The sequence below is a fragment of the Lytechinus pictus genome, chromosome 3 (genome assembly GCF_037042905.1).
Source record: "Lytechinus pictus isolate F3 Inbred chromosome 3, Lp3.0, whole genome shotgun sequence".
Taxonomy (NCBI): Eukaryota; Metazoa; Echinodermata; class Echinoidea; order Temnopleuroida; family Toxopneustidae; genus Lytechinus; species Lytechinus pictus.
Window position 1 is genome coordinate 14,366,660 of NC_087247.1, and position 72,089 is coordinate 14,438,748.

Consider the following 72,089-nt stretch of genomic DNA (forward strand, 5'->3'; position numbering starts at 1 on the left):
GTAAAAAAGGGCACCTTTTCAGTGCATCAAAAAGTGGGGGGGCACTGTGCCCTCCGCCCCCAGGATCGCCGGCCCTGGTTCCAACCGCTTGCATAATGACCATTAGTTTAGTATCACATGCAGCTACAATAGTCATGACAAGAAAAGGGTCGCTAATCATAATCGGTGAAGAGGGTCCGGTCGCTATTCATAACATGGAAAAGGGTGTCTATACTGTTGATTATGCATGGAAATGGTCAATTTTCATAATGTTTGTTGAGTATGAATAGAGACCCTCATTTCATATTGTGAATAGCAGATCTAATGAATAATGGTCATTATTACTATTATAATTATTGGCCCCTTCCCATTTCATGGACATCAGACATTCGGGTATAGGATTACGGTGCAATCATTGACTCGTGAGTATCATACCGGTCATTGTTCGATTCAATACATTTTTTTAATATCATATACAACTCAATGCAATAAACTAATGACTAGCTGGCTTGAAAACGTCTGTGAAGAACAGCATGAAACCCCATTGAATACTGCTGTTTATGTCCATTGTTTATAACTTTGTTACAAACATTATTTTAATGGACAATGGACTCCCCGCTTAGACCGCTTTGAATAAAACAACACTTTAGAGGTAATATTGTCTATACTTTGGAAAATTTTCAAGCTTTTTCAAACCTTTCAATATATGGTTTGAATATACCCTGAATTTGGCCACATAAATATTGTTTCGATCGTATGTTGTTCACTTCGTTTAGTTGACTTCTTGTCGAAAAAGCATTTCAACAGATACGCCATGTAACGTCATCACACCCAACAAGTAAATAGACTAATCCCCCCTGTTTTGATTTATATCATGTAACCACGATACATTAATCATTGATTATTGATCAATACTTACTTGACAGCGAGGAAAACAGGAATGAAACGAAAGACGATAATTACTTCAACGATTTCTGCGGTTTTAGCTATGTGGTGCCCAGGCCCGAAACATCCCTGGAAAGATACGTAATATATTTGAGGTAAAAAACAATTCTCAATAATAATAAAACTAATCACCCTTTCATAAAGCCTAATAATCTCATTTATTCTATCCTTTCTCATGTCACAAACCTTCGTAAACAGACGTTTTGATGGAAAAGACGTTGTGGTGAAATTTACTTGATAAAAATGGCGCCTATGACGTCATTTGGCGCATGGAGTAAACGGTCGAACAGTCAGTGAACTCTGTGAAATTAAATTTTCAGGAAAAAAAATGCAAACTTGTCAATCTACCAGATTGTTTACGATTTAACGTCATGAATGAATGAAAAAAAAAATGGAAAAAAAAATCATAAAAAAAAATAGAAAGTGAATTATTGACAGGAGTTGCAGACTGTTCATTTATCAATAAAATACTGCATGCACTCGGGGGGGGGGGGGGGTACACGTAATAAAATAATTAATATCAAATCTTTCAAAATTTAAGATAAATTAAAAACATGTTTGTTCAAACTAAAAGAAAAAGGATGCCGTTCATTTCAAAACGTGAGACACCATGAATACTTGCCGAGATATCAAATTTCATGAATAAACATAGAAGTGAAAATAGAATGTATAGACGATCAGGTTCCTTGCAACATGCAGTATAAATGAATGATGGATTATTTAATGAGAAGTATTTCTGTATCGTCCATATGCTATACAAATAACAATGCAGCATTATTCTTTATGTTTTATTACTGTCACATACACCATACGCGCATTGCTTATTCATAGAATGTATAATTGAAACAAAATCAGCGATACAAATTCCGGGGTTGTCATCTGCCCTGTTGAATAAAAAATACGAAATTTCAAATTGAACTACTTTCAAAATTGCAGCAGTGTGATTCGCTTTCTTTGCCTACACAAACGAAATTCAAATAATATCTGGGCTAACTTAAAAAAAAAGGAATACTTCACTATATCTTTTAACGTCGATCAGTTGAATTTTGTTGGCTGATAAAACAAAATTAAATGAAGCAAAACAAAAGTAATCATGCCCTTCAAACATTCAGGATGTGGTTCTGTTGACTTCGGAAAATGAATATAACAATGGTATAGCCAATGATATGAGCATCAAAGTGACTTTCAGACTTATCCGCTGGTTTTTCCTCAGGTCACAGTACACGACAGATATTTACATGATTGTCTTGTATTGCATTGTATTGATTTTAAGGAAAGTCATTTTAAAAAACAATAACAATTATGTACTTTTTAAAATTACAAGATAAAATCAGATCAAGATGGAGGGGTTGCCCTTCTCAGCGTTGATGACAAAATAACGCTGTTTTACCTTATATGTCTAAACGAACAATCATTATAAATATTAACAATTTGCTATATATAATCTCGACTTTCATGCATGCATATAGGAGTCCCCAAAATACCAACTCCCTACCATAATCGTAAATCGGACGCAGAGATATCTGGAAAAATGATGTCAGTTTTTTTCCATCACGTATAAAAAAAAAATCAGCGGAATTCCATACGAAATGAGGATTTTTTTGTTGCCGTTGAGTGAATCGTTACTGCGCTACGGCAAGTATGCCCTTACGATAGGCATTGTTTTCCTATAAAGTGTGTTTGGGTTTTAATACAACATAATTTTGAACTTTATCAATCAATCATTGATTACTTGAGGAAAGTAGCGAAGCAGAGAAAATGATAAAGAGAGTTTATTGCTGGGATTATCTTTAGAATGAAAACGAGAATGTATTTTGCACCCAAAACATGTGACATTGTTTTATCGATATAGTTACCACTCTTCATTACAAACTCTGATCCTGGGTTTCACCTTAAAACTGTTGAACATTGACATGTTTGAGCAGTCGCATCCCGGAAGACAACGGAAGCTCATAAATACAGGAATAAAGCCGAGTCATATATCAGGTTTTGATATTTATCGACACAAATGAAAGCAAAACTTCCGAAAAATATTCAATTCACTCATAAAAAGACAAAGGCAAAGTACAAAGTATAGTAACGATCGAAGCTAAATTTCCAAGTAATTGGGCCATTTTGGACGATACAGTTTATTGGGCTGCAGGAAATGGTATCGAATCCTCGTGACTTTAGCTGATTTCACAAAGGCCTATATCACTTTCTATTGCCTTTTTCACGACCATATTGGCCTACCCATCTTTAGCATGTGACAAGTTTTGTCATTGTAAATGACTGTTGCCGTTACACGTGACATCGCATGTCGGGCTGACGCCCCTTCCATCTTTCAGTTAGTTCCAGAGATTTGTCCTGTCTGTAAATCAATAAAATACAATGTTTGCATTTATTTAACATTCTTATGTTATCTCTATGTCTGTACCAATTAAAAAGACATAGCCAAAATTCACTGGATGTGAACGGATGCCATTATGATTTGCCCATCCCTGGTGTGAAAATACATTGCCCTATAAGCCGACAATACCTGTCAACATTAAAAGTAAATAATGTCATTTGCGTCTAACTTTGCAGACACATCAATATTTTGATGAAAAATCATTGCGTAGTCGGAGAGTTATTGTGGTCTGATAATGCGTTGTGTTATGAGCGAAAGTTTCATAAGTTTGACATACTTTTTTTCAGGTTCAGGGGAACTGACTTCACACTGATAGGATTGAACTAACGCGACGGATTGCACATAAATGACAGAAATTCATTCCTCATTTTAATGGATAGTGTTTGTGGATGCTCTTCGCTGTTGGATACCAAGGCCTGTTAGTCAACCTCAGGAATGAAAATTAAGATTGAATTTCGAATTTTAAAGTTGTAAAATTTTAAAGTTGTGACAATTCCACAAATACCCCAAATATGGCCAAAGTTTGTTGAACCTAAATGACCTTTGACATTGGTGATGTGACCTGAAACTCGGGCAGGATCTTCAGTGATGCACCATTACCCGTATGTTTTAGTTTCATGAACTATATCTATAAACATTCAAAGTTGTGATGACAATTCAAGAACTTAACCTTAGTTAAGATTTCGATATTGATTCCCCCAACATGGTCTAAGTGCATTGACCCTAAATGACATTTGACCTTGGTCGTGTGACCTCAGGCAAGATGGTCAGTGGTCGTTGATTAATCTTATGTCCATGTTTCATGAACTTGGTCCAAAATACTTTCTAAGTTATGATGAACCTTGGTTAAGATTTCAATGTTGATGACGCCGCCGCCGTCGGAAAAGCGGAGCCTATAGTCTCGCTCTGCTATGAAGGCGAGACAAAAAAGAAATTTGACGGAGACAGACACTCCTATTCTTAAAGGGGAATCCAACCCAAATAAAAACTTGTTTTTATAAGGAAAAGAAAAATCAGACAAGTTGATAGGTGAAAGTTTGAACAATATTGGACAAACAACAAGAAAGTTATGAATTTTTAAATGTTGTAAATATTGGTAATCACTATACCCATGGAGACTTCAAATTGGCCGCATATCGGATGTCATAGTGATGTAAGGCAAGGACTACTCTTCCATGTACTCCAATACATATTATGGCTAAAATGTCATTTTTCCCAAAAGTTTTATTTCACATTATATTTTTCTTTCATGAGATCATAAAACAATATACTACCGGGGTTATATTTAGATTACTGCCCCAGGGGAATGGGTACTTAGGAGAAAACCACAAATCCCTGATAATAAACTACATGGCCTATGGGAAAGTTGTCCTTGCCCCTTGTCATAATTTACTTACTCAGTTGCCAATTTGAAATCTACATAGTATTAGTGATCTCAATTTTAAAGCAGCTTTAACTTTCTTATTGCTTGTCCGATTTCTTTCAAACTTTCACCATTCTGTTTAATTTATTTTTCTCCTTCCCAACACAACATTTTATGGCCAAGGCTGGATTCCCCTTTACGCCCGTCTGGACTTTCTAGTTATTGATTAAACTACTTGTATCGAAACGCGTCGGCCAAACTTGCCATTAACATCTTAGTGAAACAGGATTTCTTATGACGTCAAGAAGTCATGCATTTGATAGAAACTGAATACGAAAACCGACGTAAATGTAAGCGATAATGCAGACTGCATGGATGTGATCAATGCCAACTCTGCTGAGACGTAGATGTAACTCGAGTTTTTTATTTTCATTTTTTGAAAAGTGACGACGTCACAATCAACGGTCTTTCTCTTTTTTTTTCTTCTTTAAGATTGGAAATATTGCACGGATGAAGCTGAATTCCACATTCTCATCAGACATGAGAAAGATGTTTCGTATTTCATACTTTTCATACATGTTTTAAAATTCCATAACTCGACAATAACTCCGGGCTGATTATTAGTGATGAAATTTATTTTTCTACATTGTTTGTCAACGTGATTTTAACCAATGCTTGTAGCAAAATTAGAGTGAAAATTAATTAAAAATGTCAAAAAAATACAAGCTGTGTAATTTACGTGAAGCAAACGACTGTAAACGTGCACAGGGAATAGGCCTACCATGGAATTGTGATATTGATGTTCAGCCCCCATGCTTTTGACGACTGTAAACGTGCACAGGGAATAGGCCTACCATGGAATTGTGATATTGATGTTCAGCCCCCATGCTTTTGGCTCATTGCCCATCCCCCTTTAAAATCGTTCAATGGCTTCTACGTATAAGTGTGTGTATAGATCAGGTGTATTATACTCAAGGGTGATTCTTGACAAGAAAAAAAATAAGCTAACCCCCCCCCCCAAAAAAAAAAAAAAAAAAAAACTCAGTTTGATTTAGATTTTGGCACCCGTTGTCAAAGTTTAATTCCAGATTTTTTGCAGGTAAATGTAGCTAAATAGTTGGATGGCGATGTGCTTTATCGGTAATTTTGAAAGAGAGTTACCTGTCAAATTCGTTCGACATGCTCAAGGAATACTCAAGAAAATCGGAGCTCGACTCGGTGATGGTGCTGTCTGAGCTACGTATGTCATTAGCAGTAGACCCTCGGCTAGAAAACGGAAACAATCCTGTTTTCATGGCAACTTAAGTTTGTCTCCCCCGGTCTCTTTTATGCCCCGGGGTTATGCCCTCTTCTTCAAATTTGAAGTTTTCAACAAAGTCGAGTCATTCTCAATAAAAAAAGATCGATTGTCAGGAGTAAGTTCATCCATCCATCCATCCATTCTTTTTTTTTTTTTTTAGAGTGAAAAGTATAATAACGCTATAATAGGAGATGTGTAAAGAACTTCCAGAAAGTTCTCACAGTTTTTCAAAACCGATGATTTATCTTTATCAATAAGGACGATCCGATGATTGTTATCGAATATATTAGTCTTTCCAATATCATACTTTTCAAGCGACATGCAAACAAAATGGTAAAGATAAATCGAAGCTCATAAAAAAAGCTCGGCATGAGAGATTCAACATAGAATTGAACGCGTTTATAACACCTTCTCCTCTCCTCTTTTCTCATAGAGATTGAAAGAAAGTGTGAAACTACGCAGGGAGAGAGAGAGAGAGAGAGAATCTGAAATTGGTGACCGATGTCGTGGGTTTCTACAGTCTGTATGCCTACATTTAGTCTGTGTGTGTATATACGTCTGCAATAGGCTAAGCGATGATGACTGTACACGGACAAAATACACACTTCCTTTGTCTGGAGGCAATACAATATCGTTCGACGCTATATACTCTGCACATACACAGACATCGTGCGTGTATGCGATATATACCCGTTGTATTGTATATAGTCATGTCTGAAGACTGTCTTGTCTGTCTTTATATATCGCGTCTTAATATTTCATCCCAAAAGCACAAAACTCATCAAATTACATCAAAATAAGATAATATTTGGACTTCAAAGTGATCGAAGAAGTTTGCTAGCAGATATCAGTGAGCAGAATGGAATCATCTGGCCCAGCGGAGAAGGATATTAAAGAGGAATGTGTTGAAGTTGTTTCTGAAATCGACGCAGAGTCTGTGGTGACTGTTGAAATGGCTGAAATGGCTGAGGCGTCCATGTTCATGTCGGGCGAGGACGAAGTGGGCTCTGATAACAGCGGCGTCTACATGACCGACACACAACAACAAGAGACATTAGCTGGTAGTAACGACACCGTCGTTATTCTAGAAAGGAGAGAAGTAAATATGAATAAACCTGAGAGGGAAACGATCTTATCCCTGATCGAAATGGTTAGGAATCAGCCAGAAATCTGGGACCATACCAACGGGGCTTATAGGGAACCACACTGGAGACGAAGAACATTCCGGAAGATTGCCGAAGTGCTCGGATGGTCTAGTAAGTCCCAGTTTTAGAGTAAAGTTACTATCAGATTTTTTGTTTTGATAAAATCAATTTAGCAGTTAAAACCATGAGGAAAATATCTTCACTTATCATGCATAATGTTAATGTAGAAGTGCAATATGAAATTTGAGATAGTTGGTATCGCTGGTACATGTACAGCCAGGTGGGTGTTTCATAAAGCTGTTCGTAAGTTAAGAGCGACTTTAAGAACGACTGGGGATCCTTTCTTACGCGCAAAACCCTCGCCAATGAAGGTTTTTGTATATATTATTTACCCCAAGAAAGGATCACCAGTCGTTCTTAAAGTCGCTCTTAACGTACGAACAGCTTTACGAAACGGCCCCCAGGAAAGGAAAAGCTCAGTCATTGGTGACTGTTGGGGTGCGAACATGAATGTCATACATCAAGCCTTGATCAGACTCTTCCATAGCATATGCTTGCAGTGAAAACGTTGATATTATACTGATTGTCAATACTTTTCTCTTCAAATTATATTTTTAGCGGAAGACGTCGTCAAGAAATACAACAATCTTCGTACATACTATACGAAGGAGGTGATCAAACAGAAGAGATCCCCCACTTATCGTTCTAAGTGGCCCTACTTCAACCAGCTGGATTCTTTTCTTCGCAGAACCATCCATAAGCGACCTGCAAAAGTAACAACGGCAAATAAATGGGTAAACAGATTCTTGCCTTCTAAAAATGTACTAATAAATCTTTCCTCGATTTCTTTTTCTTTTGCATGAAAATAATATTAGAATATCAAGTTCGGACATGTATTTTTTCCATTGCCAAATATTTTTTTGTAAGAAAAAGAAAGTAAGAAAACTTTTCATAAAGTTATTGCTGTTGCTTTATGATCCACGATTAGCGCATAATCTTGCTGTCGTTCTCTTACAGGCATTACAATGATCATTTCCTTTAACTTTGTTAATTCAATAAACAGGCACGACTTGCTGGAAGGACTACCCCTGGTCAGGACAACAGTATCCAGATACATGGAGCTGCAGGATTAAGAAGAAACATAAGACCGCGGAGTAACTTCAATAGAGTGGCAGCAACCGTATCGACACCTCCCGTGGAAACATCATCGAACCAATTAATCATGCCTTCAATTGGATCTTCCGTTGGAGGTTCACTGACAAACCAAGTAAGCATCTCACATGTGCGAAGTTTAAACTCAAGGCAACAGCAAACCCAACAACAAGCATCCAACAGACCAATATCGATCTCTTCTACGTTACCAGCGATACAACCGAGACCTTTGCCAACGCAACTTCAACAGATCCAGTCCCAACTCCAAAATCATCCACAGCAGTCGCAGCTGCAGCAAAGGCCAAAGTCCCCGCCAAACACAACAGCTCCAGTAACAGTCATTAACCCCAACCAGCAAAGCTCTAGCTCGTTGCCATCCCAATCATCGGGACAGTCCGTGACAGAGGGCACTGATGCCATCTTTGGCAGGTTGGTCAGTAGTCAGCTGGCCAAGATTCCAGAAGGGCAGAAGAAGGAGCAGCTGAAGATTAAAGTCATGCAACTGCTGGTGGAAGCCATGTTCGACAAAGAGCAATCGTGATCTTGAGAAACAGACGTATCTGGGAGGGACCTTCCACTGTCTCCTGGTTTTACTACCTTGCGGACCTTGGACACCTTTAGTTATGAATTGTGATGCTATGTTTATTGCACAGATTTTTATCTCGTCAACGGGTTAAAGAACGAAGCAGGTAGGGTCGATCGTGAAACCACTCTTCGAGAAAAGCAAAAATCAACTTTGAACCTTTAAGTTTGTGACCCAAGCAATGCCACATTAGCGCACCTTTCTGGTCTTGGAGCACCACAGGTATATACTATATAATACACCTTTCAGAACATTATTGATGGTGTAAACTAAAAGGGGCTCCCGAATGACATTAGACTCCAATCTCAAATTCCATGTGTCTATTCCGACTGTCGGTCTAATCTTTGTAACTGAACTGTCTGCCTAGATGAATCAACCTCAATAAATATTTCTTATGACATTGAGTTTTGAAATACTTGTGATCAGTCAAAATTGAGCCTTTGAGGATGACTCAACGGGAGCGATTATATCAAATAGTTCAATATAACTGATAAACTTGCTCTTAGCCAACGAGATGCAAGGATATCCGTAGCTTATATCAATTGTCAATGAAAATCTCTATCCAATCTTTTCTGAAGTGTACTGGCGGAGATCATTTTCCTTTTTTTTTGCTAAACGTCGCTAAAAGACTTTTCAAAAGAGAGTTTTATTACTTGTTTGTTATCGTAATTTTCTTGTTTCCCGTACTGCCTTATATTGTATAGCATAATGTACATACATTTATCTACTGTCTGAGACGATATTAATAATGTTAGTTTAATGTTCATTTTGATTGTTTTGTTTACTGAAAATGGAAAATGAAATGGACATTAAATAAAACTTGAAATTACATCGCCAAAACTCAACCTCTATGCAAATCAACCTATCAAATATTGGCATAAAGCGAATGAGAAACATAATGTAGCTACAAACATTATGTGTATTGGCTGAAGTATGTTTTAAGTGAGAAGGGGGAAGAGAGGGGATCCCGGATAGGAGAGAAGGGAGGAGTGACGTCACACTTAAACAACTCTCGGCTAGGCGGCGGCCCGATAAAAGGGGGAAGGGTGGGGGGATGAATAATGAATATCACAAACCTACCAGGCGTACCCTAAAACCATCAATGCTTACAAAGTCCATGAAGAAATTTTATGATATTACTATAAGTCCCAGGTCAGTATGGGGGTTTTCCCATTTCTCCCGACCAGCTTTTCCCCGGCAATAACCGATACCAAGTTCCTGTTTAATCGCAATGTCGCGTGTAATCCTTCCCCGAAACTCTTGTCTTGAATGTCCCCACAATTCAACGCTTGGCAATAAAATTAACGAGTGGTTCTCGTATCCAGACACTCACCAATGTTTGTTTTGATCTTTGGTTTTATATCATTGATACTGATGACCATTTGGGTAGTGTTTACGTTCATCCCAGACCTCCAGTCCCGGATGTTTTGAGTTTGAAACCAAAACTGAGAAACCTTAAAATACCGTATCCGTATGTGACAAGGACTTTGATGGTAGATTTTCTTTCAAGGGGGATTGGGGACGTCCCTGGGACAATTACCGACACGCTAAGAAATACATTCATGAGACGAGGTTTCTAATGATATTTATAGGTATCGTAACTAATATGAAGTTTTGTGTACTGTATGACCACAAACGAAAGTGGAAACACAGTTGAGACAAAAAAGAGAGATATTAACAGTGTATTAATATCTCAAATCCCTATGTGGGGGATTCAGATCTCATTGAAGAGTACTCAAGAGAACAAGAAAATGTCGATATTTTTTCTTTCGAAATAGTTCCACTATTAATTATAAAAGAAATGAAAATTATTGGCTGGCCTGGGAATCGACAAATTGCCATCTTGAGGGTTGTGAGACGGTTTTAAAAGGAGGGGGGGGGGTGACCCATAAAAATAACACACAGTTGGTCAATTTAACATGATTGTACACGATTATAATAATAACAACAACAAACATAATAATGATATATTTTATTATAAATTATATACTTTTTTATTTTCATATCATCCACGTAATCATTTTCATTCTGAGGTATGTATTTGTAGACTTTTACATTTGATTACAAACATAATTTTGCATTTTGCATTAAACATTTTTATTTAAAGATTTCCTAATATATAATTATAGTGTCACTGGAAGTGAGCCCAATTTTTTTTTTTACATCAGTTAAATAAAAGGGCAGCTGTTTATACCGCCCCCGCTGAATGAACAAGCAGAAAAGAGGTCAAGATGATCAGACTTTAAAAAAAGACATCATAGATAAATTAAAAAAAAAAAAAAATAGAAGAAAATGGGTAAAAATGCCACAAAAATTACAAGACTAGTCTCTTCCCTACAAGGGTCCACGAAATGTGTATTTTCAATAAAGAATGCATCATAAGGTTTGTATATTATAGGAAACAAATTATTTGTAATACGGTGAACTTATACGCTTCATCAGGGGGTATCCTTAGTCAAAATACATTACTTCGGATATGGGGGCTACAGTGACACCATCTCTCGGAACCAAGCCTCCATGATTGGATCAGTGTGAAAAGAAATTAAAGAAATATCAACAAGGATTCGAACCTGCAACCCATTGTTATACTCTATTGCTTTCCATCGAAAATCAAGCGTTCGCTTGGCTGGAGTTCTTTACTAAAAACACCCTTACTATACCTATAAAGGGCGCCAAATGTATAAAGAGTATTCTCTTGATGTGTAGTACATAATTATTAAACATAAATTGAAATGTGGTATATTATGCTTCTACGTGGAAAACTAGAAGAACCATCTTTTACGTCTTATCCAAGGGAAATTGTTACTGATTTATGTCTCATAATAATTACTGTATAATAACAAAAAAGAAAACTGACACTATAATGATAGAGATATCCTGATATCTAACCCGAATCACGTGGTTTGTCAAAAACACCCATATCCTGACTATGACTGGACTACATCGCAACTCTTAAAATATTTTGTTTTAAATTTATTCATGAAGAGAAAGGTTATCTAATGGGGATAATCATAATTTATGTTACTTTAAAGGTCATCCCTGGAGCTTTCTCGACGCATTTGATCACTTATTATGAGATGGCTTTTATTTCTTCATTTAACCACCGTACTTTGATGAATCATTTTTAGAGAGGGGTTCTAAATTTACATACAAGGTTACCATGGTTACAGGTACATATAACTCGTGAAATTAAAACAGATAAACAAGTAACAGAAGCTATACATGCACACGTGCATTGAGACAATGCTCAGTGATGAAGGTCTATTAAGTTGGAAATGGTCAGAGCAAGGTCCAAAAACAAACGAAAAGAAGAAAAAAAAAAGCAATTACTCGTCTAAAATAGCAATCATAAAAAATACTAAAATCATGGAGAACTTTTAATTAGAAGGGATGTCTGGAACTGGATTGGGGTAATTAAGCTTTCATTATAGATTTTTTTTCATCTTAACACGAAAACACCAAAATATTCTCAGATTTGACTGGCATTGAAAAATTAAGACAGAAATACTTCAATAATGTATGACTGCAGACGTCTATACCATACGGAATGAAAAACAATTACCCGCATGGAAAACTTCAAGTCATTATGCACGCCCACCAGATTATATATATACATGTAGTATATATATCATATAGCCCACCGGACGGGAAAAAATAACAGCCGTGCACACATATACTGCATATTTACTGTTTAAATATTCCTTTCATTCTATATTAATACTGTGAAGCTGTATAAACTTTATTTCGGACTCCTTATGCACATAACTATTATTTGTTTATCATTTCAGATTTCCGTTGGAAAAACAAGAAAATATAATTTAAAACAGTTGTTTACAAGTGCAGCTGTTGATGTTCGATGTATTTTGTGTATACTCTGTCTGTTCCGTGGGCGGAATAGGAGATAGGATGACAATGTGGATGTAATATTAAGACTGTACCGTTTGGTTTTAAGTATATTATGGTGTGGGTTGTAATTGGTCGGACACTCCCACGATCACTGTTCTGTTATAGCTTAATTATTGATCAGAACGGAAAATTGAAGACTATGATTTTTTTTTTAAATGGACTTATCATAAAACTCAAATTCATTTATTTAGCTTTATAGGTTAAAAAATTATATTTAGTCATAATCTCTTCACTTAGTTTTTCCATTAGTTTATTAATTCATTCTTTTATCTAAATATCTATTCATTTATTTTGTTAATTTCTTGATGTACTTGGTTAATTACTTATTCATTCATTGATACTGATTAATTTATTCATCCTTCCTTCTATCTATCTATCTATATATCTCTATATATATATCTATCTATCCAGGGGCGGAAATCTCTCCCAAAAGGTAGGGGGGACACAGGGGCGGATCCAGCCTTCGCCAATGGGGGGGGTGCAGAAATTTGTTTCAGCCATATTTTCCCCGATCGGCAGCTCGAAGATGATTTTTGTTTGTTTCTTTGAAGGGGTAGTCCTCATGAGTCACTTCTTAGCTTTATTCTTATAAATTAATATATAATATCATAATCTATATATCTATATATAATTTATATGATGCTAGCGCGAAGCGCGAGCTTTTTTGTGTGGAAATTTTATGTATTTTTCCTAAAATTTGAACTGATTCTGGGCAATGTTTGTTATCCTGAAAAAGATGTGTATGCAGCCTCATAATTACTACGAACGCGAAGCGCGAGCAGAAATGAACTGATGGAAAAGATACCTGTTCAAGTAGCATTTAACAATCAAATGATGCGAGCGCGAAGCGCGAGCTGATTTTTTTTGACATTTTCACTTAAAGAATGGAAATTCTAAGCACTTTTTGTAACTCAAGCAGAATAGGTATATAAGTAAACAATTAATGCGAGCGGAAAATTCCGCGATTTAGTCCTATAATATTTACTGAACGAGACAATCTATTCATGTTTTGTAAATCCTGTAAAGGATGAGTATTAATAATGAGAGCGCAAAGCGCGAGCAGAAAATTTTTATATACGTTTTGAACTGGTACCTGTTGAAAAGGTACCTGTTAAGGATTGCTTGCACTTAGCCATGAAGGCGTTACATATTTCAACAATAAAAAAATGCGTGCGCGAAGCGCAAGCTGAAAAATTTTGAACTTTCTAAAGAAAGAATGGAAAATTTTAATCAGTTTTTGTAATCGTGAACAGGATAGTGTGTTTTTTTAAACCCAGATACGGCCCGCCAAGTGACTTTTTGGTAATCCTTTTTCAAATTGTTTTTGCTCACTCATGCGTGAATGCGAAATAATCTAAGTAATTTCAGATGAAAGAGGAGATTCTAAGCTTTAAAATGGTAGGTCATTTGTCTATTGTATTTGTGATTAAGTTATGATAAATCATCGATAAATTTTGGTTTCGTTTTTTGTGGGACGCACTGTATAATTGAACGATTGATGCGAGCGAGAAGCGCGAGCAGAAAAAAAATCGAGATTTAGACCTAAAAATGGGCCTTTCTGTTCATGTTTTGTAAATCATCAAAAGGATGAGTAATATGGGGTCTTCTTACATTAATAATGCGAGCACAAAATTTTTTGACATTGTGATCTGAAACTGGATAATGATTTAAATTAGAAAACAAGTTGAGTATCTGAATAAACATGCGCGAGCGTGTTTCATAATTAGACCTAGAATATAGGCATTCTAAATACAACTTTAATCATAAAAATCATGAAACTTTGATATTTCGATCTGAAGAAGAGTCAATTTCAGCTTTATATTTCAAACACTTTGTAGAAAAATTGTAAGGTGGATATGGATCGCACTTAAAAAAAGAGCTGATATTATTATTACTTTGAGTTTTGACATAGGACCGGGACATCCTTACGACATGTTATCATATGAAAATGATGACTATCTTCCTATTCCTCTTGCTAAGCGCGAGATGAAACAAAAGGGACAATTTAATTATTAAATTAATATCATATTTATTAATGCCTAATGTGGGCGCGAAATCGGATGATATCATGGCATAAAAACTGGACATTTCACTTTTGTGATTATGAATAGGATGCATCATTTAATATATTTTTAACCATTAATGCGAGCGCAAATCGCGAGCTAAAAATTTTGGTAAACTGTCATGAAAAGGGGATGTAGTTTGTTGTATAATCAATATTGAAACATTTATATAACTCGCCAATCGAAATGCGAGCGTGCAGCGCGCTAGCTGATACGTCTTGACAATCGGACCCGAAAAGGGATATTTTGAAAACTTTATGGAATACACGAAAATAATAGGTACCTGATAAATCAAAATTTGCGAGCGCGCAGCGCAAGCAGCAAATGTTAAAATTCAGGCCATAAAACTGACATTTCTACAGAGCACTTTTTAAAAACCTATTTGTAAATTACAAAAAATAATGAAAGTTCGATTTCCGAGGTGAAATATGTTATGAACATGTATATTGACTTCCAAACTTGATATTCGAACTCCATATTGAACAAGATAAGTAAATCAACTAACAGGCAACGCGAGCGCGAAGCGCGAGCGAAAATTTTATATTATTTTATATAGTGGCACGAAAGATTCTTTTTATTTTCCAAGTCTTCCCCTCATCTTATTTTATGCACTCGTCGTCCTTCTCTTCTTTTTCTCCTCTTTTCCCTCCTTTTTCCTTCTTTCTTTCCCTTTTTTCTTTTTTCTTTTGCTCCGCCAAGGGGGGGGGGGGGGGCTCGGCCCCCTGGATCCGCCTATGGGGACAAGGAGCGGGAAAATTTGACAAGCAAATAAAAAGGTTATCATCACCAAAGTAAGGCCATCTCGTCCCAAAATACATGTTTTATTTCGATTTAGAATGATGTATTTCTTACCATCATAAAAGACCAAACATAGTAGGGGGGACATTTGATATTGTGTCCCCCCTACTATTTTGAGTAGGGGGGACACGTCCCCCCTGTCCCCCCTGGGATTTCCGCCCATGTATCTATCTATCTATCTATCTATCTATCTATCTATACTCATTTAGCCATGTTGCCAACATACATGACATATACCATGATCCATAACAATGATACATACTTGACATACTGACAATGAATTAAAGCATTTCATGATTTTTTTTTCTTGTCATTCATACCCGATCAATCATGCACGTCATGATTGAACGATGGATTGATCCTTGTAAGTATTACTCTTCAATCAGAATCAGTCATACGAGAAAGCAGTAATCACTGAAGAATGAAACGATTCATCATAAAAAAAGAGATTATTATGTTGGTTTTAATTCCCATTTCACATCACGAGAAGGAAGTCCGATCATAAACCAAAATAATAATAATAATAATAGGCATTTATATAGCGCCAAAATAATGACGAGAGAATGTTTTAATTTATATCTGGGCCTTTTTTAATAGTTTTTTTAATAAAAATACTCATTGATTTAATTGAGCGATTTATTGCATTTAATTATAGCAACTTATTATTATTTTTTCATTAAAAATGAAACTGGACTCTGGACTTGTTTCACTAATCAATATCATGAAAGACAAGTTTACAATCCTCAAAGATATCTGACGAATTTAGTTGATAAAAATTTTGTTGAAACTGGGTCTTACCTCGCATTTCTCTTCGGATGCTTTGCAAGCATGTATAAATTCAATTCAATTCCACTTATATTATATTAGAAAAACCATACAACTCAATGATATTCAATACATAACAAAACTAGTAGTGGGGGGTCATAAAAAAAGTGATGGCTTACTAAAATGGCCCCTTTCGGAAAGTTAACATTCTCACACTAAGAACATGAAGGAAAAGTAACATTTTGAGCTTTTTTTTTTTGGGGGGGGGGGTGCGACTTTATGGTTAGCTGCATTATCATAATTATGTCCCTATTTATAATCATGAAAGATTGTAATGGACACAAAACGGGCATTTCTGGGTGCAAAAAAGTACATTTAAGAAAAGATACTTTTCTCATTCCAGGTGCAAAATTGCGCCAAAAGGGGCAAATCAACCATTTTTCTCAAATGATAAAGAGGATTCTGTCAACTTCCTTCTCTTGCAGAGAAGAGAAAGAGAAAAAAAAGACCCTTTTCTACATGCAAAGGAAGAATGAGCAGAATCTCAGTTTTCTAAATTTCTTGGCTACGTCTTTGGTATTATTTCCACAATTGCTTCACGGTCTGGAATGACATCGAACTCTCTAGAATGATATACATTCTGTATAAAGATTGACTGGTGGTTTCGAGTTAGGTTAAAATGAAATTTTGGCACGAGTCCTGATCGGTCGGTGGCCTTACTGAACTACCCGGCTAAACTAATACCAAAGCTTGGTTTATAGGCGAGTCTCAATGCCAACAAATTCTGAGAATTAAATGCCTGCTTTCGATGAAATCTAATTTTAGGTGTATCATCCCTTGTGTATCATACCCATCGTTCTGAGAAATGTTTACCTTGGAATTTTTGTTTGTCCTGTGATCTGCCGTTTCACGACGATGACGTCACAGAGAGAGAACACTGGACAATAATAATTTACAACTGAAATGCTGATTTAAATTTTTGTTTTTGAAATCATGCCATTTTCAGGAGTTTCCTTTGTCTTCTATTCTACAGAACACTAATCAGATATGCCCATTTACATTTTATTTTGCTTGAAATTTTTATTCGAGTGAACATAATAGGGTTGGGCAAAATATTTTTTGTGTCTTTTTGGCCTCACTTTCTTTAATTCATTTGATGAACATTGTTGTCCAGATATTTTTTTATTTGTTGATAATCTCTTGAAGAGAAATAAATGAAATTTGAATTTGAACAAACGAACAAAGAATATCTTTAGTGTGACATGTCCTCATCATGTGGCAAGGGTGTGTGCTGCAAGGGGAGGACACACTGTCAGTTTTCTAGGATATCAAACGAGACGTAAAAAGGGAGAAATATTTAAAAAAAACAAAGAAAACACGGGGGAAAAAAAAGAAATCAGAATACAAAAGGAAATCAATTCGGTCATGAAAGGTGCATATAACCAATATTATTGCATTCAGATAAAAAATGATTTTCTTTTAAATTGATCTTTGGGTCGTGTTGCCCTCTATCCTCTCTAAATTAATTATCTTTTATATAATTATAACGGAAGTTGCTTTCAAAAGACGAATAACAAAGTAAATATACCGGGAAAGTGTTTGACCGAAAGCTGCACGATTCGTTTAGCATGAACTTCCCCACCATCATACTATGCATCTCCAGAGAAGTTTATTACATTTATCATGTTTATAGAGTCAGACTAGCTGCTTTAACACCTTGTTTTATCGTGCTAATTACACTCTCACATCACGGGGATGGGGGAGAGTTTGGTACATGTGATGACTTCCAAATTCCATGGTGACATTTGGTGGAAATTGTAATGTATTAATGGTAAATGGTAGTGATTTTTTTACCTGATTGCTAAGAAAGCATGAATGCTTGTAAGCAAGCAACTAGAAGACCGACGGATTAAGGTCCTCTCCGAGGGACCTGGTAATGAGGATTTAAATGCCATACCAAGAATCGAATCCGGGTCACATACGAAACCCCGATCTAGCGACTGAAGTATTGCAACCGATATCTTGGTGAATTAAATTCACATTAAAAGTAAGTGACTGAATAGGAATAAAAGAGAAGTATTTAGCATATGTGATTTGAAGAGATAGAAGAGAAAACGTATACTTAGTACATTTATACACCTTCTCTCACCCGCTCGATATACAGCTTTTGTTTTCAGATTCTAATAAGAAGAATTGGAGGGGAGGGGATGGAAGTTACACTCTAAAAAGCAAGGATTTGAAATAAATCCAGATCGGCTGTGAATAGTGACTAGATGAATATTATATTTAGTTTTAAACCTTGTAGATTTAAGCATAAATCTGAAAGATTTGAATTTAAATCTTTTGAGATTTGAAAGTTAATCCTAAAGATTTAAAATAAATCTAACATTCCGCTGGTCACTATCCACAGCCGATCTGGATTTATTTTAAATCCTTGATTTTACTAGTGAAGTAAATGAGAAAAGGGAAAATTGGGGAGGGATGAGGTGATGATAAGACGAAAGTTGAATAAGGGGGGGGGGGTCGAAATGGTAGCGACCGAGAAACTGAAAGCCCATTTTCTTGGGCAATAGTATGATATGGAACACTAAAGGTTCATTGCTCGCTCAGTTCGTTCGGGATGGAGATCCTAACTGAAGTGGGTTGCAGGAAACAGTAAAATTGAGGTTTATAAAAATGGGTTATGATGACCTCGTGAGAACAGGACTCCAGAGAACGCGATGGTCTAGTTATGCTGCCCAACATCAATCATAAACATGATTATCCAGCCATTGTTTGAAAGATACTTTCACCTATATCTTCTTCCCTCTTCTTTCATGCCGCTCGGCAAAAAAAGGTACACTAATCCGTTGTTGTGTATCTGTTTTTTTTTAATTTTATTTTAAGCCCTGCATGCAATTCTATTGTAAAATAAGTATCATCATTATTAACATCATCATCAATCATCTTCATCATCATCATCAAGATCATCATCATCATCATCACCAGCACCATTGTCATCGTCATCACCAATATTTTCCCAACTATCTGTATTACTTGATGTATTCAAAATTACTTAAGTATTTTTTAAAGTATATTTATGAAGTATCAAGAATTTTCACAAAGAAGGAGCCCCCAGGCAAAAAAAATAGCCCAGGCATAACCTGATACGGTCAATAAAATATTTGATATGAAGTCTCATGTGAAGGCTTTCTTTAAGATTACAAGACTAATAAATCATTCAGGCCTTATGAGTATGCTTGACATAAGTGGATCATCATAAGCGGTTACATGAATTTCCCATTTCTCTTGAAGGTTTTGAACCGAAATATTTGGTGTTTGGCCCAATGGGACCATATCCACAGCTGCATACGGATCGACCCGCTGAGTTTTTTCTTTCCTTATTTGAGCTTTTTTTTTTTTTTTTTTTTTGGTTATGTATATCACCATTTTGAGATATTAAATAACACGTCCCATTCATCATCACAATTTTTGAAACATTCTGAATCTCACAGGAATTAACCTGGTTGGTGCTTCATAAAGCTTTTGTAAAGTTATAATTTTACAAACAACTAGAATATATTCTCAAGTGTTTAAAACCACATCACGAGTTGGATTTCCAATCTGGGGCCCATTTCATAAAGGACTTGCAACTGTTGTAACTTTGCCATTATGGCAAGTGGCAACTAACATGGTAACCTTGATTCTGATTGGCTGCTGAGGCCTGTTACCATGGTAGTTGCCATCATGGCAAAGTTGCAAGTCCTTTATGAAACAGGCCCCAGGGGCCTGGTGTAGAAGACCACTTAAGATCGCCTCCCAAGACTTCTTTGAGCATTCCCGTTCCCACTAAGCTGGCTTCAGAAAGTAGATGAAAACGGGGTCAGCTATATGAATATCACCGAGGTTTCTTTTCAATTGGTCTAATGCTAATTTGTCCAATTGCCAACTCGTCTACTATCATTTGGTCTTCAATCAGTTCGTCCACTATCCACTTTAAACTAGAAAATCAGCAGTCACTATAAAAGTGCAGTCATTATAAAAGCACGGTAAGTGCTAAATTAGCACTTCATTTTTTACAGTGCACATGGTCTAATTGCCATGTCATCCACTTACCATTTCATTTAATCATCAATTGGTCCAATATCCATTTAGTCCATTTACCATTTGGTCTAATTGGACTAAGTGTAAATTGTGCAAAAGGAATGAAAATGAAATGGATTATTAGACCAATTGGTTATAAGATGAAATGGTCTTAGACGAACTGGTGATTAGACGAAGTGATTATTGGACCAAATGGTTATTGGACCAAATGGTTGTTATACAAAATGTTGATGGACGGAATGGCATTAGACTAAATAAAGGTAGACTAGACCATGTGATGAGTGGACGAGTTGCCCATAGACGAATCAGCAGTTTACCATCATTAAGCACAAGAAAGGTTCACCAGTCTGATCATCATGTTAATCATCAAGCACACCCAGCAACATTCTACATGTACACAGTAGTAATTAATATGATCTGTAACAGACATCAAAGAGGTTCAAAGTGGATCCTCTAGCACCAAGTACATACATCCTGTAAGGGTACCGGGTTACACTGATAATTATCACAAACCACCTGAGTAAAGTTACACTCTAAAAACACTGAGTAAAATTCTACCCAATATTGAGTAAAAAGGGAACATGCATGTTTGCTGTGTATTTTTTCACCCCATATTGGGCTATTTCAACACAACATTGCGTAAAATTTACCAAATATTGGGTATCTTTTTACCCAACCAGCATGCATGTTCCCAATTAACCCAATATTGAGTAAACCTTTTTTAGAGTGTACCATCATCCACACAGTAATAATCCATGCCTAACTGATTTGGTGAATCTACGATTGGTCTTCATCTGCATTGTCCATACCTGCGAACACTTAAAAATGATTAAAAAATCTGGACAACCGATGGCTAGGTGTCCAAGGGGCCAACAAAGCCCCCAGGAGGGTCCAGGGGTAGAGCCCCATGTGGGGGTTAAGAGCCCGGGTAGTCCACCCTTAAATTCCTGTAGTTAAGCAACTTTATCCCTAAAAGGACTGGGCCATTCATGATGTACTGATGACTTGGGGGTAAGAATGGGTTGGTGGTGAATTTGCCCTCATTTTTTTCTTTGTCACATGAAATTTCAGAATTCAGGGCATCCTTATTTTTGGCCATTTTGAAAGTTGAAAATCAAGACCAATCTTGATAAAATCAGGACAGTTGGCAGGTCTGAATCATTGTCTACTTTTCTTTTGGTCTACTCCCACATGGTCTATTCCCTGTCTAATCCTACTTCTTCTATAACCAGTTTGTCTACTAACCATTTGGTTGAGCCCATTTACCATTTTGTCTCGCATTTTCAATTACTCTATACCATTTTGTGTAATAATCCATTGGTCTAACACCATATATGGTTTGATGAACCGCTGATGAACGAAAATATCATTTGACAAAGTAAAAAATAATAGTTATATAGATGGAGTGTAAATTAGACCAACTGGGTATCAGAATTAGAGAGGATTAAATTAAGTGGGCAGTATAGCAAGTGTAATATAGACCAAATGGCAATTAGACCAAAGTAATATAAGACCAAACAGGTTTGGCCCATGTGGTACTACCATACTAGCCTATCTGAGAAGTAGACTCACTCCTTGTAGACCAATAAAATATAAACCTTTGATTCTCATAAAGTTAATCAAATGTATAGGCCTTATCCATCAAATAAGTCTGTAGAACTTTGATTCATTTTCATTTATCTATTGACAGTAAAAGCCCCATTTAGCTATTCTAGGCTGGTTTACAAAGGGGCCATATTTACAAAGAACAAAATCATAAAAATTGCATGACAATAAGACAAAAATATATAAACAATGTACATAAATTAGTGACATAGAATTACAGATGACACAATGAAGAAAGAAAATAAAAAAGCAAATCAATTTGCGTAGACGTAAAATGAAAAAAATAAAAATGAGTTACTTTGCAATGTTGCTACCTATTAAACATGATAAAAAACAAACACATTACCAGTGATGTAAAATAAATCATAATTTAATGTAAGAAACTTCAAATCATATTACTACATAACATAAAAAATGTCAAAATAAAATACAATTTACTTGAATAAAGGAGTAATACCATGCAATATGATAAAAATGGATAATAGATAACTTTTTTCACTAGATATTCATAAAGTTTAAAGTTCAATAACTTCAATATTTCTAATCAGATTTTGATGAAATTTTCAGCATTCTGCTTGGTATATGTTACTTTATTGATCAGAAACAACAATTTTCAGCTCCGAGTACCCCGTTAAACACCATCATCAAGTAGTTCCGACATCTGCACACAGCACCTGAAGAGTGGTGCATGCTTCTCTATCATGTACACAGCAACCCACCACCCACCTGCCTGATTGTGTACACTTTCACATAGTAATTAAAACCTGCATTATTCTATATACAGTTGTCTGCAAACAAAACAATAAGCAGGAGTGCGTTCAACTATACTGTCTAGGTCGGACTACCAGCATCTGGATATCATTCTAAAAAAAGCAATGACACCAGGTGCCCGTTTCATCAAGCAACGACTCCAGGTGCCCGTTTCATAAAGACTCACTATACAACTGTGGTAACTTTGCGATTATCGCAACTGCAATGGTAACTGGTGGGTGTTTCATAAAGCTGTTCGTAAGATAAGAGCGACTTTAAGAACGACTGGTGATCCTTTCTTTTAGTAAATGGTATACGCCATTGGCGATCGTCTAGCATGTAAGAAAGGTTCACCAGTCATTCTTAAAGTCGTTCTTAACTTACGAACAGCTTTATGAAACGGCCCCCTGGGGGCTCAGCAGCCAATCACATTCAAGAATGGATGTTAGTTGTAACTGCTTATGAAACGGGGCCCAAGGACACATTTATAACAACCACACTGCCTCTTTAAAGTTTTGATCTTATTTTTCTCCCTTAATATGTCCTACATACTCTGTGCCATCAAGTAACTTGTAATTGTAGATAGTGATTTCAAATATTCATTATTTGTTGAACTTGATGAAACTTTTTGAAACACCCCCCCCCCCCCCCCCCCGGTTGAATCAATATACTTGATTGTAATCTTAACGTCCCGTGAATATGTATGAATAAAAATTGAAAAGTATATAGTATACCAATCAACAGTTAAACCATGATATTGAATAGGCCTATATATTGTAAAGAAAGGCTAAAATAAGGATGAAACAGGTCATACACGATGGGTACAGTATTGAAACCATCCTGTTCTTAGCCTTAATTCTTAAGTATATTTGTCCTTTGTCAACTGTAATAAAATAAAACAAATAATGCAAAGTAATAAGCAACTTGACAAAGCTGAAAGCAACAAATGCAATACAACATAATATGGCAAAATCGATTTAGAAAGGAAATAAATGCACACAGTTTTAATCAATTTTTCTTTTCAAAGTTTTCATACCATCAACAACGGCATATCCTCTTTATAAAAGCCCTTGTAATTTTCAGATCCACCCTTTCTTTCATTTTCTCTCATTTAATTTGTATTTATGTCTATTACTCTATAGCTCAAAATATTAAAATGCAACAAGTCTTTGTCTTTGTTTTGCTTGAAATATACTTATGAAAGAGTTGTATAAAAATTATACAATCTTACATTAAACATGAGGTAATTTTGAAAGACTTGTATGAAATTATGTATGTAATAATTGTACAAACATCTTTCAGTTGTCATGAAGAATGATACTTTACTGCCATTGCAGTAGGATCTCTACGAGCAGGTGTAATTTACACAGCACTGAGAGTGAAAGCAAAAGACGGGACAAAGTATACAGTGAAATAATCAAAAGTAAAATATAGTGAAAGTAGCTCCACCCCATCCTTTAAGAGGGCCCTCACTGATAAAGAGTAATTTATCAATGCAGAATAGTGAAAGCAATTTCCAATGACAGATCAATACGTATGATCAGGATCTTAGGCTCGGTAGCACAAAGCGTAGCAATCGATCTTAGGGCTGATTCTTACGATGGATCATACGCATTAATCAATGGAATCAATTGTAGAAATACGCTCTAAAATCAATCGCTAAGCTTTATGATATGGGTCCCAGCCATCTTGAGAGCAACCATAAACACCTTTACTACAAAGATATGAAATGTGAATAGTGCTTCGGAGGAGCCGTGGTGTTGTGGTTCTGACTCTCGCCTTGTAAAACAGAGGGTCGTGTGTTCGAATCCCACCGCGGTCTGGCGTCCTTACGACTCTCGACCCAGGTGCTAATTGGGTACCTGGTAGGATGTGAAAGTCATCGTAGCTTGTCCAGTACTGTGTGCGCCTCACCGGCGACTGACTGGAATACTCCCCAGGGAGTGGAGGATGTGCACACATTGTGTGCGGGAATGACTGATTGAATCCGATAAACAGGGTAATAATATATCTATAAAGCGCTTAGACACGTCGTTCCAATGTATTAAGCGCTAAATAAAAGCGGATTATTATTATTATTTTTGGTGAATAAAAAAAAGAGATGACCTTTTTTAAGCAAGAAGGCCAAAGGGGTATGTTTGTTACGACTCAACGGCAATCCATTAGACTCGATCAAATCACTTTTGGCAATGCAGAAAATAGAACATCAATATTGGCATGTTATCCTCAAAGTTATAAAAATAGGCTAAAAACAGGGTGTTTATATTTTTGACATTTGCTGTGAATTTAGAGCAAGCAATCATCCCATCGGACGTATCAACCTTCTGATAATTATTGGTAGCTCGCATAGTACCTGACAGACCCCTATCTAGGAATAACAGCCGACTGCCTCCCGACTTGGCAACGACCCAAACGCAGCTAAACCTGTTATAATTTCACTCTAAATTTAGTCCAGAGTCGAGATTTAAAGTATAAAGTATCTATTTCGGGATTTGGAGGTATCTCCTTGCATTAGCATGATTCATTCCCCAATCAGGAACTGATATTTTGATGGAGAGAAGGGGGGAAAATAGAAAAAAAATAAAGTGCATGTGTGTATCAATGCCAAAATACCCCTATAATGAGGCTTCTAAATGATTGGATTGAAGGACATTAGGGGTATAAATAGTATAATGACAGATCTGCATAATCATGGAAACTAATAAATAACATACAAGTGATGTTTGACGTCATGCAGTGACATTAGGGGAACAAGAGGGACTTTAGGAGGAGAGAGAGGTACCTTCTTTTAAAGTTTGAAACATCAGGTTGAATCTGCATGACATTATGAAATCTCCAAGAAACAACAAAACTGATACAAAATTATGCATGACTTGAATAGTACATGTCAAGAAAATGATTATGGATTACAACACAATGAGAGTGAAAGGTACCAATATGAAGTGAATATACAATTATGATAATTATTGAAAGGAACCCATCAACAATCAAATCTTGTGATTCTAAACTTACTTGTTTGGGCACATTTTTTACTGAGACAATTTTCAACAGTCTACATGAAAACATCATTTTACTTTTCTTTCTTATATTCTTCTTAGCGCATATATACACCAAGGCTGTGATATGCGCCATACAAGCACTGCAATGAAATAAAATACACCATGTTATAGTAATATTATTATGTTATTCCGATCATAATCAAATTGGATTTGGGTATCCTTTCATTTAATTTCATTTTCATAATAATTACTACTTTTGCTGTGCACTCTTCAAAATATTTAAGGTATAAATCTAAATCCTATGATCCGAGTGTGCACTATTAACAACTGACGTGTCAGGATGGATTTATTTTCATTCCTTAAGATCAAATCTCATAAGATCTATATTGAAGTCCTTAAGGTTTAAATTGAAATATTGAAGTTCTGAAGCTAAGTCCAGTGCTTGACTGGTCATCATTCTGATCTGTTTGGATTATAGATTAAACTTGCTTATATAGTGCTTAACACTTACTTTATCCATGTGCTTTACAGCAATGCAGCAATATCAATTATTACCCCGGCTTTAGCAAAGCAGCTGTAATGCGCTCATGCGTTTCAAGGAATAAATTCCTGCCAGGTACCCATTTACCTCACCTGGGTTGAGTGCAGCATGTCGTGGATCAATTTCTTGCTGAAGGAAAGGATGCCATGGCTGGGATTCGAACCCACGACCCTTTATTTCAAAGTCTGAAGACTTATCCACTAGGCCACAATGCTTTATTTTCAATCCATGAAATGTGGAGTGTATAGGCCATGAAAGGACACAGCAATAATAGCATCACTGAGCCACAGTCACACCAACGAAACCGACTCCAGATCAACCAAATCTAATACATTATTTGCAATAATAATAATAATAATTGGATTTATATAGCGCTTTTTCCAGAGGATACAAAGCGCTGTTGATTGCATAAGACAAGTTAAGGTTTATGGTTATATAAGTGTGTTTTGAGATGTTTTTTGAAGAGGTCAAGAGAAGAGAGGTTTCGAAGAGATGGAGGGAGTTTGTTCCAAAGACGGGGGGGGGGGGGGGGGGGGCAAGAGATTGAAAGGAGTTGAAACCGGCCTGTTTTCTGGATTTTGGAATGATACAGGAAGGAGCAGCTGCAAAACGAAGAGAGTATGTAGATCTTTGTTGCTGAAATAACGAAGAAATGTAAGAAGGTAGTGTGGTTGACAGAGATTTATAGGTTTGAACAAGTATTCGATAATGTATTCTATCAGAAACAGGTAGCCAATGTAGTTCATTTAGAAGAGGGGTAGCATGACACCATTTTGGTTTTTGACAGATTAATCGTGCACATTTGTTCTGAAGGCGTTGAAGTCTTCCAAGATCCTGTTTACTAATACCCCCAAGCAAGCAACCACCATAGTCGAGCCTGGAGAGCACAAGAGCCCTACCATTGGTCAGTTTGGCAATATTATTCTTAGTGTGACTAAACACAATTGAAGACCATTAGATTTGAAACTGTATATTTCAGTTGTCAATAGATTCATGTGCATTCCTCAATCTATTCAATATCGGATTTAGTTTTAATCCTTAGATGATCCACATTCCTGTCATTTGCTTTATATTTATGGCTTTGTCATTAGGCCGGTCACATTCAGCCCTTCTATCCTGCAGATAAAAACAAAAAGAAATGAAAATCAACAAGCTAGTGCTTCAATTCCTTGATACAGACAGTCATTACACAAATAAGAGAAAACATATATAATTTAAATGAGACATTTTTTTTTATTCATCAGGATAATACTGAAAGTAGGACGGAATTGATTGAAAGAAATCATAAAACAATGACATTAATCCCTCTGGCTATCTTGAAGGACATACAGGGAAAACATGTTTATGAATATAATCAGAAAAATCTAAGCATACCTGATAGAATGTATTTCATCCAAATAAAAAACAGGTAAACATGTTGACAAATATTATGCAAATAACTCATCAAGGATGAAAATGATTGACGTTTGTTTTGATATGTATGATTGAATATCAAAGATACGAGCACTAATTCAATGTCAGTTATGGATTATCATCCTTCGGCATGGTGTTTATCTACGTTTGCCACTTTCCACCAAGGTGTAGTAAATCTGTTCCCAGTAGGAAGAAATCCCTTGAATGCTTTTTATAAGACACACCTCAGGGAAAAAAATGAAATGAGATATATGTATGACCGGGGATGACCAGGGTAATTATGTAAAGCGCTTAGAATAGAGATGTCGTTCTGATGTATTAAGCGCTATATAAATGCAGAATATTATTATTATTATATATATATATATATATATATATACATATATATATACATATATATATATATATATAATAAACACAAGTTCACAAGGTTGACTGGAGGTTCATCAAATTTAATTGCAACTCTGAGTTTCACGCAACCTACGTGAGGTGCGATCTTCAGGCAACTCTATATATACACTATATATATATATATATATATATATATATATATATATATATATATATATATATATATAGTGATTGAATTAGACTTGTTTAATTTATTCCTTCAGAAACTCTTAAGAATTAGACTAATTTACTGATCTAATTAAGAATTCAACTTTCTACAGAATAAAAAAAAACTGGTTAGAGTGAAATAATTGAGTTTTCTTCACCTGTTAAGCGAGCGAGAGAGAGAGAGAGAGAGAGGGGGGGGGGCAAGTAAAGGATGCAATGTCACTGTCATTTAGTCATATGCTTGTAAAGTTAAATATATACAAAAGTATATTTTTCCACTTCTTCATAAAGATTGCTTTAATTGTCCAAGGCATGGCAAATAGCAGGTAATCGAGTCATCTTTACTTTTGCAAAGCTATAGAGCAGTACCGATATTATTATCTTTTTTTTTTGGGGGGGGGGGTTGGGAGGGGTGTTGTGGACACTCTACCTTACTTACATAATGAGAGAGTGCATGATAAATTCATACCACACTGCTTCCCTATCGGCATTTAAAGGAAAATGGACAGTCAATAGGTGGAATGCATGGCATTCAAAGTATTCACTTAACCTTTTCTTCTAGACAAAGGAGTTTGCTTGACAAAAGAAAGGAAAGTTATGCGTGGAATTTGAGAAATGCAAAGCATCAAAAAATCTACAGAGAATGGAAAAGGAACGAAAGACAGTGCCAAGGTATTGGCTAGCATGCCGTGATTTGCATTTTCTGTAATGACATTCATGTTTTGTTAGGAATAGGATTAAATCGGCGTACAGCCTAGATCCATACATCCATATAAGGAGATTTTTGTTTTATTTCAAACATACATGACCACACTAACCAAATTATGAGCATGCATTTACATTAAGAAGTTGTATGTTTATCATGGGTGGATCCCCACCCCACCCTAGCTATCTCAATACATCAAGGATAGATATAAGTATTATGTTACAGGTGCATGGGGAAAGACACACAATAAAAGTTTTCATTAGCTGAAAACTTGGATAAAGTTTTGGCACGTATGACTAAATTAGAAGGGAAGATTAATAAGAAAAGGTTGAAAGCGATCAAGTGCCAAGTCTGCAACATTGACAAACCAATGTACACTTGTAAACAGAAATCAACATCAAATCCATGCAAAATACTGATAAGAAATGTGTTTTTCCCTTCCACATACACAATGTACCCACCTCCAGTTAATACTGTATATACATAGTGAGGAAGATTCACAGGTTAGAAGTAATTATAGCTGTTATTTAAAAAAAAAGTTTATCTGGCTATCTTTTGTTTCACTTTCCTATTATTCCTACAGAGGAAAGGAACACATTCAACCAAATATATTTGTGCTATTTTAAGCTTTTCTTGAGTGCATTTTAATTTCTACTTATCCTTACCTTTGCGGAATAACAAACAAGAGTTCTAGTTCAATGAAGATAATTGCTAAATGAGAAAATATAATTGACAAAATGACATTGCCTGTCTAATTAAAAAAAAGATAAACAACCTGTCATACTAACCAATAAATAATATGCTATAAATGGAAAAGCGCATATTCATTTTGGAATATGATTCGAAAATTGCTATGACAACTATCATGTTGTTATAAATTTTCAAAGAATGTAAGTAAATACTTCCCCATTTACTTTCATGCCATGTAAATTTGGACAGTTGACAGGGACTCATTTTACGGGGTTATCTGGTTGTCACGGCAACAGATATGTCTGGATCAATGTAGACTACTCTTGCTTCCAATTTCCGCAAAATGACAAGTCCTCAATGTCACTTGCTACGTCAACAAACTTTTAGCAGAATAAAGAAGCCAAAATGACATCAAAGGTGATTGATATTGCACTGCGATGCTTGTCAATACTGAATGATGAAATAATGATGGCGGCACTGCATATTTTCAAATACTTGTCAAATAATTAGTAGCTGAGAGTCTATATTTTCAATTGTCAATTATTATCCATTGAATAACATGAACATCAAAAGAAATTAAAAAGGTGCACCATTTTCCCCTTGCCCTGCTCAAACGTAGATTGTTTTACATATGTTGAATAAAATAAAAATTATGAAAACACACAATGATTGGCTCCTGAACTAAATCGTCACTACAAGGAAAATACAATCAGATAAAATTGCATTATTACTGTATTGTGCATGAATCTACATCAGACATCATTCCAATAAGTTTTGGATTTTATAAAGACAATATCGGTCATTGCAAATTACATATATTTTTGCAACCAAAAGTGAATTAAATACTAGGCTCTCTTGGAACGAGAGCTTGTTTTTTAACAATTTAGGAGCAAAGTGTTTTGTTCCAAATGTATTTTGTCTCTGATTGTGTATGATTGCCACAGTCATAAAAAGTCTAAATACTGATAAAATTCTCTTGCAACATTACAAATAAATAATATTCATGAATAATGATTCAATAAATCATTTTTTCATGTTCATGATCATTTGGAAAAGTAGTTGTTCACAAGCGTTATGACAGTGGATCACTCAATGTTGTTCATATCATACAACATATATGAAACATTTTAGGTCACACTTTTCGCAAACGGATTAAAATTTTCAATGATATTCACCTATTTTTTCCCCCAAAAATGGTCTACAGTACATTATCACCCATATCAGACATCTGAGCTGGTCATTTACAAAACCGTATTGCCCTATATTTTCTGAATATCGGGAAGGGTAGGTATATTGTTTGTATTTTCCTCGGTCTCAATGCACGTATTTACTTTGCATGCAGAGACGACGCAAAATATACCTTTGTATTTTCCCTGGTCTCACATCCGGGCATTTGTGGATGCGTATAAAGAGATACGCTTCATAAGGATCCGCGCACCAACAATATACGTCATAATAAAGACAACGCTGGATCCGAGCGCTTGCAAGTACGTCATAATGGTAAAGTGCAAAGCCTAGACCGATATTAACATGACACAATAGAACTCTATTTTTAAAAGGAATATCCCCATTGTCATGATTTTTGCTCTAGATATCTGATTTGGATGATAATAAAAATATTGACTGGCTCTTCTTTCGGGGAACATCAAATATATTGCCCTTAAAAGACCCATATTGCCCTCGTCTAAAGACTCGGGCCAATATGATTCTTTTGCTGGCAATATATTTGATGTTCCCCTCGAGGCCAGTCAATATTATATAATTATCCCCTTTTCCACGCAATTTTCTTTTCATATTTCATAAAATGTGTGACTCACTAAATCATGGCCATTGCAATGTTTTGATTTGGCTGTTGCCATGTAACAACATTTTGCATAGCAACCAAAGTGCAGATCTATAGCATTTCACGGTTAAGACACTTTAATCCTTTTTCTTTGTATGATGGGAGCAATTGATATGAAGGTATCGGATTAAACACTATGGATGATTTCAAAGTGCAAGTGACACAAGGGGGTATTAGAGCCAGGAAATGATCCAAGACCAGACATGATCAAAATAAGTGATACCCAGACTATTGATAGTGATATTGAGTAGGACTTTCTAAAATGAGATATAAATGGATTTAGTAACTAATTCCAACGCCACTGCCCACCCCCCCCCCCCCCCCGCAAAACAACACAAAAACACACAAAAAACTTGGCTTTCAAATGGATAAATGATTCAAAACCAACAACCTGAGCCATAATGTAGCAGTGTAAAAAAATATAGTTATGATACAGCAAGAGAGAGAGTATCTATTTCTGTGGTTTTTACAAGTTCAACTCACTTCACTTTAAATATACTTATCACGTAACCGTTTCTGAGGGTATACACTACTTTTAAATCGTCAAAGATTTTTTAAAATGCTACAAATAAATGAAGAGAAAAATCATAATGACCCCTGGCCCAAAGAAAATGAAAATTAATTCCCAAATATGAAATAAAAATAATGAAAAATAAAACAAACTACCCTAAAAAAGTTATACAGATGAATATCATTTCATACTCGATGTTGTAATTGCTGAAGAAACATGAAGTTTGATTTAAACAGCATTTCTCCCCCCTCCCCCAAAAAAAATCAAATTACAGAGGGGAGATGAAGGGGGGGGGGGGGGCTACAGAGATAAGACGCAATGATTTTGAGAAGTTTACATGTGGGATCTTCTAGAGCAGCTCTTCAGCATTCTCCTAGTGATAAATAGGCTTAAGTGATATAGGATGCGCTTGATATCAAATCAATAAATACCTTCTAATCTTATCTATCTGTTTATAGTCAAGGATAAGACAAGGATCTTCACTTTAAAAACCCCAGCTGGTGAGAGGGGTTACTTTGGGTGGTCTGTTACCCCAATTATATGCCGAACCTGATTAATCTATCAGTTAAACTAGTAGTTAGCTATATACTTTGTGGTCTGGAAAGCAATGATTCAATCTTTATAGGCTTTATAAAAGTATCATTTGATGTGGTTTTTTAAGTCAGTTAACCATTACCTATATGAGTCTGTTATATTCCTTTATCTCTAACGTATAAGCTGGATTTTATATCCTACATCTATATTATCAGTTCTTTCGTGGTCTGTAAAGCAATTATACAGACTATATATACTATACAAAAAGTATCATTTGCCATTGATGTGGTTTTCAAATCAGTTAAAAATTACCTATATGCGTCTGTTATATTCTTTTATCTCTAACTTATATAAGCTGGATTTTATACCCTAGATCTACATTATACAAGTTTAACCCTATTATTAGAAGGATTACCAGTCCATTGATAGCTATATAGGGTGCACCGGCACTAATTTGTTAATTGGATGTTAAGATAAGCTAGCATTCTTTTGTCTGTGCAACTAAACTTTGGAGTTTAATTACCATCGGGTGCAGAGTACACAGAGGAATCACAGAGTGTTCTTGTAGGGTCCATGGTGGTATCTTATGAAAACAAATCTTGGCATGTCAGCAATTAAGCATCATTTGAATAACTGCAAAGCTATACAGCTACATACAGAATATATCAAAAAGAAGGTTCTCTAAATCATTATGAAAGGCGACTTTTCTATGCTTATTGAATATTGCAATCGAATATGAGAAGGGAATGCCTCACAATTTCATTAAGACGTTACTTTTATTAGTGATACCATGCACGACTGAATAAATTAATAACACGATTTAAAGAACAACAGGAAGAGATTCTGTTTTTTAAAGCTTTGATGAAGTGAATACTGGTAATAATATAAGGCAAAGAATAACTCTGCTGAGTAATCAGTGAAAGGGCCATCTCAGCCCTTCTTACCAACCTGAAGGAAAAAAAATTAATTCTTGCCTGTAGTCTTCAAAATCATAAGCCGGGCCATGCACGGGGCCAGTGGCACATGTATAAGGTATCAATGAAAAGCAAAAGAATTTCTTTGAAATATTCTGGTAAATTTCAAATTTCAATTATTTATATCCAAATTTGATAATTGTCAATTATAAATTGTATTATTATTTATATTCAAATTTGTAAATTGTCTATTGTAATGTTACAATGTTATCAATTTTTGTATATATTTCAAATTTGTAAATTTTAAATTTTAAAATTGTAAATTGTATTATTTATAATTTAAAATGTCAATTATTTATATTTGAATTTGATAATTGTCTATTGTAATGTTACAATGTTATCAATTTTTGTATATACTTCAAATGTGATTATATGTTACTATATCAATTGTATCATAATTGTAAATATGAAATTGAAAGTGAAAAATAAAACAATTGAATTGAATTGAAAAAAACTTGAATTGTGGTATTCAATATTCTGCACTTTATACCTCCAAACTTGGATTACCCCTCTTTTGATTGCTACACACTGGTCTATATATCACTACCAGCACTGGTCATACTGGTCAGATTTGTTTCACTTTATATCACTAATGAGTAAAAAAAAATACATGCATTTTTAAAATGTGTAGTTCTGCAAAATAAAAGATTATTATCACAACACACATGCTGCATTAAAAATCAGTACAGAATCAGAATGGGTAAGTAGTATAGAGTACCGAAGTGATGACGTCACAAAAAACTTTGTTTGCATTTCAGCATTTTTTATAACAAATTTTGGTAGAGCATGATGAAAACCCCCCACAACCCAAATTTGGTGGGAATCGGTCCATGGGGGCCTTAGATATGACCTCATGAATACATAATTAGCCCCATTGAAGTCAATGTATTATTGGCTTGGTTCGTACCTTTTAGAACCAAGCCAATAATACATTGACTTCAATGGGACTAATTATGTATTCATGAGGTCATATCTAAAACCCACATGGACCGATTCCCACCAAATTTGGGTTGTGGGGGTTTTTCATCATGCTCTACCAAAATATGGTATCAAAAATGCTGAAATACAAAAAGTGAAAATTGATGATGTCACACTTCTGTACTCTATAGATACCAGGGGTCTTAAATTCGTCCATTTTTCTATATTTGCTTGATATTTAACTACTGTATTACCTAACTTAAAAAAATACACATGTCATGAACTGAAAACTGCATGATATAGTGTTTGCTGAGAGCTTCCTGATATGCGATCCCTAAATGTTTAAGATAAGTGTTTGAATGGCATTTCTACAATAATGAAACATTGTCAAGAGGGGTTGCTAAATACTGTGTATTAAAAATCTAAACTTCAAATTGTCCTAAATAATAAATGGTTTAAAAAGGTTGAATGGGTACTACCCTTAAGAAAGGTTGGAGTGTTAAGATATTATATTGAAATACAATTTACATTAATGAACCTTTATGAAAGCTGTGTTTTGTTTTGGTGCATGTGCCATTTCAATCAAACTTGATAGCTCTATGGATAAAAGACCAATCACTCCTCTTTAGGTTTAACATTTGATGTTGCGCACACGTTGTGTTGTACTTAAATTTTATCAATATGTCAGAATCTCATTTTTTTGTCCTATCTATCTATTTTCGTATAATTCTAAAAAAATGCTAATTAAGAAATAAGGCACAGGTAATATCTCAAAGGTGAATTGGTTGATACATTTACAAGACAATCGCAATCTCGTTCATGTAATCTGCTTTTATTCCTTATCTCGGTCAATGCACCCGATGGTAGCGTTTGTACATCAATGGCTTTGTCTGATAGGACTAACTATGTACCTATAACTGCTTTCAGAGAGGATTTCTTTGTTTGGCAAACATCACAGCTCAACATCTAACTATCTTTAAAAGCCAGCAATGTTTGCTTTTTCAGACCTAGTGACCCCTTCAGAGGTAATGTATGACTAATGTACATGTCCTTGTATTTTCTTTTCTATGCTCCAATATCAATTGATGATTTCAAGAACAAAGACAAAATATCTAATTTTTCAAATAATCAGAATGCTCTTTTTTTTCCATGCTGTATCTATCTGGAATAAAACAAATGAAACAACAGATTGAATAAACTGTTCACCATTTTAAAGACATATTTCACCATCACTATTTTACAGGCAATCAGAAAGAAATAGAATTCTGAAGCATCCTTAATTAAAAACTAAATCTACTGTATTGAAATGAAACTACATTAGTGTTTTGAAAAATACATGAATTAATAAAATAAAATGTGTATAAACATGGTAGATCCTTGTATAATTCCTTTCTTTGTACTGTTTTGAAAAATATTTTTCATTTAATGGTCCCTAAATTTTGCCACTTTGTCACCTGACCAAATGCATTCCTGTTTCAGCATGTAATTTACAATTATTAAGTTAGTTAGTAACAAATATTTATGTATTTATACAACTTTTTAGTATTCATGACAAATGAACCAAATCATATCAACCAAATCAGCATGTATAAATTAAGGAAGTGTAACTCCCATTTCCCTGCTTAAATCATGGAGATACATCTGTGTTTTGGTATCTCCTTGGATTAAGGGTATTGGACCAAAACTTATATCCTTCACTGCAATATGAACTACCTCGCCCTCACATTCGCACCCTTCCTTAACTCTTGACCCCTTCTAAGCAAACTACTCATGAATGGATGGGGGTTTAAAAGAACAAAAGATAGGAATGTGTGTTTAGCATACACCTCTAACAATGCGTTTAAAGATGGTATTGATCTCTAGCAAGCCATCCTAGGTGCTACTGCTAACCGCCAAAATCAATCAATTTATCCTTGCCTAACACTAGTAAATGAGAATAATTGCATAGCTGTACAAGAGCGCTTTTTGGCAGAAACCAATAACATATCATATTTCAAAACTGTAATTATATTTTCTCTTTTTTTTCTCTACTTTGCTCTGACACGCCTGAGCATTAAAGGTGAAAAGTGCACTCACTATATAAATCTGAAAGGACAAGTCCACCCCAACAAAAAGTTGATTTGAATAAAAAGAGAAAAATCCAACAAGCATAACACTGAAAATTTCATCAAAATCGGATGTATAATAAGAAAGCTATGACATTTTAAAGTTTGACTTAATTTCACAAAACAGTTATATGCGCATCCTGGTGGGTATGCAAATGAGGAGACTGATGACATCATCCACTCACTATTCTATTTGTATTTTATTGTATAAAATAGGGAATATCCTATTTTTCTCCTCATTGTCAAGTGAAACAACGATTAAATCCTCCCTGAATATGTGGAATGAGCATTGTTAAATACTATATGATTCAGTCAAGTTGGTCCTTATTGTCAAATTGATAACAAATGAAATATTGTATAATTCAAACAATAAAAAACAAAAGAAATAGTGAGTGAGGGACATCATCGACTGTCTCATTCCAGTTGTGCATACATCACTGTTTTGTGAAAAATATGCAAAACTTTAAAATGTCATAACTTTCTTATTTTACATCCGATTTTGATGAAATTTTCAGCGGTTTGCTAGATTGATTTTCCTCTATTTATTCAAATCAACATTTTTGTTGGGTGGACTTGACCTTTAAGTATTCTTTTTGTTATCATTATTATCATTATGCAAAAAACAGTTTTTCATTCTGACATAAAATGTGCCCAGTCAATTGCTATGCTATTCTATGGTTTATTTTGGGACCACTGTATAAATCAAGTAGGTTTGAATAGGCCTAAATGTTGCAAATTTAACCTTTTAAAACTTATAATATTGATCTTTCTGTATTGTCAGCTATCGTTTGCAGGAAACCTTGATTTTCAACTACAAAATAACATACTTACGTTCTTGTATAGTTAGTCATGAGCAACTAAAACTTTGTTTTCACACTTTTAGTTTTTTTGTAGGAGTGCTTCCCATTTTCCTGATAAAGATTGTGTAGAATTCACAAGTTCTCTGACACTTTTTTCAAGTTAGAATGAGAACCCCTTTTGAAATGAGGAATAAAAAGTAGGCTGAAAAATAACTGATGTAATATCCCATGTCAATGCAGGCTAATCATGAAAACAGAACCAAATAATAATTTCATAAACACAGAACATTTAAAACATACACATTTAAAGTAACGGGTCTACCTACCAAACGTACAATGAGCAGAATAAAAAAATAGAAGATATATTCAAACAAATATTTTTTTCCAAGTAAATGACCAAGATCAAGTTTATTTCCTTATTATTTCACCACGAGCCACAGTTAAGTATACATAACAGATTGTGTGTGGGTGTTGCAAGTTCAATTAGGAGGAAAATAGTAGGCTAAATTTCTGTTTATGAGACTAGTTTACAACTGTGTTTTAGGTCAGTTCAAGCACGCAACAAATTCTTTTCTTGACATGATCAAAACCTCACATACCAGAGAGAAAATATGACATGCTAACATGACATCATAGAATGTGAAGAATTTTAATTTCCTTTAATATTTCTATGATTTAATTTGATAAAACAGGATTTGGTCATGGCAAACAGGAAGTTTTAAGTTTGAATACAAATAAAAAAGATCATAATCTAACAAAGATGTTTGTTAGAATCCTTAATTCATATAGGTTAATTCATCAAATATTTGCTGACGATTAATAGAGCTTTCGGGTCCCAGTCAATGGGCCAGTACACTGCTGGCATGCAATGGACCGGATGCGTGGGTTTCTCTCTCAATGCCCCGTCTCCGAATGGTTCTGCGAATTTTCCCTAACCTCAGCCCACATTCAAGCAGGGAGTCTACAAAGTTTGAGGACAAACACTCCGCATTCCAACAGGCATTATACAAACTGCCAACAAAGGTACACCATTCACCGATGACTGACCCCCAATAAAAAGGTGGAGTAGGGATATATGGTGTGAGCTTGTATAAGAGCGCCTATTCTTCAACGGTGCCTTTCCCGCCTTTTCAAACCAGACTATTGACCCAGAGAGCTCTCTGGCTTAATTGTAATGAGGAAAGGTCGGGTAGGGGTGAGGGCAGTTGAGTAAAAATGAGGCAGGTTTGCCCCATGATATTAATTCTCAAAACTCCCTGAGAAGTAGAAATATATATATCTGATTGCAAAATATAATTTGATGTACATTTAACACATAAAACAGTGTCACATTGGACTTACTGATTTGTTTCATAATGATGCAAACACACAAGAGACACAGATGCTCTCTGATGACCTTGAATCTAAAGAATTTGGCAAAGACTTCAATAAATTGATATAACTTTCGGATCTCGTCTAATCTAGAGAAAAAGAAGGAGAAAAAGAAAGCTCTTTTTATTTTAGGGAAACGATAAAGACATGATGTCTGTGCAAAGTGACATTACGGGGACACCAAGAGACAAAGCTGTGGAAAGGGATAGAGAATGACAAAGAAAAAGAGCCTCGTCTTTGTTGGTATACCAAGGCAATGCACTCTATGGAAGTGTAGTTTCAGTCTCCTTTCCAGAAACAAACCACAAGCATTCACGGTATGTCTTTGTGCGCCCCGGACTGAGACCTACTTTCTTTTTTGTGCCCTAATCTCTCTCCCCCTTGTTCACTTGGCCTCTGTCTGCCACTCTGAGGGGGTACTATCAGTTCTCTTCTCGGAGACTGACCTTTGCTTGAACGATCCCATCCCCGTACTGGTATCTTAATGCTTGACTGTGGAAGGAGGGACGGACCACGTGGTCTCCTGAAGCGCGGACTTTGAGTTCAGGCAAAGGGCACTCATGCTTGGCGGTGATATAACGGCTGCATAGCTAGGCTCTCTTAACTAGATCACATGTTGTCTGGCGTGAAATGGTAGGGGCTTGAAAGGAACCTGGATCCACCACGTGGTGTGGCGTTCAGGAGCTCCTATCAATGAAGGGGGTTACCGGTCGGCCATCCCAGCAATGATACTCGGTTGAAAAGCACCTTCAGGAGGAATTAACAGAAATAGAGAATTCATGGAAAAAAGTTTTAATTAACTTACAGTATAATGGTATAAAGAAGTAGAATATGCATCAGCATATGAATGTGAAATCTATTTTCTAAAAAAGTATGTGACATAACATGGCACCATTATAAGGAAGTATTAATGCATAATTAATGCCATAACACTTAAGTCATGTTATAAGTATCATTAATAATCATTATATTTTATAGATAGGAATATCTACCGGTATATACCTGTTCAGAGGCATTACTTACATTTCATATTTTCCTCTACTGTCCTGATACTAGTGATAGTCATTACAAGACTTAGCATGGCAACACTGTGATCTAGAGAGTGCAGTTTTCAATTGAGATACTTTCTAGGGCTCTGTCATATAAGTATATAAAGAGATAATACTGTACAACCAATATTAAAAATCATTGTAATTTTCCCCACATACTAAAAGATTTACAATTAATTGTACATTTCATTGCATCTTTTGTGTCAAAGGTTCCTGATTGTCAGATGCATATGAAATACCATACACTGACCAACAGCTAATGCTATATCAGGAGGACCTCGTACAAATTCAAGAGATGCGTTTAACTTTGAAAACCCATCATAACCTTCCGTACATGGATCTACATGTTTATATCTGAGCTGGGACTGGTATCAAACGCTTCTATTACCTGATAAAGATGTGTATAGGCCTGCACACTTGATTAGCATGTCATAAAGTTTCATTATATCTATAAACTGCATTGAGCTTAAAGAAGGCCTATACATTTCAAATACAATTTTAGAGGTACTGCATACACACAGTTGTAGAGGTATTACAGAAAAGAAACTTTCAGGTTATGTCACACACATTGGCATTTGAACGTTTGACACCAAGGAGATAGAGGTGATATCTCCTTGTTTGAAACCATGTCAAGGGGGTAGCATATGCAGCACCCAAAACGCACGTGGGGAAACGATCTGACTCCCGAACATTCACTGCAAATCCATTAGAGAATGTTTCCTCTCCCTCTGGCTTGTGGGGCAATGAGAGAATGATAATGTTTTGAAAGATGAAAAGAGGACACCAGAGACAAAGAATGCATTTCTGGAGGAAAATGGTGACATTCCTGATGCAATCCGAGATATGAAACTATGTGTGATACCAATGTACAAGACCATGTAAGGTCATAGCAAGTTCACAGGCAGAGGTAGGGGACTATTTTCCATCTCTCTCTCTCTCTCCTCTTACCCCCCCCCCTCTCTCCCTCTCATTCACCTCATTCTTTCTATCCACTCTTTCTTTTCCTTTCCACCTCTCTGTAAAAACTGCCATCCCTCTCTCTTCCTCTCCATCTTTATCTCACTCTCTGTACGCATCTCCATCTCTCTCTCTCTCTGTCTATCTCTTTCTTCTTGTACCTCTTGGGCTTTATCAGAATGAATCTAGATAAAGTTTCTTTTCACTCCAAAGTCAGTATCAATTCATGTAACTTCGGGCAACATATGGTATGGCGACTGCAGACCTCAGTAGTGTGTGAATGAAGATGAGATCTGAGACTTCTAAGGTTGGATGATGGATAGGTCGGACACACCCCAAACTCTAATCTTTGTCTTTGAACTCCTGTCTCTGATCTGCACAGGGTCTCTGATTCTGGATTTAAAGTTTGATTACTCTCCAGCATGCACCCAACCCGCTCAACAGACCAAGAATGATTAGTGTACCTCAAAGTTCCTTTGAATTTCTTAAAGTTACTTCTCCCTGATCAGAAAATGCGCAGATATGTCCGAACTTGACGTGCTAATCTTGAGAAATTCCCCCAGTTTTCAAGGAAGTGGTAGGCCTATGTATGCCTCAAGAGAGTAGGTCTTGGGAAGGGTTTCATGAAAGGTTTTGTCAGATATTTTCACTGACAGATGTTATAAGCTACTGAAAGTCCTTGCATCTGACTGGCTGAGAGCAAGATAGTCAGAGAAAATCACTGACAAAACTTTCATCTGCTGCTTCAGCTAGACCTATGTCTTGAAACTATAGCCCGACAAAAGTAAATATACGTAACACTCATCATAATTTACAGATTTATAGAGCGCAGAAACTATTCACTAGAGTACTGCGCAATATGAAAATCCTATAACGCTAGTTATGAATGAAAAAGATGTGTTTCAAGTTTTGATTTAAAGTCATTTATAGAGGGTGTAGGCCAATGTGGATTTCTTAAATATTTACCAATGACCTCTCAGTCCCTAAAAAGTGCTAAAACTTAAGATTTTATTTATTTTAAAAAGAGGTAATCAGTCATTTCTATGGAGATAGGCCTATTTACCAAAATACAAGAAAAAAATCCCATGATATTTCACCTCAACATTATTTGACGGGCAAGCTTTTTTTTTTTTTGCAAAGAAAAAATATCATACAAAAAAAATCAAATGTTCTAGCCTTTGTAAAAATAATTTCTAATATTGGATATTGTAAGGGAAAAGGATTCATGTATTTACAGACTAAAATGGTATTCAGAAAGGCAGAATGATGATCAGGAAAGCAAAATGTGGATTATATTAGAATTTGACCATGTGCTCTTGCCACGTGCTTACGCTAAGAAAAAAGCACATGGTTGCTCTATATCGCTTCCATGCATCAATTTGTCCCCCCACATAGGGCTTCAAACAACAATAATAGCCCCAACAAAGGGTACCATTAAAAAATCCATAAATACCATATACTCAACGCTTCAAGAAACCTTGGATGTCTGGCTTGCTGCTTTGTTCAAGAGGAATATGAAACGTTCTTGAACTGGCCAGGACAGCGGGTAGCGCAAGGTTACCCAGGTCTGGGGCAGTCTGGACCTGGTGAAGTAGATCATTGCTCTGGTTTTTCTAGGAACCGATCTCCTTCCTACATCAGATGAATCTTCCAGAGACCGCTCCATCTGGAATGGTTGTCCCCTCCTTCTCTTGATCACCAGGACAGGTTCTTTCATCTCACCACTATCAAGAATATATATAGCTCAAGATTACAATCATGAAGTATACAAATATTCTTTCTTTCAATTAAAAACATGTACACTATAAAGTACAAGGATCTAAAGCAAATCCAGGGTCCCATAACACAAAGGTTAGCGATTGATCGTATTCTTGATTTTACGCTTGATTTTCATGATGGATTGTACAATGTAATCAATGGAATCAATCATAGAGAAATGTTCTACAATCATTGCTAAGTTTTGTGTTACAGGTCCCCGGGTCAGATGTAATTAGTGACCAGTCAAATATTAGATTTTGATTTAAACCTTGTGGATTAAGTATAAAGTTATAAATCTTTCAAGATTTAAAAGTCTATCCTTAATATTACAGACAAATCCAGGGTTTTTGTCAATATCCACAGCCTTATCTGGATATATTTTGAAATCCTTGAAATGTAGAGTGTACTGGAACTGGACACATCAATAACTAGCACACTGTAAAAACTATGGTGTTAAAACTGACACCAGTTGGTGTTAATAGAGGACCACACCCTGAGGTGTTAGAATTACACCCTAGAGATTGAATATGGCACCAAAGAGTGTAAATGTAACACCGGTGTAAAATAACTGGTGTGGTCCTCTATGTACACCGGTTAACACCACAGTTTTTGCTGTGCAGGATGCTGCTAAATTCAAGATAGCCCTTCTCCAAAGTTCATCTTTTAACTTGAAATTAAGTCCACCATCTTCCATTCCAACCTCTACTAAGGCCTAAATCTTATATCCAGGAATATCTTTTAGGAAATCTACCCAGTCCCAAGTATGGTGCCTTGCACAGAATGTCACTCAAAGAGTCACTGTAGAAGCTCTATAACCTCTATTATCAAGCATAAACTATATATATTTACCCCCAAAAAAAAAATGCATTTCTAAAATGTTTTAACACATTTATTCAACACTTCAACACTTCTATGTAATTAAACTTATTAGTAAAAACCAACAGAAAATCTCTTGTTCTCATTCACACGTCTCTATGAACGTGGACAAAATCTCTGCCAACAGCGTAAAACTTTCATTTTCAGTTTGACCAAACCCTTCCAACTTCTACCATTCATATGGAAAGTACTTTCATAAATTATGAAAGTGAAATGAGAGAAAGTTTCAAGTGTGACGCCTAATATTCCCGGAATCGAACCAGGGGGAAAATATCCAGGATATATATTTGATAGAAGGAAGAAGAATTAACACGGCCTGAATGTGATCTTGATGTGACCAGACCGAGAGGAGGTAGTTTTCCCTGTGAAGGATAGGAGGAAGTGGAAGCTCGTTAGAATATCCTGGTATTAGTGAGAAATTTGAGCATTACTTGAGATTAAAATCACAACAGAAACACATGGAACCAGACTACACAGGGATGATAGTGAGACTTGACAATCTATAAAAGGGTGTAGAATTAATACTAGGAAAGCAAACAGGAATTTCCTCCACTTTCTTCCACTAAATAGGTATACTTCTTTTAAGTTTCAATGTTGATCTCTGTGTATCATTATCCGGAAAGAAAAAAAAAGAAAAAAAACTGATTTTTTGCATAAAGTTTCAAAATAGATGTTTTCCTTCATTTCAAAGTGCCTGGATACATAGAATCAATCGGGAAAGATATTATCAAGTTTACTGTGAAAAGGTAAACCCCGGAGGTATCAAAGAAGAGATTTCTTTGTTCAGTGTTAATATTATATCACTCTTTCTTAATTTCTTGTATTTGCTTGAATGGAGAGAAACACCCAGGGAAGTCACCAGGTCCACTGTAAAAAATTCAACAACCAAATGAAAAAAAAGTCTAGTTATCAATTAATATAATTCTTTATATTCTTTTTCGCTTGTATATTGATGGTTACTACCATACAAGTAAATTCATTTATACAGTCTTTACTTCTTAAGATTTGTTTCTTTCAACTTCTTCATAAGTTCAGATACAGACAATTTAGATACAAGTCAGGGGAATGTCAATGGCAACAACGAATAAAAATCTTTTTATTCATATGATTCTGAAATCACATTCTTTTCCTATAATTCTGTTTGTTTTTATTTACTTTTGATACATTGGTACTTTTGAGGATAGAATAATAAGAGGAATTTGTATGTTTTCATATATGATGGAAAGGACACAACTGAATGAAAAAGATCGGTGCAGATTTAAAACCCAATATTCCTCTCTTCTTTATTTCATTTAGTTTGGATACATCTTATCATTAAGTTTACTACAGACATACTGCTATTTTCATGGATAAGTTTTAAAGCATTGCGAACCGTGCCAGTTCTATCTACAATTTTTTTCAAATAAACCAGGAAAGACTGTATCTGTTTCCTTGTAGGCACCACTTACCACAAATCATTGTCTGACATTTCTCTTTGGAGGTAAACTCTTGATCAACACGGATTTAGGCAACTTATCAAAATCTTAAATCCGTGTTCTTTCCCTCATTACCATTCCCTATTAAGGAAATAATTAGGCAACATACCACCATCATCTCTCTTTATCTTTTCGCACATACATCTTTAAGTACATCCTTTAAAATAGTTTCCTCTTCAAGCTTTAATAGTTTCCTGACAACATTCCAAGACAAGGAACATTGATATGTTTACTTATCTCTCTCTTGTAAGGAAAGTTCCCACTCCCCCTCCTTCCTTGGTTTCAAACCTGGAGTAAAGACAGATGAAGAGAAACTTCTTGACAGTTTGATGAAAATCCAATAAAAATATGAGTTAAATGTGTCTCTCTGAGGTAGTATGAATTACCCCAGATATTTAAATTCCATCTGAGCATAAAGCAAAGATATCAGAATTGAACAAAGCATTTATTCACACTCCTTCTCCCCTTCAATGCAAAGGAGAAACAATTTTCCCAACCCTATAGAAAAATAGCACAATCAAGTTTTCTAGAAATCATCAAAACCTAACATAACCATAAAAACATATAATATCAATTCCAGCATTATTTCTGTTAAGTTCTATTTTGTTTATATTTGTAACTTTTTTATATTGTTGTGGAACTGTATAATTCCATTTGGTTACAATTTGCCATACCATTGTGACTTGTGAGCATGGCGTTGACTCTAAAATCTTTTAGAGTAAATTGGCTGATTCATCTCTCCATTGCATACCTCAAGGAAGTCTGAGATATAATCTCCTTTCCTCTTTCTTCATTAAAATTCTTCCACCTTCGCATTCTGCATACCAAAAGAACTTACTCAATCTTTTCTTTTGCAAACTTTTTGTCTGAATGTTGCGAGTTATTTTGTCTGCATGGGCAGCACTATCTCACCTCCTTCATAAGTTCACCGTGAGAGGTTGTATAACCTGGGAGTTTGCACTCCAATGCGCTTAGTCACTGTGAGTTGGCATTTCGTGCCATGGGATGGTATATACTATCGCGCACACAGTGTGTGTATTGTGACCTTTGTTCACACTTTTAGGGAAGTTGGCACAGAAACTATGGTGGGCTCTAAATCTGCCTAACTCTGTGACATTGTACCCCACAGTGACTAATTCAATGGAGTGTTGTTTCGCTGTTGGACCGTGAACAAGGAACGGACTGTTTGATGACTACGAGGAACTATTTTTCAGAAAAATGGAAACCTGATACAAGTTTTCTTTGCTAAGTACAACAAAGGAATTTAGGGAACAATTTGATGAAAATATCCTCTGAAAACAACTTCAACTTTGTTTTCTACAGAAAAGGGATTTCCACTCAAGTTTTCTGCGTCGTGGAGTATGATTTCTGACAATAAAAACAAATTCCAAGCATATTTCAAACTTAACACGATTCTGAGAAACGATTCCAAACTTAGAAAATCAAAATTTTCAATGATATTCCACCTAGTCTATGCTCTTACAATGGTCTGAAATTCAGTTTCTTTAATTCCTTTGGCATTTTTTAATAGCAATGTAAGAAAATAAAGGTATTTGTTAATGCCTTCAGAGTGTACTCGTTGAACAAACTATATTGCTCGATACAATATCTCATCCAGGTCTCTCTAAAATAAAACTCAACTTAGTTGCTGCTATCCTGAAGGCCTTCTTTTCTGAGAAACGCCTCTTAAATCATGGATGGACATATTTTCGATTTGAATAGTGGAGAAAGAGAATCAGTCAGATATGAAAGTTTCACTTTTCTGACTATTCTAATGACTGTCTAAACCAAACTAAGAGCTGCTCTTCTTATGCTTAACACAGCCACTGCCAAACCACCTCACCAGTACTTTCACTCTAAGCCCAGAAAACAATTTAATATATTAATCTTCATTACATCTTTTAAAGACTACTTGAGTCATTCCAGGAAAGTGTCCTGTTATCTAGACACGATTTATTTGAAAATAGACTGTAATTGCACATCTTTGTCAAATAAAAAAAAAACTCAAGAGCAATCGATGTCTATGTTTCCATGTAATTTGCCCAGTCCCTAGTTTATGCATGTAATCAATTAAAAATTTTAACAACACTATGTCCTTGAAAACAATTTGAAAGCCCAAACTACACCATAAATAGAGAGGACTAATGAGAAATAAAATCAATCAAGTTTGTGGATTTTGAACCAACAGGCCTATTTAGCATGAAATAGAATTCATCAAGTATATAAACACAGCTGAAAGAGAATGAAACTCTTGGACCAAGTTAGCTTTTGTGAAAGCAGAAAAATCAAAGAATAAGATCAACAAAAGTTTGAGTAAAATAGGACTAGCAATAGAAGAGTTATGAGCATTTGAATGTCGAGATCACTAATGCTATGGAGATCCTCCCATTGGCAATGCGACCAAGATCTATGATGTCACAGATGAACAACTCTCCCCTTTTGGACACTGAAAATATACCCCAAAACATCTCTTTTTGCTCATTCTAATCATATGACAAACGATTCATCAATGATGTAATGTTGTGAAACCTCTGTACTTGTCCTCTCATAAAGAGAACACCTCACCTTGTGATAGACTCTATAAAAGTGAGAATATAACTGAAATAAGTACTAAAGTAATGAGGGAGTTGTACGTGTGTGACATCACAGATCTTGGTCGCATTGCCAATGGGAGGATGTACATGGCATTAGTGATCTCAATATTCAAATGCTCATAACTTTCTTATTATTCATTCAATCTTCCTCAAACTTTCAACAATATGTTTCTTTGATTTTTCTCTTTTATATGGATTCAGCTGGTTTCAAGGGTTTCATTCTCCTTTAAGAATGATATGGGTACCATCTTTCCAAGGAAGTGTTACTCTTTGGGCCCTATCTCACAGAAGGGTGTAATTAATCTTATTAATCTCAGCTATGGAAAGCCACTTGCATCATAATTCTTTGTCTATAAACACTTACCCCATTGTAGTTTGTACAAAACAAAGATTATGCAGATGGACCAAAACAATAGTAATACTAGTAATATAATGCACAAGTATTCATATTTAGAGGATATTGTTTGGAAGGGCGTATGCATTCTAGATGATGGTGTTGCTGGCTTTCCATAGATAAGATTAATTAGATTAGATTAGATTTCATTGTGATATCATAGCCCGCATGGTCTGACAAAATGGTCTATCAAAGTTGTAGCTGGGGAAGATTTATCTCAGGGAAAGTCCACATGGTTCATCTGTTTGTAATCAAGTTTTTTTTTGGTAGAAGTTAAGAATACTTATCTTGATTTTTTAATTAGTTTACAGACACAAAAACAAGTGTAAAATAAAGGGGATTAACAAAAAATGAGTGATTGGTCCTGGTTGTAGCAAAATGGATTGCAATTCACAAATAATGAATTTCTCATCTAACAAGAGGAGAGAAGGAGAGAGAGAAAAAAAAAACTTTTGTCATCAGACAACCATTGGATTGAGAAAAAAAGTAGAAATAAGGAAAGAACTAAACTTTCCATAACCTATGACATAACCCACCTACAACAGCTTATAAACCTTCTTACTTTCAGGATTTCTTTTCTTCAAAGCATTTCATCCATGGGTTGGTGGCCCGGGGGGGGGCACTCAGTATATAATGCATAGTGGGTATGTGCCGCGGAGGGGACCCCCATTTTCACACTCAAATTTCCGTTCCGAGGCATAGCATTTTTGTCTTATTGAGACAAAAAACAAAGAAAGCTGCTCCAAGGCATAGCAATTTGTTCTTATCGAGAAAAAAAAAAAAAGAAATCCGCTCCAAAGCTTCGCATATTTTTCGTTACGCCGTTCCGGTCGCATTGATCCGCTGCAATTTTGATGAAAAGCGGCCGCCGAGCGCTGTCCGACCATCGTCTCTGCGCTAGCGCACCCGGCGAAGGCCGCGCTGGATGCATCATGCACGCATGCCCGTTCCATAGGCATAGGGGTACATACGCACGTACTCGCACGCTGGCGATCCGTTCCAAGGACCCCCGTTTTCACAAAATTGTAGTTCCGAATTCCGTTCCGAGGACCCTCCTTTTTACAATAAGCCCGCTCCAAGGCCCCCGTTTTTTGTCTCGCCCGCGGCACACCCCTACCACTTTTTTGGTCGAGTGCCCCCCCCGGGGTTGGTGGGCAGTTTTGAGAAGTAGTTAAAGGAAAATGAAAGGATAGATTTATTATCTTGTCATAAACTGATTAACTTTCACTGATTAAAATAAAATAAAAATGAGGCAGAATGGTTTCCTATTTCCCATGATATGCCAAGTCAAAGTTATCAAAATTTTGATATTTGAAAGACCGTGGAGATCGCCATTTTGCTCATACTCCCTATATCTCCGTGGGGGGTTGTGACGTCAGCGACGTACAACTCGGTGTCCGACCTCGGCGCTTGCCTGTGATTGCTAGCGTGAGATACATGGGCCAAAGTGGATCTGGCTGCCGAAATTGGTCAGAAAGGGGAACAAAATGCAGCTTTTACCGAATTCCTGATCCGCAGAAGAGGCCAGAAATCTCTTTAAAAAAATGGGTGGCTGCACTAAAGGTGGAGAAATACAACAATTACTCCAAATTCATGAGGAATGATGTTGTTCGTAGCGAGCATTTTACCTATTTCTTCGGCCGAGTATTGGGGCTTGTAGTCGTAGGCTCTCGGGCTTTCTAAGTTCTATTTCAATACAAACGTCCGATAAGTTTTGTTTTAACTTAAAATTGACGGTAACAAATAATAAACAACGTTAGATATATTGAAATATAGCACAATTAACCGATACTCAAACAAGACAGACAACCAAACTTCCAACATAACACTCGGTTCAGGGGCCAGCACTCAAGGGTTTATAACATGCCGCCGCGCACAGAAAAATCAAGCCATAGCAGTCGTGTGTTGTGGACACCAGAAGTAAGATCTCAGCACGCGCGACCCACTAGTTAGAAATCTGCCAAACGCGGTTCATGGTGCTGGGTTACTCGCTATACGTACACGTGAGTGGGCGGCCGGGGACGGCTGTATTTTCTGTACGTACAAATTTAGCTTTGTCAAATTTGCCAATTTGGATATCGTAAATAAAAGTGTAAACATTTTCATCAAAACTCATCAATTTGTGTTTTAAAACATAAAATAATTTTAATAACCTTTTTGATAATATTTTAAGGTGTTTTAGGTGTATATTTTATTCATTTCTTGTAAAAAAGTATCTATATTATGCAAACTCAGGGTTGGTTTCAGCCTGTGTATAGCTGCACATGGAAAATAGTACCGAGAGCAGTTGTACGTCACTGACGTCACAATTTTGAACGAACCTCGCAACAATGGCGATCTCCATTCAGAGACTTCGATCGTGATGAAGCCTAACTTTGAAGAGGTGGTACTCCACTCTGGGAAATCGGATTTGGGTATAAGTGGATTCATTTTGATTATCATTTACTTATCAATGATATTATGTGGTATTACATTTTGGGTTTCATTCTCCTTTAAGCAAATTATACCCTCAACATTTCTCGACAAACACTCCAACATTTCACAAATGAGCGGATATCAAAATTATCCACTGTAAGAGCTTATTGTGGCAAGTTACAGTGTTATGGAATCGAAAATGAGGGTAGAGAGGTTTTTTATTCCAACGATCTAGATGATTGAGTCACTATCCAAACTCACCCTACCCTGCCCTTTGTCCAGTGGGTGAATGGTCAATGATAAGGATGACCAGTCGACCAGCTGATTGCACTCTTTGTCCAGTTATTACAGCCAGTTTGACCAGTATTGAGCTATGACAACGCTTTGTTAGTAAACAAGTAGAGAGTGAGCTCCTGGAGGCCACACACATGCACTGTATTTAGGACAGACAAAGGGCTCTGAACTTGAAACGTTGATGGCCCAGTTCTACCCCCTTTGTCCAGGCATGTTTTTGTTTGGACGGGTCAAAAATATTGGAAATTCCTCTAGCAGAAAAAAAACCCCAAAAGATTCCTCATAACTTTGTCAAGTAAACATTTATTTTGGGAGAACTAACTCTGAGCTGAGCACTGATACATCAATATTTGCACAGAAGTTTTTATACTTCTGTCAGAATTTTTTGAAAGTTATTGTTGGAAAGGATCAAGTCATGTTGGCCATTGATTGTAATTGATGGTGACACCTAATTTTTCCAAACTAGTAACAGTTCAACATTTGTGCATGAATTTTTAGTCTTTAGATGTCCATCCAAGCAGCTTTGATTGAATGATGTAATGCCACATTAATACCCCAATTTTAATGAAAAGGTAAGCCATGAGGAAAACACCACCACCATCACTCCAGCTGCTGCTACTTCTACTGCTGCTACTACTTCTACTGCTGCTACTACTTCTACTACTTCAGGGTTTCCACAGAAATTTAAAAACAGAATTCTATGACTTTTCCATGACTAAATTGCTGCTTTCCATGACTTCCCATGATGTCCCGGGAGTTATGTAGAATTTGGGATTTCACAAAACTGGGAAAAATTGTAATAATGAACACCAATTATAATAGCAGAGTATGATCACAGAGTATGAGAGTTGCGAAACATGACAAATTGGAAAGTTGCCATAGCCAAGAGGTAAATGCAATTCCATGACTTTTCCATGACTTTCCATGACTTTTCACAAATTTTCCAAATTCCCTGACTTTCCATGACCAATTTTTTTTCCAGGATTTTCCATGACTGTGGGAACCCTGTACTTCTACTACTGGTACTACTACTGCTGCTGCTACTACTACTACTGCTGCTGCTGCTATTTCCACCACCACTAATACTACTACTAGTGTATATATGTATACATATCTCACCAATCCCTATTGTTGCAAGTCAGAATTAGAACATTTCTTCCTAGAAAGAAATTGCACTATCACCAATCGCACTGTAATGTTCATTATCAATTTTGTAAAAACAAAAAACAAACCAAAGTCTTTGTTGCAGGACAGTTTTTTTTACTTCTTTGTTGAGAGTGCTTTACTTTGATCAGTAATTCTTTGTTCTTTACACCTGTCACCCTAATACAGGCCTATTCTTTGTTTGGAAATCCCTCTACCTTTTCTTTGTCTCCTTTATCTTTTGTTAACCCAGCAAGGTTCAATTTTAGCAAGTTTGTTTCATTTTCTTGTTTTTCCTTTATTCTTTTGTAAAACCACAACCAAATGTAAATTGAAGGTTTGGATTATCATACACTCATGAGGGTTAAAGCATTTTGTTTTTCAAAGAAATAATTATTTCTTTCTGTTCTGTCTCTGTTAGTGTGACTCCCAATACCCCTCCCCCTTAAAAAAATTCTTTGCTTATTATTTCTTTGGTTGTTTCTTTGTTAATTTTCTTCCTTTTTTTTTCTTTCTTTCTTACATGAATATTGATAATCTAGTCAAACTATTCTTTTATTGTATACTTGACTTTAAATTTTGTGACATTGTTAAATAAAGTTTTATTTTGAAAAGTCGAAAGCCTTTCTTTTTTCTTACTTTCTTTCTTTCTTTCTTTCTTTCATTCTTTCTTTCTTTCTTTCCTTCTTTCTTTCTCTCTTCCTTCCTTCCTTCCTTCTTACTTTCTTACTTTCTTTCTTTTTGTAATTTCTTCTTTATTGATTTCTTTCTTTCTTTTATAAATCTTTGTCTCTTCTCTTCACATGGCTTATTGTACACTCCACCCCTCCCCCCTCTCCGAACACTTCTCTTACTTCCTTATATTATCATTACATGCCAATCTGCCTTTCTTGCCCTTTGTCCATTTTGGAAAGTTTTTCTCCCTAATCTCACCTCTCCCAATATCTCCCAATCCCTGGCTTTCCTCCAATGCTCTTCCACTTAATCAAATTCTCCCTCAACAAACATTCGGGATGCTCTAATCTACCATTTCATTAGATACCATTCTAAGAAATCATAATTCATGTAATGATATGGCCCACACACACTTTGTCCTGTGCATGCTGGAGAGGGTTGTTTTTAAAAACCCTGGATATATGAAACAAAAATTGTACAGGTCGTCTGCAGAACTAAAAAAAAAAGCAGAAAAGGCATTATAATCAAAGCATAACAATTTTGCATTAATAATATTAAAACAAAGGAAGTCTTTCAAAACTTTACTATATGTAAGCTAAAAACTGACTCAGACTGTATTTATTGAATCGTCAATTTCACGTGGTGTTCTGTCTTGAAATGATTTTGACTATGTGCCACACTTCATTAGTTCTTTGTATGAAACACATGTGATGGAGATATACAATCTAATCTATATCTGTCTCCTATAGGTCTCTCTGCCTGTCTGTCTCTATTGGTGTCTCTCTTTGTTTCTCTGTCTCTCTCCATCTGCTCCACTCTGACTGGCAACCCATGTATTGGTAACATACATGATTAACCCGTCAACATACATCCCTTTTGTTCCCCTCATTCCCTGTATAGGAATGCCAGGGCGGGAGAACAGGTGCTCGCAGGGGTGCCGGAGGACTGGACAATAGGGAGCAGATGTTACTGGTGCCCCTCATCTGAGGGAGGGTCACGGATAGGCCAAGGGATATATATACCTGACAAAGGAAATAGGGTGTGTGTTTGATCCTGGACCCTTTGTAGGCCCAGGGAGGTCCATGGTTTGGTATTTGAATGGTCTCCATGCAAGGGGTGTGGTCTAAATCAGCTGGAACTATTTCTTTTTCAAGTTGACCAATGAAAAAAGAGATGACTTGTGGTTGATCAAAAGTTTTAAAGTATAATATATAGTAAAATGCTGTTTCAAATTTTCATACCACACAGTTTACAATACAAACTTAACAGTAGTTGTTCATACAGTGTGAACAAGTGTCAGTTTAAAATCTTAAACAAAAAAAATTTAATTTTAATACTGAATCTTCAATAAAATAAGCAAGGTTGTTTTAACCATGGACCTATTACGAGGTCCATGTTTAAACTATTAAACAAATTCTCTAAGGTTCATATACAATAAACAGCATTGTACAAAATTTTAAACAACATTTTTACTGTGTATTACAGATGCAGTAAACCCCCTTTCTTAACAAAGTTCAATCTTGACCAATGGTAAAGAGATGACTTGCAGTAATTCAAAAGTTTTAAAGTATCATATGTGAAGTTGGTAAATACTTTTCTTACAAAGTTAAACCTTGACCAACGGTTGACCAATAGTAAAGTGATGTTCTGTGGTTATTCAATTGCTTTAAAGTATCATATTTTTGAAGGCAGTAAATGGAATGTCATGATACTTATTTGAGTATCTTTGTTTTTTATATTAAAAAAAAGTCTGTAATGTACAGCAACTGTGTGGCTGATTACAAGAAACAGATGAAATAAAAGCAAATAGAAAGATAAAGGAATTGTTTCTTTGGGGAAATATCACTAATAGTCCTTCTGACTATACTTTCAAAAAAGAGAAAATTAATTACCTAAGATGTCTCCCTGATATAAGCACATAGCTCCAATTATATTCAAAAAGTCATTATTGTATCTTACGTATGTTTCATTCGGAGCCTCTTCAAATCTCTTCATGGTACTTCACTATCATAAAATACCAAATTGGAAACAATGAATTGAGGTCACTGCATCATCAAGTAATAAAAACAAAACACTTATACCCCTTTCATAAACCCAATAAAACACAATTATGCGGCTAATAGCAGCATAATTTGGTCGTAAAATCAGAGGAGGACAAGAGTTACCCGCATTATTCTGATGCTGCTATTATCCGCATAATAGCGGCATCGGGACAAGATTTTGAGTTTATGAACGTATTTCCAAATAATGCGGATAATTGCCATGGTGAGGTCACAAGGTCACCCTTTTCCAACACAACCGCATTGGAGGGGGCGTGTCCAGTTGTCATGACGATTATCCGCCTTTTTCAGGACGGGCGCTCGTAAAAATATTTTACGGAGTTTGTGAACGCAATTTTTATTGAATTATCCGCATTACTCTTAGGCGGCTAATTGGAGGATATGTTTTATTGGGTTTATGAAAGGGGTATTATACTTCAATATTTAGCTATTTGATGTCACGCTGATGTAAGCAATCATTGATAACTGACCTCTATAAAGAATTTGTTATGTTAAAACATGTTTTGTGCAGAACAAACATATTTTTCAATGTAACAAACAACCGTAACCTGATGGTAAACATGTAATTAAAATGAAATAGTAAACAGGAATGAGGCTATTAGTTTTCCATGATCCATGATTTAACTTCAGATTTACTGAAAGAGAACACGATTCACTATGTAAAATGATATGATTTTATCACTGTTAAAGCAAACTTATAACTTATTAACATTTTAACTTAAAATGATTTTTCATCAATTTCATCTGAGGCAGATATTAGCTTCATGATACTTGCAGACAATGAAACCTATCAAACCTTTGTAAGAATTGCATATATAATGCATTCTCATAGCATCCTCATATGGCTATGACCAATTGTAATGATATTTAAATCATCAATTTGCATCAAAATGTAATTTACGACTTGGATCGGACAATCCTGACTTAAGAATTCCTCGCATGGACCCAAAACGATACAAGTGCGATCCATCAACATTGATGTAGTGCTTCTGTACTATGCGTGAGATATTGAATGGAATATTTGGAATAGGCAGAAGAGTTGCAGACAGGGAGGAAAGGAGAGAAGATCGGTCAGAAGAACCTCTGGATGAAGCCGGTTACTATAATAGGAGACGGGGTGATGCGGTGTGCCGAAGATGCCGATGCCCGAGTATGTGACAGGATACCTTATCAATGGACATTCATGAAGTACTGGATGATTGCACGGAGACGGGAGGGGTGGGGTAGAGAGGGAGGGGGTAGGGGGATGGGTGGTATATATGCCTATATGGCATAGGAGCTCCTGGATGGCTGCAACAGATGGAAGGGGGTAGGGTAGGAAGGGAAGGTGAAGAGGGAGGGGGTGGGGTCATTACCGTATGAGCTAAGTCGGCCCTTGCATTGGCCCTTGCAAGAATGACTTTTGAAGGGGGGTGTATACCAGTTTCCAAAATGACATGATAATATCTGTTTATTAAAATGTGAGCTAGCTGATCAAATGGGAGGGGTGATTGGAGGTAGAAGTTTCTCTGTACCCGGATATGTAGTGCATAGAGAGTTAGGGGGCACAGCATCTTTTTAATGACTTTTCCTTGTGGAATGAGGCACTGTCTGTTTTTATTTATAAACACTTCATTTGACCCAATAAAATGAGTAAATCTGAAGTAAAATCACAGATCCTAGTGTCAAATACAAATCATATATCCCCTTGACTTGTGAAAAACACCAACCTTATATCAAGTAACAAAATTAATTTTCAAACAAGAACAAGGCATTGCTGCAATTGGCACCATACCACAAAGTTATTTAGATCACATGGCTTTGAAAAATGATTTAAATTGAAGAAAAAACAAATTATTGGTCAAATGTGGAAGCATGGGTCAAAATGTAAGGGGCATGAGCGTAGGTGCAAATTTTCTGAAGCAGCAATTTGCAAAGAAGCTAGAAAAAGGGAATGGGGAAGGAGGCGGGCTGGAAGTGGGTGATCCGACTTCCCTCAAGATGCTTAAACAATTAGCCAATGTATGAAGGAAAAGAAGAATGAATATGTCAAGCCGAGAAGAAAATGTGCACAAAGGAGACTGTGGGTAAATGGTTCGCCAGAGCCCTCTCGACTTTCAGGCTGAGGAGGAGGCGGGGCTCCGGGAGCATGGGGGAGGATGGTAAGAAAATTGGGTAGAGTTGAGAAGGGGGTCACACGGAGCCAGGGGGATCAACTTGTATGTCACTGGAGGCATCGACTCATTCGAGGCATGGGGATGAAAGTTACTAGACTAGAACAAAGTCATGTTTGATTTCAACTCCAGGAGCTGCTGAAAGGCCGCACTCCGGCGACAAAGCTAACACTGGTCGCGCTTTCACCCACCCAAGTCTCGTGGATGGAAATGTGCCCTAGTTATTTTTGGGGGGTATAGGCTTACTTAGAGGTAAAGGGGAGGGATTGCTCACACCTTTCTATATATATAACACACGTTGCAAGTGATTGGTATATTTTAATCAATCACACCCACTCACTACAGGGGATGTGGATGTGTTTTGAAAGGAAGGGGACCTGACCATGAAAATAAACCACAATGAGATGGTAATTTGAACATTTTTGTACATGCTTGTTGGAAAAAGTGCCCCCACCCCGGATCTGCAAGCCCTGAACTATCAGACATTACCCTCTGAGCAATCACCCCCCCCCCCCCTTGACCCCAACTGTCCCTATTTTTACCCCCTAACCCCTGCTCAATAACCCTATCCTATACCCTTTCCTTTTGGCCTCATACCAACCCCAAATCTCCTTTCAGTGCCATGACATGAGCATGAGGATCAATCTACTATTATACTAAAAACCATTGATAAATTCAGACCAAAGGAAATATGTTTCTGATGTAATGATGCATATTCTGTACTTAATTTTTCCCTGTGTACCTTAAATGAATAGAGGTCATTAACTATGTAAAAACAATAAAATAAAATAATGAAACACTGATACACTGTGCTTGGGATGCGAAGCAGACCAAGCAGGTATATGTTCATAGCCCACATAGTTTGTCTACAATCCTCTGATGTTAATGACGATGAGAAAAACTCTTAACAGTATCACAGATATCTTGACGTATAAACATCCAAATAATTCAGTAAAGCTCAAAATTCCTTTATAACCTCAAAAACTTTGCAATTACATTTACTTATAGGTTACAGCAGCTTGAATGGGGATTGAGATTTCAACTAAGTAGGATCCATGTTTCAACTACCCTTTGTCCCTAATATTTCAAACCTTTCCTTAAATGGGCTTGACCTCATATACCCCTGTCCCTATTAAATGCATCTCCTGAATGTTGGCCTATCCTTGTTTCTTCATAGTTGCAAACAAAATCCGTTTTACTTCAGGACACAAATGTTTGCATAGAAAGGAAACATGTATTTTAGAGTATACACCTATTTGTTTGGAACTATTTAAACTGGCATCAACCTGGAATAAAAAGAATGCCTTCCACAATCCAAACAGACCAGGAGGGTATATAGGGGGTGAATAGGGGGCAAAGAGGGGTGAGGAAGAGGGTGAAGAAGGGGTCAGATCTAGCCAGAGGGGTGGAACGTATCAATTCCCCATGCAGCTATCAAAGAAATGCAGATTTTTACCAATGTGCAGAACTCTATCAATAGGTGGTTTCAAACCGCCTCGATCACAAGAATCCCCGTTAAATTACGAGAACTTTTTTAGGCTGAAAAATACCCATTAATTATTCCTGCATTCACACCGCCCTGAAACATACCCTTCGGGATAAGTTCCTGAAGTAGTTCCTGAAGTTACGAGCATGCGCAGTATGGTCTGATAAGCAAGCAAGGCGCGAGATTCAAAATCACTAGCCCAGCAGCCACCCACGGCGCCGCACCCAACGACACGCTGGGCTAAAAGTTCCCGTAATTTGCTTTCAGACCGCCAAAATACCCACGACCTTGGAAAAATCCCCGCGAAAGTTCTCGTAATTTCGCCAAGTACCTACTATTTATCGGGTATTTTCTTTCGGGGATATTACGCGTGGTTTGCTTTCAGACCGCCAAAATACCTGGTATTTTCTGATCGGGGTAAATTTCCCGATCAGAGAATACCTGGAACTGGCGAACTTCGAGGCGGTCTGAAACCACCTAATCTTGGCTCTGCGAGTAACACTGAATTTCAGAAAACTTTATATATATATCACTTCACAAAACTTAATTTAAAAAGATTGGTGTCACAACGCAATTGTGGTAATATTTTTGGACCTCAATGAATCCAATACTATCTTCTTCTTCTTTTTAAAGAAATGCAATTAATGTCTATTTCAGGAAGTAAAAAATTGGCAGGGATGTTATTTATATTTTGGAGTATGAAATTATGTGGTTCATTACAAAAAAAAAACAATAACAGTGCATGATTTGATTCTCCATAACTTGCACTAGATACCAGATGGTCAAACTAATAAACCAACTTGACGACATGATAGAAGGGGAAAAAAACTTAACTGGAAAAGAGGTTTTTGAGTACTTTAAATTAAGGATACACTGAGAAGGCGTACTTCCTATAGTACTATCGTCCTTAAATAAAAAGTTGTTTATCGTTCCATCTGTCCCTTTGCCAAGTATATACAATTTGTTTAGATCCTAGTAATATATATTGTTGATATTTCTCAAGGAGCTGGAAATGCTCATTAATCAAAGACTATCTACCTTGTTTGATATCTCAAGTGATAATTACTGGTTTGGGTAGTGGGAAGATGAAGAAAAAAAAGATGGGGAAAGTCCCATCCTTTACAAGCTACGCTACAGGATGTCATATCGATCCAATTTGCGCGGAAGATATATAGGTTGAGTGCACAATACACACCAGGTAAAAAAATTAATGGGTCGTCGATGGGGGCTCGTGCGAGGTAGGGTGGGGTGGATTTCGGGTTCAAGTCACGGTTAATTGCAAGAACAAGGGTAACTTGATGTCCTGTAGTAGGGGGGAAACTGGGGCGACGTCTCTGAGCTCGGGTAAAGCAAACAATGCCTCGCGTGGCGGGAGAATATCGCTAAGCTCATCCATCACTATGGTCTCAACGCGCATGCTTGCATTGCTGGGGCTCGTATCGGACGATGCCTTTTATGAGGTTGTGTTGACATAGGGGATGTGATTTCAACTGCGCATTTCTCTTTGTATTTGAGCTCCATTATCGAGTCAAGTGCAAATGGTCATTTGGATTGTGTTACAACGATGGGTGGGGTCAAAAGGTCATCCAGGTCTCTTGCCCTTGATTGCTATTCATGCAAATGGGAAATTGTGGTGAAAGAATGAATGAAAATAAGAATTAGCTGAAAAACTATCAGAGGTTTTAATATTTCTTTGTTGATATTGAGTATGCCTAAACAGTGATTAATCTTAGAGTAAAATGCATAGTCCAAAAGTTGAGGGCAGTTACCAAATGAAGCAAATATAATACAACATAAAATGAAGAGGAGCAAGGTATAATGTAATGGTATTGATTCACTCTGCATTTTAGTATTAACATTTTAAAAACTAAGTCATTCATTGTTCTGTTAGCCCATTCATGATCATTACTCATAACTAAATTGATAGTCATTTTTTATATTCAGAATGATTCATTACATACCCTGCATGACCCTTGCAAGCAGCTTCCTCATATGTCCATTTATGGGTATGATCCCCAAATTCTTTGGCAACGTACTATCATAATTAACCTTCCCCGAACCCTACTTCTATGGGACTGTTAAAAAAATTTGACACCATTCTAAAATAAGGAAAGGGAAACGCGATACAGTTTGAGGAGATGGGGGAATATCCCTGGAATGCTATGAGGTGTCTTTCAACAAAGCTTGAGGGGATGATCCATAGGTGTACTCTAAGACAGTATCAGCTAAGCTAGTACCCTAAAGGAGTTCAACTAAATTCATTTTGAAACCGAGCCATAGTAAGCAAAACAGCAGATCATGCATGGTTGATGGGTATATGGTAGCTAATTCCCGTTGATGATCATTAAATTGACCTACTTCAGGAGAGGCTGGTACATAGATCCAGAGGGGAGTAGCTTGGTGTAAATTTCATCTGTCATTAACTTGAAGAAGTCGTCGTCTTGGTTGCAGACAAGGGAGATGATCCTGACAGTGTTGGTTCATTTATGGCATGCCAGCAGTCATCTGTCATGGCGTTAAAGCCCGTGCCCTCCATCCAGAGCAAACGTCGAATTTTGAGCGGTGCCCTAATTATGACGAATACCGCGGGTTGAAATCGGAGACGCGTCTTCCACGAGGGTGCTGAAATGCGTCGATGACTTTGCAGAATGCTTTTTGGCTCAGAGTACAGTGCACTAACTTTTTGCCCTCTTTCTTTCAAGTTTGGATGGAACTTCCTAATAAAGTCATTTTCTTGGAGGTTCAGTTTGCTCTTGGCATGGTTAAGCCAGCGCTACACCCTTCCTCTTCAGATCAGAACAATAATAACTATTTTGACAAAACAAAAGGAAGACCTTGATCTAGATACACATAGTTCAATTTGTAGTTCATTCTACAAGGGACAAGGCATTTGAAATGGTATGATTAATCCACCAGGCCTCTGACATTCCAATAACCTTTGTAAAATAGTTTATAAAAAAAAAATAAAAACATTTTAAAATGCTTTTGTAATATACTTCAATGTTTTGATGATGACAAGTTGGATATCAAAAGAAATTAGGAAATATCCAAGTCTTGGAAATGTGATGAGATTACGATGAGAGCCATACGCCTCTAATTTTTTCTCAATCTATTTTATTTTGTGGGCATTTTCCCCTGTATTTCCCTTTATTGATAAAATAAGAATGGAATAACTTCATCTCTTGCATCTAAGAAAGGCAACTCTGTACAAATACAGCTTGTTTGAATTCTCTATTTCTAAATGGTAGGATGTGTGAATGAATGTAATCTGATTCTTATGTTTACATTATCATCCCTACAAAGAACTGAAGATGTTGGCATCTCAATACGAAATGATGGAGGAAGATGGCCGACAGAAGTAGGGCACCCCCATTGACCCCAGCATCTGGCTATCGTAGTTGCCATGGAGATGAAATTGAATGGTCAGTAGACAAAGAAATATAATACCATCTACTCGAGGCATGCCCCTAGAGTTAGCTCATCCCAAACCACCATCTTCTTAAGAATGCCTCCGTCATCCCCTCTCCGAAAGGGAATTCAAAGATGGGCAAATAATTCAAGTGTTTAGCTACCAGCACAATTTCCCCTCACACTATTCCTTTATTTCCCCTTTCTCTGAGGATGCATACATTTGCTGCATTTTTTTCTTGACTCATCAAAAGAATTTTAGCTAATTCCAAGGGTAACAGTATTTAAAAAAAAAAAAGATTGACATAGTAGGTGAAAAACACTGATGTTGCGCTTGCAATCATGGCATGCAAGATAATACATATAATTCTCTTTTTTTAAACAGTTAATACTAGCCCCCATCGTTTCTAAGAAAGGGATGAAATTATCTGCTATGACAAGTTTTCATTTAAATGATTGTCATCTTCACAGTACATTGATAGAATGATAGTTCTTTGCCATTAAGACGATTTCATACTTTGGTATTTGTATGGTTAATTTGAATCTACAATATAATTTAACCTGTTTATTCATTTATTTATATATTTATATATTTATTTATTTATTTATTTATTTATTCATTTATTTATTTATTTATCTATTTATTTATTCATTTATTTTATTTATTTACTTATCTATTAATTAATTAATTTATTTTTATTTTTATTTTATTTCATTTTTTCTTTTTATTAAGATTTTGTTTCAAAATTTTTAAAATAAAAATATTGGAGGTATATATTCTGTATTATTAGTATATTATATTCATGATAATTCCCCATTACAACAACAAAAAAATTCTGGAAAATGAAATTTTATGCATGTAATAAAATAAGAAGTCTTTTCAAACCAACCTAAAAAAAAAACCTGTCGTTGAAAAATCATTACGATAAATCCCATCTCCAAATATAAATGTAACCATACTCTTCATTGTGGTGCAGGTATACAAGTGTTGTATTTGATATCAGTAGGCATAAAATTATGAAATGGGTATCAAGGTTGATTCCTCTTTACTCCTTTGAGGCACAGTAGCTCTTGTATCTAATCACAATTTTTTTCTTCAATTAAACCAACAATCGTTTCCAGTAACACATGACATTACTCTCACACTCAAAGAGTCTGATCCTATAATACTCTGTAGTATTAATAACTGATTACTTTCTCCTACGAGTTCTATTTTTGAGGTTATTCTTAGAAGCCGAGAACTAAAATTACCCACAGAATAATTGGGTAGATTTCTGCTCTTTTCCATGCACTTGCCATGACTTGCGACTGAACATGTGATTGTGAATAACTTAAGACGAGGACTGAAATGTTCACAACTTTTTTTTTTCAATTTTCAATATTTTACTAGAGAAAATCTGAAGTATCTTCTCCTTATCATCCCACATCTTATTCTTCTTTTCATCCCACATCTTATTCTTCTTTTCATTTTCTTTTGATTTTTTTTCTCAAACTTCTCTTTTTATTTTGTTATCTCTATTTCTATTTTGTCCTTTTTCAGATGTTTTCCTTCTTATCATCAAAATCCTATCAAATAAATCCAATGATGTTTTGATATTTCTGTTCCGTGTCATTTTCCCCACTTGTTTTAATTTCCAAATTAAACTGCCACCCTTGTATTTTCATTTAATAATCAAAACTCTTTCATGATTTACCTCCCCTCTCTTGACGCAAACTGAAAATAATTAAAACTTTATTACGCATATACAAGATAAAACTTAAAGGTCATGAAAAACAATGGTAGCAAAAGGATTACAGCATTAAACTGATGAAAAAATGTCTTATATTGTCTTAATTCCATGAAAATATTCATGCAAAACATAAAATTGACATCACACTCGCTATATCTGAGGACCTTTCAGTAAAATCATTAGAGTCATCTGACTTCACAGTCTCATACAAAAAATAGAGTTGTTTAAAAATTGAATCTATTAGATTTTGGGTAAATTTAAACAAACAAACCTCTATTGCTTTCTTATGTTTCTTTCTGTTTTTTTCCTTCTTTTGTTGTTGTTTTATGTAATCTTCATCAAAATTGTAACTTATCCATACTGTACACTGTTATTCTATATTGATACTAGACTTGATGATGAAATGTGTTATTCTGACTACTCTGTATATGTATGAGATGGTTATACCAAATAAAAATGTTTAAAAAAAAATAATCAGGCTTGTGTGAATGGAAATATCAATGGTTCTGTACACTAGAGACCCATGTAGAAGACTTCAATGTTTATATTTCACATATATATATTTCTGAAGCAAATTAATAAAAAAAGAAAAAGATGTTGCTTGTATTTCAAGTTTGGGATCTAAGATCAATATATATATAGGTAGTTTCATTCTGGCTGACAAAGACATCCAAAGCACCATCTCCCCAATTGCTTTAAGGACATACGGTACCCATTATAGCTTTAAATGAAATAAAAAATGTGTGTAACTAATAAATGAAGATGGCGGAAGTCATGCCTTCCTTATTAAATGCACTCCTTATCAGTAGACCATCTTCAACTTTTAATCTGTCGCAGTCATCACTATTCAGCATACATGGTGAGTAATTTTCACAACCTACCTGCATAAAAAGCCAACAAATTTGAGAATCTGTGATTGGAATTACAGCATTAGGAAATGATACTTACCAAAAAAATCTCTTCTACCGTCTTGCGGTTTTTCTTCCCGCCACCGGAACGTCGATTTACCAATATTGAATCTTTCCTTTCTAACGTCTATAGGGTGTCTGCAGAACGTATTCCCGCTGGTTTTATGTAAATTCTCAAATCTAATTACAGGGTCGTGGGCCTGTAAATTACATCTTCAAACATATGGTAGAATATAATGATTGTGAGGGGGGGAAATGATATGGTGTAACGTATTTAAGGATACCGCTGTATTCATGAATACGAGACGTGGTAAAGCAAGAACGGCATTTCTTAACCTCAGACTGAACACACTGATCTTTTGAAGAGTAACAGCAATCATCTTACTTTCTTTTAGACAGAGCATAAAGGGATGGAAAAGAAACATGAAACCTAAAAGTTAGATTCAGATAATACCAGGTGTTTATCTACATTTGCCACTCTCCACCCGGGTAGAGTGAATGGGTACCCGGTAGGAAGAAATTCCTTGAATGCTTGAGTGCTCAATAAAAGGAGCCATGCCAAAGCTGGGGTAATTGTATGCAGCGCTTAGAAGCATTGTACTATTAAGCACTATATAAATGTTGCATATTATCATCCCTGTTATTATTATCATTATTATCATTATCATTTATTATCATCATCATCATCATTATTATTATTATTATTGTTAGCATTATAATTATTATTAGTAGTATTATTGTCATTATTATCATTTTTATTATCATTATTACCTATATAGGTCCTTAGTCTGAAAAGCGATCAGTATCAGAAGCCTTCATGACATCTATTATTTTTTTAAATAATTATGAATATAGAATACCCTTAAAACATACATGGTTTTTATTTATATTACTCACTAAGTGAGACCTACTTCATATTGCAAAATCAGACAGTCTTTGAATATTTCTTGTAAATGTTATGCGAAGAAGAGCAAATTAGGTAACAAAATGTGGCCATTCTTCACAATAATCAGTGCACTTCAGTTGGCTTTCACCTAAGAATATGTTCTTTTAATTTTTTTTGAAAATTTCTTATATGGTAAAATTGCAATGAACTTAAGCAAAGAACAAGTTGAATTTATTTTTGTTTACACTGGCAAGTATTCACTTATTCCTGTACTAACAGTACGCGAGGGAGGAATTAGCCCCATATTTAGCACTATACTATCCTTTGTATACTTCAGGGGGGGTTTTCGGGGTGGAGGGGGGGGGGGTGGCTCAACTAATAGTTCATAGACCTAATAGCTGTTAAAAGCAGAGCTATTGTGCCTTCCTCCCTTGTAGATTATTAAGCTGCATAAATATGATATATTTTGCTTGTATTAGCCGATACAACTACATTACGAATAGCGAGGAAGATAGGATTCTAGGGTTCAGAAAAGTACAGGGTAAGAAAACAGAGTGTCCAAAAACATAGGATCCTAAAATGAAATTGATTGGACAAGGAGGCAAATCTGCCCATTTATGGCATTTACGCTCTGTTATATTATTATGGCTGTTGGTCAGCCCCTCTTCTGTGATGGTCAAACGTAATGGTCAGCCCCATTTGGACAATGCATCAAGCATACTCCCATCTCCTGAGGTGATGCGAAAAACACAACCTCTTTCGCTTTCGCTTCAGTACCCAAACACTGCAGATGGGCTGAATATACAGCGAGCAGAGCAATGCCAGGAGTCGTCCTTGCGGAGTGGCGTGGCGGCAGGTCGAGTCATGTGACCAATCAGAGGCTTCCCAGACACCACACCCAAACTGTATCAGACTGGACTAGATTCTAAGGTCAATCAGCTTGTTATGGCGCCTTAGACAGAGCTATTCTGCTCCAATAATACGGGTTATTTAAGGTCATTTCACAGTACATGCCGTAAAAAATGTTTTCTCTCTCTCTCTTGCTTTTTATTTTTGGTTCTTTGTTTTCCAGCCTTGTGTTCTATGACTGAGTATAAATATTTGCTGATTGCAAGTGCAATTATCTCTCTCTCTCTCTCTCTTTATCTCTCTTGCTATTACTAGTTGCTTCTTTGTTTCTCAGCCTTCTATGTAGTATTCCTACATCATGATAATTTTTCCTGATTGCAATTGTCTTCTAATGAGAATATACTCTCTCTCTCTCTCTTTCAACCTCTATTGTACTTTGTAAAGATGTATCATTATAAACCATACTTACATCACCGCCACAATGACCTCATTGAAAATTTCATAATTTCTCATTACCCAACAATCTTTAATGACATGAGAAAAATAATTTTTCTCTTCAGACAATGATTGTATGAGTTTTCCTTATTTTCTCAAGATTTTCTGACCTACTTCTTGCATCTTACTTTCATTGTCTCTTGACTGATTTTTTTATCTTCTTTGAATTCCATAGTTTGTTGGTTCTTTTAAAACCATTCCTTAAGAAATCAGGCTTATCTTTAGCAAATCTGCTCTCAACCCAGAAGACCAAAGTGATCAAAAAAGCCTGTCAAGGCAAAGGACAATATAAAAAATGCAACAAAAAAATGACTGTGTGGGATCAACGGCTTTCCCACTAGCATATCAACCATTGTGTCCTATAAAATGGATCAATTTGGTTTAGGTGCTCATTCTTATGGTAATTTCTAACTTTGAGTATGCCCACCTAAAGATTAAGTTATGCTTTGATATAGCAACTCACCTGGCTCATAGCATAATCCAGGGAAAGAGTCCTTGCCCTTCTATGGAAGCTGACAGTTATGGACGACATCATAGGTTATAATGCTCTGGAGTTGGATGCATCTATAGGCTCCCATATCTGGTGGGTGAAATAAAATAAAAAATGTAAATTTGATGATACCTTTCCTATTTTTCATAAAACTTTCAGTGTTATGCACGTTTGAGTTTTCACGTTTCATCCAAATGCACTGAGTTGCTGTCAGGGTGGACTTGACCTTGAACTTGGAAAAGTTTGTGTTGCTAGATGGGGCAACCATTGATCTATGAAATGGCCTTCGACACAACAGACTACTTTCTCAAATGAAGATCTTATTGCCAGACATTCCAGGATAATTGCATCTCTTTTTACCGTCTTCAGTGTTTCTTTGTAGAACAAACATAATGACCTACAAAGTGACGACCTGTGGCCTTAGCATCTCCAGGATTACTAACTCATTATCACATGAATGGGACTACGCAGATAAAAATGCACATCAGAATTATACCAGTATTACCTAAGGCAGGACCAATTACAGACTAATGAGTATTTAGGACTAGGTTAAAGAAAGTAACTACAGGAAGTTGCACATTTCATTTATCATTAAAAATGAGGTCAGTCAAACAATTTAACTTCAATGCAAGGCAAAGCAGGGCAAAAGCTGAAAAAATAGTGATAATAAGGTTGAATTGCTGAATAATAAAAACATAATTTTGTTTATTCAGATATTGTGTATTGCTTTACTTTTAAATGCTAATGCTTTGACCAATTACAGATATTCACTCTTGGATATTTCAATATATATTTTTTTAATTTCTATCAATAGTATCAATAATCGATTCTCTGTTGCATAAAAATTCTTATTATGTTTACTACCAGAACAATTCTTAACGACAAATCACAATCAAGGATTGCAACGATGTTACCATCTGAAGGCAAATTTACCATAACAATAACTCCTACACCATGTGGGGCCCTGATAAGTAAGTTATATTGGATAGATTATCTATAGCATAGAATAAGCCCCCATGAAATCATCCTCTCTTTCTTTGAATATATTGCATACAGACACACAATCTCGTTTCATACTTTCATAAATGTATATGAAGAAGATAGGACCTCTATAAAGATATTCCAGAAGAGACATGTGAATGTAGGCAAAAACACATTTTTTTAAAATAGCATGTTGTTTAAGCCTGTCACTCTAACAATAAGTTGTTTAAACTGTTTTGCAATTGTTTAAAAAAATTTGTTTGAACCTTTTAAACAACTTGTTTGAAAAAAACTTTGAAAAGTTTAAACAGTTGTTTAAAAAGGTTTAAACAGTTGTTTAAACAAATTAAACAGTTGATTAAAAAGTTTAAACAGTAGTTGTTAGAGTGATGGGCTTAAACAACATGCTTAGAATTTTAAACAGCATTTTTACACTGAAACGGGGTGAAGGAATAAAGATGGAACAAAGTGAAGTAGAATAAAAAAATTAATAAAAAATAAAGTAGGGGTAGTGGTGGATCTGACCCCCTCCCTTGGGCTCCCTAAAAGAAAATTAAAAAAGAGGGGGAATCAAACTCCATCACCCCCTTCCCTGCTGACAAGGGTCATGCTAGCAGAACAGTGGCCAATCTACAAGAAATCAAAATGCCTTCATTTGGGAGAGATTTTGATTTTATAAATTCTTTTTTTTTTTTGCTTGTCAAAATTAAACTAACTGGTCAAAGCTCCCTCTTAGCCAAAAAAAAAAGTCAGATCCACCATGGACCTACTGAGGGGTGGACCACAATAAAAGGAGGGGGGGGGGGAATTAATAGGTTCTAAAAATGGTAGATGCATTCAAATTTGCGGTTGAGGTCAAAAAGGGTCACGGATGCTAAGTCTGTAATAATGGAATATAATTCGATGCTTTTTTTTTTCAGAATTACCACACTCAGGTGGATAATTTCTTTATTCACCAGTTATCTGTCATCACGTACAAAACCGGAAATTTTCAAATATGGATAGGACATGATGGATTTTGCATTATAGAGAAGTGTATGGCTGGACTAAAGTGAATTAAGGAATGAAAAATGAGAATATAGAATTGAAATATACATGCATATAAACTTTATAAAGTATAGGCTTACATCAAACATTAATTTTATTACAGAGAGGATATGGTTGAATTTGAGACACATATTAATCACCTGGTAGTTAGGTAAGCACCATCCATCCGTAAACAACTTTAAATCAAAGCTCAAAACACATCTATTTAATCAATAACAAGCTTTTTAAGAGTCATAAATAGCGCAGTAGAATGTATACTTTATGGAATAATTTCTGCGCTCTATATATCTATATTATTATTATTATTTAAAAAAATAACAATATAATGTCAACTTATACATACACAAGCATTTGCAAAAGGTCAGCCCACAGTATGGACATTTTTTTAGCATACCCCCCCCCCCCATTTCCATGGTAAATTGCCAATTCGTCCACTGCCAACTCGTCCACTCATCACATGGTCTACCTTCATTTAGTCTAATGCCATTCCATCCATCAACAATTCGTCTAACAACCATTTGATCCAATGACCATTTGATCCAATCATCACTTCGTCTAATCACCAGTTCGTCTATTACCACTCTGTCTAATAACCAGTTGGTCTAATACCCATTTTCTTTTCCTTCATTTTGCACAATTACCACTTTAGTTTAATTAGACCAAATGGTATATGGACTAAATGGCTATTGGACCTACTGGTTATTAGACGGAATGGCATTAGACTAAATGAAAATAGACCATATGGTGAGTAGATGAACTGATGGTAGACCGAGTGATAGTAGACGAGTTGGCAATTGGACGAAATGGCATTAGACGAATTGGAAATAAACCCTTTCCATCACCCCACAATACAACAAAGAAAAATGTAATACTAGTATCTTTGGCCTTCATTTTTGAGTCATTTGCATTGAGACATATAACAATATCATATTTCAAATCTTGATATCGATACCTGCCAATAAATTTATTTGTTTACAACCATATGGAGATGGCTATTGAGCAGCAGTGATCACTTATTTACAAGGTAGTGTAAGATTCTATTTCAGGTTATCTAAGAAGGTGAGATCCGTGAGATCAATAAATATATTCCGTGTATTGGAAAATTGCTGGTTGTTTCAAAGCTGCTCAGACCAAAAGATAGTATATGCAAGGGCATCTAGAACAACAAAAATGGAATCTGTTTGATGTATATAATCTGTGTACATTTCATGTCATCATTCTAGATATTGCATTGTTATTCAATGAGTTTTTATACAAATAATCATAATGATGATAATAGAATTTATAATGTGGTTAAGAACAGACCTTTTACTAACACCAAGTAAACCAAAGCACTTTTAGTTTCAAAGTACTATTCATGTGCAGTGAGATAATTATTTGTATATTTCTTTGTTGTCAAGTAATGTATATAATTTACATGTTTTTAAGGCTCACCAAAATAGCTGCCATTCTTGGCTAGAGCAAATGTCTCTGCGCTGAAAAAAGTTAATGCATAATTATTATACCTCAAAAACACAATTCAGATTAAAAAAAACTGCTATTATCTATATACAACTAACATTATTTAACTTTTCCTTAAGCTTTAGATAGATTTTGAGAAAATTGAAACACTGGAGAAACAACAAAAAAACATGAAACAAACCTTGATACCATTCCATATCTTTGTATCAACAAAAAACGAATGAAGAATCATATAATCAACAATGAGGTCAATCTACTGGTGAGAACTATTATGACTTCTCATAAAATATATACTTGTATGAAACAATACATGAAGGTTAACTGATGTAGCTCGACATTTTTAGTCATCATTGTCGGCCAAAAATTTCTTTGTTCTGCAACAAGAAATATGTGTCAGTTGAATTTTAAAGGTGATATTGGCAATTAAAGCATTCAATGCAACACTCAAGGATACAGTGTATAACGGGGTAAACCGCTGGCAGAATTGAAACCTTCAAGTCCATAATTATATCCAGCGAATACTCATCAACAACTGTGTAAGACAGGTAAAGCTAGGAGATAGAATTGGCCTTGGTTAAGTCAATTAAAATATGGGGGGCATGCAGACATCAGAAAGTGCTTTACACCTAACCCAGACTCTAGCCAGGAAGGAATGCAAGACAGGATATTTTTCATTTAGGTGTGAACAAAAATTGGATCACTATGGTACCATTTCAAAAATCGCTGAAAATTCACTCACACGATATGAAGTTCTATCTCTAGAGATTGAAAATAAATATATTTAATTTAAAGTTTCACTAATTCATATGATCATGTATCAACTCTAAAGATTTTAACAATCTAAGTAAACTTCAATTACACGAAAATGTTCCACCTCTAAAGATTTAAAAGAAGTGGGATTGTAAGGATTATTATTATTTTCCACTTTAAACTTGCTTGCTATGTCTTCTACTGCACCGGAATATATCAAATCTATTGACTGTTTGTGTAAATTACCCATTGATAGTAAATTTTGTAGATGCCACACATTTTTTTTGTAACAACCAGTGGGAGATTAATTTCCCTTTGAAGGACTATAATGCTTATACTTAAACAAACTTACACATTGTATTGGTTGCAAATGATAATTTCATATTGCTTAGAAATAAAAGCCATCCCTGTATTATTTGAATATTCATCGACTAATGACGTTGTTACGTTGCCTTAATTTTGTTTTATTTACAATGCGTAGCAGGGTGTAAACAATAACTCAAAGAGTCTCGTGATTATCACTAACGATGTCTCACTTGAGCCAGTTTTTATTAGTGCAAGGTCATCTATATCGTATTCATGGTTGTGATAGTCATTTCAAGTCATAAAGTAAAAAAGGAAAGAAAAAAACAACGACCTATATTTGTAAAAATGAAAAAAAAGATGTACAAAACTAATCACATGCATGATATTGATACCCCTATCAAGTCATGGGGGGATAATAAAAAACTCTTTTTAAGTAAACAGTATGTATAAAAAAAATAAGCATAAAACCTCACACATATAAATCCATCTATTGTTCTCATACAATTCTTCAGAGTGACCATGTCCAGATGAATCATATAACGAAATTACAAATAAAATTCCAAATCATAATATATAAAGAAAACAAATATTTTTACAAATATCTTTATTCTTTATAGGAACGCACAGGTATTACCTTCGGTGTTTTTGTTGCTTTGTTTT

At 35.8% G+C, this 72,089-nt stretch overlaps 1 protein-coding gene across 1 annotated transcript; it reads left to right on the plus strand.

Annotated features, from left to right (window-relative positions):
- The first annotated feature begins 5,120 nt into the window (after positions 1-5,120).
- Positions 5,121-9,696, plus strand: LOC129256514 (uncharacterized). The gene is made up of 3 exons (XM_054894698.2): positions 5,121-7,232; positions 7,740-7,915; positions 8,185-9,696. The coding sequence occupies exons 1-3, from the start codon at positions 6,836-6,838 to the stop codon at positions 8,812-8,814; spliced, it is 1,203 nt and encodes a 400-aa protein (XP_054750673.2). The 5' UTR covers positions 5,121-6,835; the 3' UTR covers positions 8,815-9,696.
- The last annotated feature ends 62,393 nt before the right edge of the window (positions 9,697-72,089 follow it).

Coding starts and splice junctions, on each gene's coding strand:
- LOC129256514 (XM_054894698.2), top strand. CDS start 6,836: ATGGAATCATCTGGCCCAGCGGAGAAGGATATTAAAGAGGAATGTGTT. Junction 7,233..7,739: donor CGAAGTGCTCGGATGGTCTA/GTAAGTCCCAGT, acceptor TTATATTTTTAG/CGGAAGACGTCGTCAAGAAA. Junction 7,916..8,184: donor TAACAACGGCAAATAAATGG/GTAAACAGATTC, acceptor TTCAATAAACAG/GCACGACTTGCTGGAAGGAC.